Source organism: Podarcis filfolensis (assembly GCF_964270895.1).
Source record: "Podarcis filfolensis genome assembly, chromosome: 6".
NCBI classification, from domain to species: Eukaryota; Metazoa; Chordata; class Lepidosauria; order Squamata; family Lacertidae; genus Podarcis; species Podarcis filfolensis.
Genome location: NC_139609.1, coordinates 87,742,858 through 87,814,946, shown reverse-complemented (window position 1 = coordinate 87,814,946; position 72,089 = coordinate 87,742,858). Strand labels below are relative to the sequence as shown.

The following is a 72,089-nucleotide window of genomic DNA, read 5'->3' as shown; positions in this document are numbered from 1 at the left end:
AGTCCATCCCCAAAGGCAGCGGCAATATAATAGCAATAAATTAAATAACTAATAATCCACTGCCCTTTCATGACACCCAAAATCAGCCGCCTGAGGAGGCTGCCTCACTCTAGTAAAAAGGGTAAAGGACCCCCTGACAGTTAAGTCCAGTCGCAAATGACTATGGGGTTGTGGCTCTCATCTCACTTTAATAGCTGAGGGAGCCAGCGTTTGTTCACAGACAGTTTTTCTGGGTCATGTGGCCAGCATGACTAAGCCGCTTCTGGCGAAACAAGAGCAGTGCTAGTAATGGTTCCCAAAATGGCTTTCTCTCTCTCTCTCTCTCTCTCTCTCTCTCTCTCTCTCTCTCTCTCACACACACACACACGTTTTTGATTCACACACGTTTATGTATCAAGTACAGTTTACCCACAAAGCAAGGCTCTTCTGGTAAAGTTTCATTTGACAAAACGGACTTCTCTATTATGTCACCTTGTTGGTGTCACTTGAACTGTCTTTTGGAATACATATATATATATATATTCAGAGGAAATACCTACATTGTGGAATACTCCTCTGAGACATACTGACTACGTGGCCTTCCTAATTTAATTTGGCATCCGTAGAAGGCCTATCTTTCTGGCAAAAGGGCTTGATTGGTTTCTGAATTGGTTCTGAGGGGCTTCGATGTCAGATTTGATCCTCTTGCTCTCTGAACCTATTTTATCAAAAGGCTAGCATTATTGTTCATTAAAAATGAACCCCTCAGCGACCTGTCAAGCCTTAGTTTCCTTGCTTTGGGCAGCTGCCCGCTTAGCAATAGGAAGAGACAGGGAGGGTGAAAAACCATACCCTCCAATTTTCCAGGAACAGTCCTGGAATCACAAAAGCGATCCTGGCTTCTCATTTGATCCCAGAATGACTCTATTTCTTCCGCCAGTACTGCTGTCAGTGAGCTCAGGGGGGAGGATGCACTGATGTCCCAAGAGGTGGTGGAGATGGTGGCGACTCTCCATGGCTTCTCCATGGCTGCTGGATACCTTTGCATGGCATAATTTACTTAATCCATTCATGATGCATCGAAACTGTAATACTGTGCTGCGTGTGCCGGATATATATATTTTTTATTGTTGCAAGTTTTCTTGTATTTTGTAAACCAATAAAAATTATCAAAAGGAGAGCATTTGACACTGTAATATTGTGTTCTTAATTGTAGGTTATTTTTTTTTAAAGAATAATACTTTATTTAGAATTCAACAATAACAAAGGAAAAAACCCACAGTAATTGCTACATCAGTTCGTTACAATTAACCAATGTTAACAATATATAAATAGTAACAGAAAAATTACACAACAACACTTTTAACTTGTAGGTGATTACTTGTTTTTGTAGGAGAAACACCTTGACTTCGGGATACGGAAAAGAGGAATATACTTCTTTCTTTCTTTTTTGGTACAACAAACTAGCAGTACCTCTGAACATGTTAATACCTGTAAACATAATTATCAGTAATATATATATAGAGAGAGAGAGCAAGAGTGACAAACAAAGAAACAATTGAACTTTTGAACAATTGAACCCAGGACTTGTGCATTTAGTAAAACGGGTACCTAGATTATAATAATAAAACTGGAACTCAGGGATAGTCCATGAAGCTGAATGTTGGTGGATTGAGCACAGAGGAAAGAAAGTCATTTTTCACATGGTGCATAGCTGAACTTGTTCCCACAGCTGGCTTCAAAAGAGGGTTAGGCGAATTCATGGAGAAGAGGTCTATCATAGGCTATGACTCCTGATGGCTATTTTCTACCTCCATGGACAAAGGTAGTATTCCTCTGAACAACAGTTGCAGGAAACCACAGGAGGGGAGAATACTGTTGCCCTCACATCCGACTTGTGGATTTCCCACAGACATTGGTTGCTGTGAGAATGGGATGCTGGACTAGACTGGGCCCATTGGCCTGATCCATCAGGGTCTTCTTATGTTCTTAATGTCTTTGTTGTTGTGTTTTTAAAGGCACAGGAGCCTTGGCAGGGAGGGGGGGAAAGTAAAGAAATAATTGTAGAAAATTCACTGGCCCATTAATTTTTTCATATTTTTTTAGACTGGACGTATATCAGGGATGCGTTTTAGCACCAGTTCCATCAGATAGATTAGACTCTTGGCACATCACTGTCTTTGCTGATTTACTCCAGCTGAGGATCCAGCTCATAACTCTTTGTCTGCCTGGGAATTTAATCAAGTAAAAAGGATCTGTTGTGTGCAAGGGGGGGAAACACACATATAGCATTTCTTTCTTGAGTGGGTTGCATGGCTGGGTCTCAGTAGCATTGTTTTCCCATTTCAGGCTGTGCTCTAGAAGGATATCAGTGAATAAAGTGGTCTGTTTATTAGTAATTACTGCTATTGCTATAGAAACAGAACAAAAACCAATATAAATTACGTATAATTTCCCACCACTGAACTTCACATACATGATTACGGCACCGAAGTAAATCCCGAGGAATACTACATTATGTAATTATCTCCAAAGTGTGCTAATGGCCCTGACGGAAATACCATTTCATCCTTGTGGCTCCTGGTGACCCTTCAGTAACTCAAGGGAAGGGTGACTGGAGCCACTCAAGGGCTAATGGGTTAGGGTAACTGCTGTGCGTTTCCTGGTCATTTTTGGCACCCCCTGACAATTAATTATTTCAAACGGACAAAGTGATATTATTGGATATATGACAAGAATGGACGTCTGAAGGATCGCTAGCCTCCCAGGAAGCATCTGAAACAAGTTAAAGTCAAATGGACCACCATAGAACAGACAATGCCTGCCAAATTGAGAAGAGATTCAAATGGAGGGGGTAAAGTTCTCTCATAGGGCTGTAGCACTATGGAGTGCATGAGGGCTGGGTGGTGTCAGGCTTCAGGGGCTCAGCTTCCTCCCCCCCCCCTTTGGCAGCAGATAAGCAGAACAAAGCAAAAGGAGCCTCTTACCAGTTAGAAATTTTAATGATCACAGCAAGAGAAACAAAGAATTCATTCCTCAGAATGAAGGCGCTCCCAATTAAGGGGTCCACCCACTTCCCCCCTAGTCAGCCACATCACTACAGCATCTTGAAACCTGGTCTTGCAACCAATGTGCTTTCCGTTCTGCTACCTTATCTGCTGTCCTTGACCTTGGACTGCTGAGTGGCTGGATGCTTTCCAGAGACAATGTGTCTGTTAATTTTCTTTCTCCCAGTTCTCCTCCTCCTAGCTGTTCCCCACCCAGTACTTCCCAACTTCTGCCTTCTGAACTATGTCCTTCTGCAAACCACTGTTCCAAATCTATGCTACTTCCCTGCTCCTGGGAAGTTTCAGGATCCTGATCAGGAGCAGGGGGAGGGGGAGGCTCCCACCATTCCTCCTCAGTGCAGCTCTCCTCAGTATGGTCCCTGACAGGTGGCCAGGTGAATCATAGGGTTAACAAGGACTCCAAGAGTCATCTGGTTCAACCCCTGAAAACCCCAGGAATCTCAGCCAAAGCATCCATGACAGATGGCCATCCAACCACTGCTTAAAAACCTCCAAGGAAGGAGAACCCACAACCTCCTGAAGGAGACTGTCCTACTGTTGAACAGCTCTTAACTGCCAGAAAGTTATTCCTGGTGTTTAGTTGGAATCTCCTGTCTTGTAACGTGAAGCCATTGGTTCGGGTCCTTACCCCCCCCCCCCAAGAGAAGAAGAAGAGTTTGGATTTGATATCCCGCTTTATCACTACCCGAAAGAGTCTCAAAGTGGCTAACATTCTCCTTTCCCTTCCTCCCCCACAACAAACACTCTGTGAGGTGAGTGGGGTTGAGAGATTTCAGAGAAGTGTGACTAGCCCAAGGTCTCCCAGCAGCTGCATGTGGAGGAGCGGAGACACGAACCCGGTTCCCCAGATTACGAGTCTACCCCTCTTGACCACTACACCACACTGGCTCTCAGTGAGCATGAGAAAACAAGTTTGTTCCATCTTCCATGTGACAGACCTTGAGATATTTGAAGATGAAGAAAAGTGGAGAAAGCTCATGCACGGGAGTGGCCTCCTAGTAGTGGCAGAACTATTGTAGATCAGGACAGTAAGGGACAGTGCAGGGGGCTGGGAAAGTTGGTAAGACTCAAATTCACCATTGGGAGTAGTGGATTTGCTCTGCCAGTGTTCCCGAACCACCCAACGTTCCCACCACTCTGCATTTCACCTTCCCATACAGGTACATGGTGATGTTGCTGCCACCAGGAGGCTTAGTCCAGAATATCATTGTCCCCTCCTGCCACTCCAGATGTTGCTGGATTTCTTACTCCCACACAGCTGTTGGAAGTGAAGGAGACCTGCTTCCTTTTGTGTATGGGTGTTTGATTGCAAAACCTCGCCCATGGAAAGTTAATACACCAGGGAGGCCCTCTCACACACCTGTTTTCTCTGTGGAAAAGGCCACATTCTATTCTTAGTTGCGGGTCTGAGTCAGTTTGGCATCTGCCACAAAATATCACAAGTGACCTCTGTGTAAGAAGAAATTGGCCTCTTCCGGAGCCAGCGCTGGGACAACATGGAGCAACTTGGGGGGTTACCTTTATGCATTCTTCTTTCTCGAGACATTTTTCAAGGGCATTTGACAGTCACAAGAGCTGGATGGAAACCAAATTACTCAAGGCTTGCATGGCTAATTAAAACCATCACAATGGGAGGCAAAAGTCCGTGAAAGGTTTAATAAATAAATAATTGCTGAGACCACCCTGTAGCTCACAGTTTGACATTTCATTATCCAGCAGATGAAGGTATGAGGGAGAAAACAAAATCTGAAAGATGCCGAGAGGGACAGGATGGCGTATGCAAAACCTTGTGTGGCCAGATCTCTTTGCATATGGATTCAGGAATGGCTGAAGGAGACCAAATAAATATAATTTATTTCCTTCCTTCCTTCCTTCCTTCCTTCCTTCCTTCCTTCCTTCCTTCCTGACCTCTCCTTCTTCCTTCTTCTAGTCTTCACTTGAGTCTCTTCCGACACCAGCGTGGGCGAGAGGCTGGAGCTGTGGCTCAAGTTGCCCATGAGAGCCAGCTGTTTACCCCTGGCCCTGAGTCAAGGGGAAGAGCAGAGCTGGGATGGTGAGGGAGGCAGGAGGTCAAATGCGAGGACCCTCCCTCCACAAGGGGCAGAAGATTGGGTGTCAAGAGAGAGTGTGTGCCCCACAATCCCCAGTCCCCCAACCTGTCCCATATTTTGCCCCACCAAAGGTGGCAACCTTACCCTGAAGTCATCCTCAGCCGGAGGCTTTGGACTACAACTCCCATCATTCCCAGTCAATACAGCTAAGCTGGCTGGGGCTGATGGGAGTTGTAGTCCAAAGCATCTAGAGGGCACCAGGTTGGCACAGTCTGCCTCTGTTCTTCCATTCAGATGTTTCTCTCAAACTCTTCCACTGAATTAGAGATGGAAGTGGATGGAAGTGGAAGCTTTCTGTTGACGAAAGAAAGAAAGAAAGAAATAAAGAAAGAAAGAAAGAAAGAAAAAGAAACCAAACCAAAACTCCCATTCAAAGGTCTATTACCTCAACACTTTGCCACTTGTAGAGGAGAGGAGGAGGGGTAGCGGGGGGCAATTTAAATCATAATGAAATGCTAACAGACTAGTAGGACCCGTTTGTATGTTAGTTTCTCAGAGGAAAAGAGTTGCCTTGCCTTGCTTGTAATTGCTGTCGGTTTTTAAGCTCTCCTCTTTTCAGAAAACACTTTCAAGTGTTCCTACAAAGGGGAGGGGGGGACAGTTACCAAGCAACCAGCAAGCTCTGAGTGCCTAGAATTCAAACGTGATTGACATGGACTCTCCCCCCGCTGCTACCACTACTACAATGGGTGCCATGAGAACATAGGGAGAGCCTGCTAGCCCTCGTACCTACGGGACTGCCTCTCCCGGTATGCCCCACGGAGGACCTTAAGGTCCATAAATAGAGGTCCCAGGCCCTAAGGAAGTTAGATTAGCCTCAACCAGAGCCAGGGCCTTTTCAACACTGGCTCCGGCTTGGTGGAACGCTCTCTCTCATGAGACCAGGGCCCTGCAGGATCTGATTTCTTTCCGCAGGGTCTGTAAGACAGAGTTGCTCCACCTGGCCTTTGGCTTGGAATCAATTTGATTCCCTCCCCCTCTTTCTTTTTCCCTTTCTCCTCCTGTGATGAGGCTGCATTTTAATGTTTTAATGTTGTATTTTAATCTTGTTTTTTAAGTTGCATTTCATTCAACTTGCTTTTATTATTGGTTGTTAGCCGCCCTGAGCCTGGTTTTGGCTGGGGAGGGCGGGGTATAAATAAATTTATTATTATTATTATTATTATTATTATTATTATTATTATTATTATTATTATATCAAGCCAACGGCCCATCTTGTCCAGCATCCTGTTCCCACAGTGGCTAACCAGATGACTGTGGGAAACCCCGCAAGCAGAACCTAAGCACAAGAGCATTCAGAAGCGTTACTGGAAGCAGAGCACAGCCATCATGGCTAGTATCTTTATTCTCCATGAATTTGTCTATCATCTTTTAAAGCCATCTAGGTTGGTAGTCATTACTGCCTCCTGTGGCAGTGAGTTCCATAGGTTAACTATGCACTGCAAGAAGAAGCACTTTCTTTTATCTGCCCTGAATCTTCCAACATGGAGCTTAAAGGAATGTTCCTGAGTTCTAGAGTTATGAGAGAGGGAGAAATCTCTCATGTCACCTCTGGCTCACGAGATGTGAGGGAGCAGCCATATCGCAGGGGCTCCCACACTGCTGCAAGTGATATATTGGGAGGAATTCCACACCATGCTATTGCAAACATACAATCTGCACAAGCTTATCAGCTTTCCAGATGAAGCAATGTCTCCTCCTGTCTTGTGCTGGTCTGGGGAGTTCTCTGAACTCCAGCAAGCCAATTTTGGGTGTAGGTGTGCCTAGGGAGGAAAGGAAGGAAGTCCCATTGTGCAAGCAAAAGTCCTTGTGCAAGGCTTCCACTGATGAGCACTGCTAGGTGGATCCTGTCCAATATTTGTCTCTTGCATTTATATCCCAACTTCCTTCCATCATTGAACTTTTCCACTGCATTATCCCCTACTTGCACTCTGACCCAACCCATGTCTTCTTAGCTTCAGCAAGGATGTTTGTTCGTCTTTTGCTGCCTAGCCTATTGCATGCCAAGGCAGTTCCCTATTGATTAATAAAACACAGAGGCGAGTATTTAGGACTATGGGCTAAAACAGGCCACAGCTTTATTGGTTACAGATGTGAGCAGTTTGGCTTAGGCATTGGGTGAAACCAGGCTATATCTTGACTCCATCTGGTCTGCAGGGAGTCAAACTAAGGGTAAACCACGAGAAGGGGGAGCCCTATGATTTACATCAAATAGGGGCACCAAGGGGTCCCTATTGGGGTTGTGGCATGATCCTAGCCCACATCTGGGATCCACACACCCGGATCCCTTTAACAGGATACCCTTGTTGACCCACCCCCATTAAACAAAGGCTTACCCAATGCCTAACTGCCCCTCGAGGCCAAACGGCTCGCCGCCCACACTCTCACACCTGCAACAAACCTCTAAGGAGCGTGAGTTGTCGTGAGCCATACTGATTGCTAGACTGATTGAAAGGCCATTTTTAGTTTGTAATTAAAGCTTTGGTAGATTCATTGCCGCTGTCAGTCACTCAAATCTTGCAGCCCCAAAGGCCAAAGCATATACATATACAAATAAAAGAACCCTTTCTGGTCCATCTAAGCTGGCATGCAGTTTGCACGGATCACTGACTGTTTTTATGCCCAAGGGTGCATTTGGATTTTTTTGACTGTGTGTCACCTCTTCTCATTTCCCCCCTCTCTCTCCCAGATCTCCGCCACCACAACTGGAGAATCAGAAAGAGAGAAAGCAAATAGACATACACTCACTGTTCCAAGGGATATGGGTAAAAGTTGTATCCCGTAGAATTATCCAGTAGAAACTTCAAATATCTCAAGGGCTGTCACATGGAAGATGGAGCAAGCTTGTTTTCTCCATCTCTGGAGGGTAGGACTCGAACCAATGTCTTCAATTTACAAGAAAGGAGATTCCGACTAAACACCAGGAAGAACTTTCTGACCCTAAGAGCTGTTCAACAGTGGAACAGACTCCCTTGGAAGGTGATGGACTCTCCTTCCTTGGAGGTTTTTAAGCAGAGATTGGATGGCTATCTGTCATGGATGCTTTTGCTGAGATTCCTGCATTTGCAGGGGTTGAACTAAATGACTCTTGGGGCCCCTTTTAACTCTGCAATTCTGTGATTCTACTCTGAACCTTGAAAAGAGCTTAGAGCTGAATGCAGAAATTGGAAAGAACATCTCGTGCCATTTCAGGGCGTGGATCTCAGCCAGGCTGGTGTGGGATCATCCCAGGTCTGGTGTGGGGGGCACTCTGAAATACTAGACAGGGCTCTGTATTTGCAGGGGTGTGTGAACAATGACAAGTAACTATTATTAGAATCACTTCCATGGTTGATTCTGGAGACTACAGGGGGTAATTTGGAAAAACTCATTTCTGCAGGGTGGATCCATTTTTTATCCATTTTAAATATAGCATAACCACGAAGCTTTTAGGGTGGAGTGTATTATAAATTGAGTGGGTGGGTGGATAGATAGTAGAATGTCTTAGCCACTCTGGGAAATAATCAGAATTCTTCTTACCTGATGAAAAGGCAATAGTAGAATATAGATAGCAGTTTCCATGAAATGAAAAGCTCTCAGAGAAAGGGTGGGTGACATTCAGTCTCCTGTTCTTTCTCTTCAAGGACGGCTAGGAGGACTACTTGGTCCAAACCTTGGAAGAAATACTGAGTTCCTTCCCCAGAGTGCCCAACAAGTTGCAATTTTCCCCCCGTCAACTTGAATTGAGGTTAATAATATCTAAATTGGTTTGGCTTTGCACCTCTAGCTCCCATAGCTGGTCCTTATCTGATGGATAAAAGTGGCAGATGTCCTTGATGCTTCAGCAAATAGATTGTAAGAACCAGAGTGAACTTCACAGGCTTCACGACGAAGATAAATGGCTACTACAATCTCGATTTTGCCCCAGCGTTCCCACAGATGCATCATACATAATGAATACTGATCTGAGTGCCTGCAATGAAATCTAGATAAAAAGGTTGCCCCAGTTTGTACCACCATCTGGTTGGGAGACGTTGGAAATCTTGAAGTGGTGGGGGGAGGGAAAAGAGAAATCCCATACATTTTCTTGATGTAAAACAGTGGTTATGTGCTTATAGTGTCTGGCTATGTGCATATATATCTGTCGTAACTTTTTTTTGGGGGGGAGGGCATGTGAAGTGGACTCGAAGACAACTGGAGGAGATTCAAACTGGTGTGAAGAATGGCAGCTTACCATCTTGCCCACCCCGTTCCCTGTGGCGGTGTTAACAGGGTACCCCCTTAGAGGGGTCTAGAGGGAAGTCTCTGTCCAAAGATCTAAGTGCGTAGGACATAGAGCTTCCCTCAGCGTTTGGGGGCCATCTGCGTAAACCTGTGTTTTGCAGTGGTTCCACCCCCGAATAGACCCTGTCATGCCTTGAGAGCCAGTGTGGTGTAGTGATTAAGAGCGGTAGTCTCGTAATCTGGGGATCTGGGTTCGCGTCTCCGCTCCTCCACATGCAGCTGCTGGGTGACCTTGGGCCAGTCACACTTCTTTGAAGTCTCTCAGCCCCACTCACCTCACAGAGTGCTTGTTGTGGGGGAGGAAGGGAAAGGAGAATGTTAGCCGCTTTGAGACTCCTGAAGGGGCGTGAAAGGCGGGATATCAAATCCAAACTCTTCTTCTTCTTCTTCTTCTTAGTTCCTCAGTGGGGGGGGGGGCGGGCTGAGAGGGATACACACCCAGCACCCATGCTATAACTTCCTACTTCTGAAGAAAATAAAGTTGTGGCTATTTAAATCCCAGGCAGTTGTTGTGTCCATTCATTCTACCATTCAGCAGTAACACGCGCCGGGAGGGGGGACTCTGTGGCTGAGCACGTGATGCTACTAAGCCTGCTTGTGGTATAAACTGGAAATATAATTATCTTTAAGTTAATCAGCAGGCAAATCAGTCCATCCACCTCTCCCTTGTTGAGTGTTGGGAGTGCATGGAGGTAATCTTCTGCCCATCCCTGTCAGGGTCCATTGGTTTAACAACAACAACAACAACAATTTATTTATACCCTGCCCATCTGGCTGGGTTTCCCCAGCCACTCTGAGCGGCTCCTAACAGAATATTAAAAACACGATAAAACATCAAACATTAAAAACTTCCCTAAATAGGCCTGCCTTCAGATGTCTTCTAAAAGCCGGATAGTTGTTTATTTCCTTCACATCTGATGGGAGGGTATTCTACAGGGTGGGTGCCACTACCAAGAAGGCCTGCTGCCTGGTTCCCTGTAGCCTCACTTCTCACAGGGAGGGTACAGCCAGAAGGCCCTCGGAGCTGGACCTCAGTATCTGGGTTGAACGATGGGGGTGGAGAAGCTCCTTCAGGTATACTGGGCTGAGGCCATTTAGGGCTTTAAAGGTCAGCACCAACACTTTGAATTGTGCTCAGAAACATACTGCAAGCCAATGTAGGTCTTTCAGGACTGGTGTTATGTGTTCTTGGCGGCTGCTCCCTGTCACCAGTCTAGCTGCCACATTTTGGATTAATTGTAGTTTCGGGACCCCTTCAATGGTAGCTTCACGTAAATAATATTTTTATTATTTACACCCTGCCCATCTGACGGGGTTTCTCAAGCCACTCTGGGGGGCTTACAGCATATATTAAACATAGAAAAGCATCATACATTAAAAACTTTCCGATAAAGGGTTCCACAGTGGTTGCCGCTTGCAGAGTGCCACTCCACTTGCTCCTCTTTCCATCTGCCCGAAGAAGAAGAAGAAGAAGAAGAAGAAGAAGAAGAAGAAGAGGAGGAGGAGGAGTTTGGATTTGATATCCCGCTTTATCATTTACCCAAAGGAGTCTCAAAGCGGCTAACATTCTCTTTTCCCTTCCTCCCCCACAACAAACACTCTGTGAGGTGAATGAGGCTGAGAGACTTCAGAGAAGTGTGACTGGCCCAAGGTCACCCAGCAGCTGCATGTGGAGGAGCGGGGATGCGAACCCGGTTCCCTAGATTACGAGTCTACCACTCTTAACCACTACACCAAGTATGCTGCTAACATAATCCCTGCTGGTAGCAGCCAGCAAACCCCCACCACCACCACCGCCCCAGCAAAGTAAACCTGTCCTGACAATCCACTGGATTCCAAGCTGGCCCTGTTGCCATCATGTGACAGCACTGGGCCCAATCCTAACAGCTTCACCAACTCCAGGCTCACCTTCCAACATGTGTCCCTACTGCCTTGCATGGCAGGGTTACAGGTACAGAGGTGGCCCACTGCTGGACTGTGGGAAGGGGAGACAGAGGTTTGATTGCCCCCTCCCCTAAGTCAGATTTCACATTGCTGAGGACTCCACATTGCTCCAGCATCGTCCCTCAGTCCATGCACACAGCAGTCTCTCTTTTTATGTGGTTGGAAATTCTGTCAGCTGAATGTGTGGAGGTTATCAGGATCATACCTATTGCCCCTGCATCTTTCCCCAGCACACAAGCCTATGCAATTTTATTCTATGTATTCATTGCATTAATAGTTCACTTTTTCACCATGGAGCTCAAAGAGGGATCCACAGTTATCTCCCTCCTCATTTGATCCTCACAATAACCCCATGAGGGAGGTTAGGCTGCGAAGCAGTGACGGGACCATCAAGCTTCGCGGCTGAGTGAGGATTTGAACCCAGGTCTCATAAGTCCTTGCCTGATGCTCCAACCACTCCTCTTCACAAAGAGCCCAAAAAAGCATTGTGAAAGGGGCTGTTCTCACCTATCAGGACCAAACTAAACATAATGTTAAGTATGTTTTGCATTTAATGTGCCGCTTAAAATTAAATAAATGCAAATAGTATCTCTGTTGTTTGTGAGACTCGCAGTGTTGGAATCACAGTGGGTGGGGAGGGGGAGTTTAGTCCTTGTTTCTCCTGCTGAGATCCTGACAAAAACCATTCCTTTGAAGCTGCTATTTGCATTGGGAGGAAAACTCCAATTGGCACCCAAATGTGCATGTTAAATGCAAAGGCACATTTAACATCACATCTAGTGTGGCCCTAATTCCTCACTTACTGATGAAAAGCTGTGTTGGGACTGGCTAGCTGCTGAGAATTCACTTTAGCTTTCTTGTAAAAAAAAAAGTTGTGCAATTGCCTTTACATTTATTTCTGTGGCATTTGTTCTGAAGCTGGTTTTGGTTTTCTATCTATTTTACATTTGCGTGGTGAGCTTTCTCGTGAACCCTGAATGTTCATCACTGTGGCATGCAAGTGCAAATAAATAAGCAGTAAGAAATAAAGCCACTTTGTATTTATCAAAAGTCTGTTTTGCATTGTTTCTGCATTGCTCTTTGAGATATATATCTAACACACACAGAGAGAAGGATGAACCCAGCCCCTCCCCCAATTGTTATTACATTTATATCCTGCCTTTCCTCAAAAGAGCTGAAGGATGGTCTAACAATTCTCATTTTACCCACACAATCACCCTAGGAGGTCCCAAGGTCACCCAGTGAGATTTATGGTTGAGTGGGGTTTGAACCCTGGTCTCCCAGGCCCTAATCTAACACTCTAACCACTACACCACACAAGTGCTAAAACAATATAATATCTCACTTTTCAAAAGACTGAATACTACTGGGGAGGGACTGGGAAGAAACATAGGGTTACTGGTTTTGCCACTGACATTCCATACAGTAGAAACTTAAGAAAGGGCCTTCTTGGTGGCTTCACCCAAGCTTTGGAGCTTCTTACCAAGGAAGGACTGCCTTGCCCCTTCTCTGGGGACTCTCCACCAGCACACACACAAAATGTAATATAAACATTGACAACTGGGAAACACTGGCCTCCGAGTTCTCCAATTGGAGAACAGCCTTTACCAAAGGTGTCATGAGCTTTGAAGACGCTTGAACTCAGGATGAAAGGGAGAAACGTGCTAAGAGGAAGGCATGCTTGGCAAACCCTTAGCATGATCAACGCCTGCTCAGAAACCCATGTCCCCACTGTGGAAGGACGTCTGGATCCAGAATTGGCCTCCACAATCACTTACTGACTCACTGTTAAAACTGTGTTTATTTATGGAAGACAATTTTACTCGGCTACGAGTGATTGCCAAAGAAGAAGATGAAGAAAAAGAAGATACTTATAAGCAGATTGTTATGTCCATTGTAAGTATTTTAGGGATGAGGGTGGCACTGTGGTCTAAGCCACCGAGCCTCTTGGGCTTGCCAACTGTAAGGTTAGCAGTTCAAATCCATGCGATGGGGTGATCTCCCATTGCTTTGTCCCAGCTCCTGCCAACCTAGCAGTTTGAAAGCATACCAGCACAAGCAGATAAATAGGCATTGCTGCAGTGGGAAGATAAATGGCATTTCTGTGCGCTTTGGCTTCAGTCACAGTGTTCCGTTGCACCAGAAGCAATTCAGTCATGCTGGCCCCATGACCTGGAAGAGCTGTCTGCAGACAAACACTGGCTCCCTCGGCCTGGAGTGAGATGAGCACTACACCCCATAGTCAAGTTTCACTGGATTTAACTGTCCTTTACCTCTACCTTAACCTTACATTTGTAATTTGTTCAACAGGCTGTTTTTATTGTTTTGCCCCCATGTTTTTACGATTTGATTTTTACCCCTGTAGTTAGTAAGCTGCCTTGCGCACTCTTTGGTGAAAAGGTAAGATACAAATTTATCAAATAACCAGACAAATTTGTAAGCAAATAGGAAGTCCAGGCCTTATTTAAAGCAATTGCAGGCAATCAAGTGCCCAGGAAATAATCTGTCCTGTGGCACATTCTCCAGAGACATGCAAAATCCATGCTCATGAGAATGCATGATGTCTGAACAAGAAAATGTTTTGTCTGCATTTGAGTCGTGAAGCAAGTTGCTGAGACATCATCTCAAGCAGAAAGTTCCAGCTCATTGAAACAACGGTAGATTCATCATATGCATGAATGATTTCCGGAACAACAAAAATTAGAACATGAGCAAGCAAGCAAGAATAAGTGCAGATTCTGTGCTCCCACACAGTCGAACCCAAGAGTGTCAATACGGAGCTTCCCTGGGGATGTCGGCACCAATGATGCATTCTTAAGCCAGCGTGTTCTGCAGGAGATCAGGCTGCATCGCCGGGGAGGGAAACACACAATCCTTGCAAAAACACAAAGAAGGGGCTGTTGTCAGCATAATGTCACAAACGCACATCCTGTGAACCTTGCATAAAGCCCAGAATCAATGGAAACCAGGGCAGAGCATCTTCTGTACACTAATCCCAGTGCAGAAGGGGAGATACTACGGCCCAATTGCTTATCTCATTCCACGTTTAGAATAGTAATTGTTGGAGGAGCTTTCGTCCCTTGCAAGCATTCAATCTGGGGCAACCCTTCAAATTATTTCTGCTAGGCAAGCTACTCCGAGAAAGTGATACCAGCTTTTTCCTGCTGAAATAGATCCTGTAATACTGAGTGACACTTCATATTTTTGGCACCAAACTGGCACTTAGTTATTTTAAGCTATCACATTACACCATGTAATGGCATAGAGAGCCAAGGTGATAAGAAACGCCAGCTCCTCCTGGCTATGGATTCGAAAAAGGCCTATTTTCCGTTCATCTATTTTTAGGCATTCGAGTCACTATCAACTCGAGTCATAGCCATTATGGGGAGAAATAACATGACAAGACCAACAATTCAGCGAAGGCACTTTATGCCAACTTGTCAAATTCTCAGGCTGTCAGGAGGGACCACTTTGTTGGTATTCAAATTGTGACTTAGCTGAGCAGCTCTTAGAGGCAGGAGAGAGAAATGGAATCACGCTCACACTTCGTTGCATTTATACTTAATTAATACTTAATTTCACAGGGCTTTTTAAAGGATTTTTTTGGTGTGTTTTTTACAAGTCATATCCCAGGAATGCTTACAACCACACTGTAAAGGAGGCCTGTGTGATGGTCTCATAAAGCAGATGTTTTGCCTGCGAGAAGTCCCAGGCTTGCTCCAAGAGGTGGCTGGTGCCCGTTGAGACTTGTGGGACATATGCCAGAAGGTCAATAATAGGCAGAGCTAGAGCCAATGTCAGGTGCAACCACAATCAAGAACAGGCAGAGCCAACTAATTCTGGTTTTGTCCCCATCCTCATCCCAGCTGAGTCCTAGAAAGTTGACACTGACGCTAAGAAGGATAAAGCTGACAGCCAGTGCCATCTATTGGACTGGTTCTAAAGAAAAAGGTAGGTGTTGGGGCTGGCTAATTGTCAGGAGTCCAGATTCCCCGTTTGATAACACAGTAAGGTAAAGGTAAAGGGACCCCTGACCATTAGGTCCAGTCGTGACCGACTCTGGGGTTGCGGCACTCATCTCGCTTTATTGGCCAAGGGAGCCGGCGTACAGCTTCCGGGTCATGTGGCCAGCATGACTAAGCCGCTTCTGGCGAACCAGAGCAGCGCACGGAAACGCCGTTTACTTTCCCGCCGGAGCGGTACCTATTTATCTACTTGCACTTTGAGGTGCTTTTGAACTGCTAGGTTGGCAGGAGCAGGGACTGAGCAATGGGAGCTCACCCCATTGCGGGGATTCGAACTGCCAGCCTTCTGATCAGCAAGTCCTAGGCTCTGTGGTTTAACCCACAGCGCCACACAGTAAGCGTAGGTAATTAAAAAGGAGGATTTATTGCAAAAACAAACAGATAGCTCGGGACAGATTCAACCAAGCCTCCACATCATTATTCAAGATGACCTTTCTGAAGACTCCTTCCAGTGATGACAGAAGATATTGAACTTACGACCCTTACGTCTCTTGTTTTGCTTCCTCTCTAACAGCCCTCCCATTCGCCAACTCCTTGGACTGAGTGGATCAACTCCAACCTCTTCCTGTTCTGAGAGGCTGTTCATGCCTCTCTGCGCTTCCTGGAAACTTTGGCTATGTTCCAGCCTGCTCTCAGCTACTGTCTTCTCAGCCAGCCTGTCAAGGTCAGGAAGAGCCAAAGTCTGCAACTGCCGGCTATCCCCTGTCTAACATCTAAGCCTCTCTGTTCCTGACTGCTTTCTACAGTTGGCTGCAAACCTTTGCTGGGAGGTGGCTCATACCTGACACTAATGGTCCAGCCTCCACTGTTAAAAACATAAGAAGATGGGAAGAACCTGCTGAATCAGGCTAATGGCCCATCTGGTCCAGCATCCTGTTCTCACAGTGGCCAACCAGATGACTATGGGAAACCCGCAAGCAGGACCCAAGCACAAGAGCAGTCTGTGATTCCAAGCAACTGGCATTCAGAAGCATTGCTAGAAGCATATTAGAGCCATCATGACTAGTATCTTTGTTCTCCATGAATTTGTCTATTCTCTTTTAAAGCCATCTAGGTTGGTGGCCACCCCTGACTCCTGTGGGAGAGAGTTCCATAGTTTATATATGCACTGCATGACGAAGTATTTTATTTTATCTGTCCTGACTCTTCCAACGTTCAGCTTCACTGAAGGTCCACGAGTTCTAGTATTGCAAGAGAAGGAGAAAATCCACTTCCTTCACCCCATACATAATTTCATAAACTTCTACCATGCCATTATACTCTCCTATTACTCACCTTCTCTCTAAACTTCTTCTTGTTGTTTAGTCATTCAGTTGTGTCCGACTTTTTGTGACGCCATGGACCAGAGCACACCAGGCACTCCTGTCTTCCACTGCCTCCCACAGTTTGGTCAAACTCATGCTGGTAGCTTCGAGAACACTGTCCAGCCATCTCGTCCTCTGTCGTCCCCTTCTCCTTGTGCCTTCCATCTTTCCCAACATCAGGGTCTTTTCCAGGGAGTCTTCTCTTCTCATGAGGTGGCCAAAGTACTGGAGCCTCAGCTTCAGGATCTGTCCTTCCAGTGAGCACTCAGGGCTGATTTCCTTCAGAATGGAGAGGTTTGATCTTCTTGCAGTCCATGGGACTCTCAAGAGTCTCCTCCAGCACCATAATTCAAAAGCATCAATTCTTCGGCGATCAGCCTTCTTTATGGTCCAGCTCTAAACTAAGGAGGCTCAAATGCTGCAGCCTTGCCCTACAGGGGAGTTCCATCCCCTTGATGGAAGAGAGCTCTTTCCCCTTGATCCAGAGCCAGTGTGATGTAGTGGTTAAGTGCGGTAGACTCGTAATCTGGTGAACCGGGTTCGCGTCTCCACTCCTCCACATGCAGCTGCTGGGTGACCTTGGGCTAGTCACACTTCTTTGAAGTCTCTCAGCCTCAGTCACCTCACAGAGTGTTTGTTATGGGTTAGGAAGGGAAAGGAGAATGTTAGCCGCTTTGAGACTCCTTCGGGTAGTGATAAAGCGGGATATCAAATTTTGAGACTCCTTTGGGTAGTGATAAAGAGGGATATCAAATCCAAACTCTTCTTCTACTTCTTGATCATTTTGTTTGAAAAGGCATTGTCCAAATAACAATCTCCTTGTGGAATTAAACTGATCCTTGTAAAATACAATGTGCAAATGTTAATTTGTTAGAGTACACGAAAACAAATTAGGGTAATAGAAGGCTGTGTGTTAAACGTAAATAACAATACAAGTACAATGAGAAGAACTGGAAGTATTTTATTTAGAAATTCAATGAACGATTGTATAATAATGCAAATTCTTGTTTTGCATGTGTGTGTTTTTCCTCTTTCTTTTCTTGTCTTAATCTTTTCTTTTTTATCTTTATGTATGTATATATGTTTGTATTTTAATTCAATCAAGATGATTTAAAAAGAAAAAAGAAACCCCAGGTAGGTTTGGGCGAGATTTCCTACCTGAAACCTTGGAGAACTGCTGCCAGGCAGTCCCAACAATGTTGTGCTAGAATGACAGTGGTTTATGGCAGTTTCCTATTATTTCTCTCCAAACAGTCATTGCTGGGAATGGAGGAATAATTCGTTTGGTCTACTTATTGCGGTGGACCAGCCCGATCCAACACTTCAGAAGTGTCTTGTGGATCGGAATGCCATTCTCAACTAAAACATCCATTTTTTTCTGGATTTTGTAATACTGTTTCAGCATGCAAAAAGTGCACACAAAAATACAGCGGTACCTCGGGTTAAGTACTTAATTCATTCCGGAGGTCCGTTCTTAACCTGAAACTGTTCTTAACCTGAAGCACCACTTTAGCTAATGGGGCCTCCCGCTGCTGCCGCGCCGCCGGAGCACGATTTCTGTTCTCATCCTGAAGCAAAGTTCTTAAACCAAGGTACTATTTCTGGGTTAGCGGAGCCTGTAACCTGAAGCGTATGTAACCTGAAGCGTCTGTAACCCAAGGGACCACTGTACATATTCTGCACACACACACACACACACACACACATGTATATTTTAAGATGAAATGCACTTTAAGATGAAAGGCAATAAAACCGCAGACCACATGTAAAATGTCTCTACAAAATGCATGCAATTTAAATGTGGACTTTTTGTGCATTCTTTTAAAGTAGATGCATGAAATGGGATGGAACAAACCCATGACTGTGAGCCGGCAAAGCTGAAACAGGATGGAATTATTCTGCTCGTTCTGTCCCTAGTGGCAATAATCTGTTCCCACCACTGAACACAATGGCATATTCAGCCAAGAAGCCCCACCTCCCTGCCTGCAATTCTAATACTAGGCTCACACCCTGGGGAATCCATAAGGATGGAAGAAAGTGAGCCCACCATGCAACTGTGGCATTCTTGCAGCAATATCAGCTTGAAAATAGCGATGCCCCCCCCCCAATCACTCTGCATTTCTGCAGGATTGCTGCCATTCACAGAAATATATATATTTAATTATTATTTTTTTGCTGCAGGGAAAGGATGACATTTCCCAAAAGTTTGTTTGGGATGGTGGTGCCTTACTTTAGGGCAGGCATAGGCAAACTCGGCCCTCCAGATGTTTTGGGACTACAACTCCCATCATCCCTGATCACTGGTCCTGTTAGCTAGGGGTGATGGGATTTGTAGTCCCAAAACATCTGGTGGGCTGAGTTTGGGGATACCTGCTTTAGGGTGATGATATTGACGACTGGAGCAGCTGATCAACAGTGTGCAGTATTCTTTAAGCCTATTTTTAAGATTCTCACAGTAGCTCAGAGCTATGTCTGTTTCCACCTCCTAGGAAGCTAGGAGAGGAGAGGAGAGGTGGGGACATGGTTTCAAATGCACCAGTGGAGGTGATCTGACATTGCTGGTGCATCTGGAATGTGCCAACCATTCCACTGTCTTTTTTAAAAATAATTTTTATTGTTTCCAATTTTACATTTCAGAAATGAACATTTTACATACTTTTAAATATCCAGTGACTTCCCTTCTTCTCTTTCCATGGTTCATTTTACATATCTCCCATTGGGGTTGGCAGTTATTTTAATTTGGGTATAACTGTAAACTGTTTATTCTTGTTGTTGTTACTAGTTTTCACTGATTTATTGGTTTATATGTTGCTTGTATAGGATATCTTGTTTTTTAATGTTTGATGCTTTGTTGTGTTTTATACATTGTAAGCTGCCCAGAGTGGCTAGGGAAACCCAGCCAGATGGGTGGGATATAAATTAAAAATTATTATTATTATTATTATTATTATTATTATTATTATCCTGCATATTTTACTCTAACCATTTAAGTCCGTTCTCCATTTTACATCATTTAAACATTATTTACACTGTTGAATTTATCTTAATGCTGCCAGCATTTTCAGCTGTGTACAATTATTTTCCATATATTCAATAAATATTTCCCACTCTTTAAATATATGTTCTTCTTGTTCTCTTAATCTGTGTGTTAAACCTGCAAGTTCTGCATATTCTAACATCTTAAATTGCCAGTCCTCTTTAGCTGGAACCTCACTCACCTTCCATTTTTGAGCTAGCAATATTCGTGCTGCCGTTGTTGCATACATAAATAATTTTTTTCTGACACCTGGGTATTTCTGTCTGGATTATTCCCAGTATAAAAAACCTCCCCACTGTTTTACCCCTCCCCCTGTACCTCCTGGTAAGAGGCAAGAAAGTGTCCAATCAGAGATCGGGTGAGTGATGCCAACCCACTGTGGGATGTGAAACACATAGCAGTCAAGAACAACATTCCTAGAATGGACAAGCTAGAAGATGCTTTGTACCAGCCAGGAGAAAACTTCTGTGGGTGTGGCCTAATTTGGGTAGAGGAGCACACATTCTTCTTTTGCTCCTCTCTTCTCCATTTTGTTTTTCTATGTGTTGGCAGTCACTTGGGACTAACTCTCTTAAGGGATAGTTCCACATGTATTTTTTTGTAACCTAAGTCTGCCTTCAGGGATCCAACTGTGAACTGAATGAATGTGAGTAAATTACTTTTATATAGACATTAATAATATTGTCGTGTATTCTTTTTAAGAGGAACAAGAAGGGATCTTATCAGGAATCTTATAGAGAGAGGCTCAGATGAGACTGCAACAATCAAACCGCTGTGCACTGAAAAGGGAATGTTTAACTCTGCTAAGATATAGAACTTGCTAACACAAGTTAGGATGGATATCATCAAAAATATATCCTCTTCTGCCTCCCTGAACATTCCCACACCCACAATGCATCCTGCTATTGAGTGAGCCCTTCTGAGCGCACTGTTCCTGGCTGATACCCAGCCATACCAACGACTGATGTCAGACCTGTAAATGTGATTAATACCTTTTCATTTTATCCAAGGGGGGGGGGGGGGAGAAGCCATTTGGCATCTGCAAAAAAAGGAGAGGGACAGAGTGGTTGCCATTATATCAAGAGATAGAGATCAGGTTCAGGAAAAGGAAACCCATCAAAATGCAATAAAAGAAAGAGAGTAGCTTTGTCAGCAGGCAAGAAATCCATGCAACCTAAAGCTGGAAAATATAAATAGATTCTAATAACAGGATTACTTTGCAAGTATACAACAGGGATTGGGGGGAAGAAAACCCTGCAATTAATTTATTAAGAGGGGGGAGCAGATTAGCATTTTCTTCTCTATTAGCAAAAATAAATTCAAGCATCATTATTCATCCTCTGAAGGACATTTGAAGGAGCATGCATCAAAATCGTTCCTTCATGGAATTAATTTGAGAGAGAGAGAGAGAGAGAGATGAAAAGTTTAACATTTTCCCAAAGCACTATTATTACAAAGATTATTGAGTGGTCTTCTTCATTTACCTTGTCCAATCGCCTCCTTTTCATGAAAAAAAAGTTGGTACTCTATTGGGTACCATTTCCATCTTTCTTTCTTTCTTACAAACTAAAAAGAGCCCAAAGTGGTTAGCATTTGCAGAATGTTGACTTCATTCTTTTGCTAGCTGACGAGGAAAATTGTGCAGCTGTGCTTCTGCAAGTTTGGAAAAGGATAAGACTGAAACATGTTTTCCTTTCCCCTTTCATGCCGATGTAAGGAATTCTAACGTCTATAGCATTGATCATGTTAATATGTTTTTGATTTAGTGGTGGACCATATTCTTGCGGATTTGTCTGGGAATTTTTGATATATTGTTAGGCAATTTTCTCACTGTGTGGTAAAGACATTTTGATTGATTGATTCCACTCCTACACGAAGAGAGTTTTGTTGCTGATTAACTGATCATTTACACTGGTAAACTAGATTATAGGCTCTCCCAGACAACCTGCTTATTGAGCATTTGTCCTGATTTGTTTGCCTCATATTTGTATGGAGTTTATTTGTATGGCTGCTTATTAAGCATTCTTTTTTATTATTTGCACAGAGGTTATATGACATTGCCCAATGTCATCATTATCCCATGCATTCCGGGACATTTCCCCATTACTTTTCTTACAGCAAAAATAAAAATCTGGTGTTTTGCTTTTGTTTTCATAGATTCATAGAATTGTAGAGTTGAAAGGGACCCAGAGGGTCACCTAGTCAACTCCCTGCAATATAGGAATCACCACTAAAGAATCCCTGAAAGGTGGTCATCCAACCTCTTTTAAAAACCTTCAATGAAGGAGAGTTGTGGGGTTTTTTAGAAGCTAGCATGTTGTACAAGAGTGTCAAATTCACTTGAATTGTGCGACCTAAATATGCTGATATACAACTGAATCATTCTCACACAATAGTAACAGTCTAAAGTGGCCTATGGGCAGTTTTCAACTACAGTGGTACCTTGGTTCCCAAACTTAATCAATTCCGGAAGTCTGTTCCAAAACCAAAGCATTCTAAAACCAAGGCATGCTTTCCCATAGAAAGTAATGCAAAATGGATTAATCTGTTCCAGACTTTTAAAAACAACCCCTAAAACAGCAATTTAACATGAATTTTACTATCTAATGAGACCATTGATCCATAAAATGAAAGCAATAATCCAAGTACTGTACTATAAATAAATAAGACAGTATTGTAGATGATAAAAATTAAAATTATTATTTTTTCCTTACGTGCACTGATGATAGTCATTGTTTGGATGGGGGGCTTTTATCCATTACTGCAGTCACACAATCAATCAATCAATCAATCAATCAGTAACTGAACTGGGTTCCACAGAGTCCCCAAAACAAGTCACAAAAACGAAGCCACAAGCCACAGTCGCAAGTCAGTCCCATAAAACGAAGAACAAGTCACAGTAAAAAATACTAATGAAAAAGCAACACAAACAAAAATGCAAAAAAAAAGCAAAAACAAAAGCTCCAGATATCACCTCTGTGTTGCGTGGGTGCTTGAGACTCAACAGGAAACCTCTGATTAGCAGCGGGGGACTCAATCTACAAATGGAACACACTCAACAGGATGTGGAACATGTTCTGCTTCCAAGGCAAAGTTCACAATTTGGAGCACCTACTTCCAGGTTTGCAGAGTTCTGTTTCCAAGTTGTTCATAAACTAAGCTGTTCTAAAACCAAGGTACCCCTGTAAATAGTTGCGCGAATGTAAGGATTACTGTGAATGCCATGGGATTCCCCCTTTTCCTCCTGCACCATCCTCAAATCTGCTCCAGATGGTTGGGAGCACAAATTCCAGAATAGATTTAGGAGGCATTCAAAGGAAGGAGAGGGGAATAATATTCCACTGAAACTTTTGCTTATTGCTACATTGAACACAACCTTATATCTTCTGCTTTCACCTTGGTATTTATTTACACATCAGCTACCCTTGAAGCACATTTCTGATTTGCTAAATGTGCTTTCAACATGCGTAAGGCATGAAAGGGAGGGGGAGAAGAATCTAATTAGAAACAACAAGTATACAAAGTTACATTGTTTGACAATTACTCTTCTCCAAGTGGGGCTCTTCTAACTTAGAGCTCACCCATGAGAAAAACTATACTCATCATCCAAATGAAAGTAATTAATTGAGGGTCGGGAAAGCAGTGGAGATTCCCAAGGAAACAACTGGCAGGCAAGATTGGCTATTAAATATTGCTGCAGGGGGAAGCTGAGAAAGTATTATATTCCCCCCTCCTAAGAGCTATTTAATATACATTGATCAGTCATTACTTCCCATATATACAGGGTTTATCTGTTTATCAGCAGCCCGAGATTTAGTGTCAACCATCCCGACAGATTCCCAATACAGATAATAATAGGGTGAGGACAAAAAGAAAATGGGAAGATCCATCTTTCAATGCCGACTGCCATCTTAGGAGATCAATAGCTGTCATAATGTCCTTATCATTCTGGGAACAGAAATACTATTTGGGCAATAAAGCTTTCCTGTTTTAGTTGTTAATTTAGATCAGCTTTGACAGAACTCTGAAATTTTGGCCTGGTGCACGAAAGAGCGTTAAGCACATAAACACACACACACACATACAGGGATACCCAGTATTGTGTTACTCTAACAAGTCTTTCTACATGAACTGCAGATTGGGAATCCTATTATGCAGAGTTGAGCTGAAACTAAAGTTGCTGATGAATACAAAACCGATGATACATATAATATGAATTTCTGCTGCTCATAATACTCACTTTTTATTTGGAGCCAGGAACTATTACCCTGAAACTCTTAGTACATTCATAATCAATGAGACATGCCTTGAGAGGATGCCCCACTTTTTACCTGCACAGTCAGCATCCGATGGACTGGGAAAGTGGCAGAAGAGGGATCTGTTGCCATGTGCTGCCTAGGCCAGAGGGTGTCTCACCCTCTATCTGCAACAACAACCAGTCAAAGCTGGTCCATTAGAATGAATGTGGCACTATGTCATCAACCTCATCCCAGCAGCATACGTTCTTCCTTATATCCAGTGCAGCAGGATATTTGGCAGGGAGAAGGCTGGGGGAAAGCCCAAAATTAGTTGTCTCCACCAGCTGTTGGCTCTATCTCCACCTACTGGAACACCTTCTACCAGTCTCAGTGGGCACCAGCCTCTCCTGCTGCTACTTCCAAGGTCAGAAAGTGTCTTTACTATCCAATAGAAGGCTCCAAAACAGTGTGTTCCAGCTGTTCTGGTGCTGGGCTGCTCCAGGATCCATTGGATCCCAAGCCAGTTTCACTGCTGTCAAACATCATGGGGCCCAATCTGGTTGCCCCTCCCCCTTGCTCCATTAGGTAAAAGCTAAAGGTAAAGGGACCCCTGACCATTAGGTTCAGTCGTGACCCACTCTGGGGTTGCGGCACTCATCTTGCTTTATTGGCCGAGGGAGCCAGCGTACAGCTTCCGGGTCATGTGGCCAGCATGACTAAGCCGCTTCTGGCGAACCAGAGCAGTGCACGGAAATGCCATTTACCTTCCTGCCAGAGTGGTACCTATTTATCTACTTGCACTTTGACGTGCTTTCGAACTGCTAGGTTGGCAGGAGCAGGGACCGAGCAATGGGAGCTCACCCCGTCGCGGGGATTCAAACCTCCGACCTTCTGATCGGCAAGTCCTAGGCTCTGTGGTTTAACTCACAGCGCCACCCGCATCCCTTGCTCCACTAGGTAAGATTGTGCAAAGAAAGTTGTTCTTACCTCCAAGTATAGGTGACCCTTCCAGCTGAAGAGGAACCAAGTTTTAGATGCTCAGAGAGCTCTAACAAGATAGCAACAGATTTTTTAAAAAACTGCAAGTATTACAACTGCAGCTACAACACAGTACCACTGAGGGGCAGTTTTTGCCACCATGGTCCCCATGGGGAGGGACAGCAGGATATAACAACAACAGCAGCAGTTTTATTATGTATTTATTATTCATACCCTGTGTGTGTGTGTGTGTGTGTGTGTGGGTGGGTGTATCTATCTATAGAGGAGATAGAGCTGGAGATACATATTCCTGAATGAATAGGCTGTGTGGAAAGGCTGCCCTTACAGGTGGCAGTTTTGCAAGAAGGACATGAGGTGGGAAGCTTTACGGAGATGAATAGGAGGTGGAAAGAGAGCCGAAGGAGCCACAGAATTTCACTAAAGAAGTGAGAAGGTGTTGGAACCAGACTGAGAGAGAGGATCATCAAAAGTTTGCAAAAAATACAGGACTTTGAACAAGTTGCTGAATGACAGAATATGCACTCAGTAGGGGGGCTTCAGTGAGACTTGTCACTTGTCTTTTGATAGCGATGTTCACTCTGATGAGATAATGCATTTGATTTACATATATTTGCAGGCTGATTTTGTAAAATTTATATATATGACAGCTGCTAATCCAAGTGAGATACCCACTTGAGCAATTATATCACCCCATGCTTGATAGAGCCCATCAGAAGTGATCAGGTGATTTAGCCACATTGCCCTGGATCCAGGGGCGTAGCTAGCTGCTCTGGCAGCCGGAGCTGTGGGGGCAGGGCAAACCGCCCACGGGGGTGCCACAGCAATCCGCCCAGGGGGGCAGTGTGGTGAGCTGCCCACAGAGTCCGCCTGGCAGACGTAAGCCCCACGCTGCCGTTTTGGGCAGCACAGGGCCCCGAGCCACTGAGTCACTCCCAGGAGAGATGCATGGCTTGGGTGCGCTGCAGGTCAGGCCCCACAGAAAGTGCCGCCCCCTGCAGTGTGCCATTTTGTCACCCCCTCAGGGATGACACCTGAGGCGGACCGCACCCCCGGCACCCCCCCCTTCCTATGCTCCTGTCTGGATCAAATCTCTCTGCTCTTTATTTCACACACACTTCTAATACTATCACAAATATGGTATCAAGGACAACCCTAAATCACAGCTGACTTAAACCAATCTGCAAAGTCTACGCATCTATAAAGACATCTGCGTATTTTAATACACACAATGGAGAACTAATAAAGATACTAGATGAATGCTCATCATTGCGGGATGATGTGTGCGGGAAGGAAAGGAACTGGCACAGTTAATTTTACAACCTGCAAGCACTTTTTAGGGGGAGAAAATCTCTCTTGAGGAAGAGTTACATTTGTGTGGTGGGGATGTCAGTTTGGAAGAAAAGATGATTAAAGGGGTTGGACGTGACAGAGGTATGCACAATTGTGTGTGATGTGGAGAAAGTTGATAGAGAGAAGGTTTTCTCCCTTCCTCTTAATACTAGAAATGGGGATCATCCAATGAAGCTGAATGTTGGAAGATTCAGGACAGGGAAAAGAAGGTACTTCTGCACACGGTGGATAGTTAAACTATGGGAGATGCTCTCAGGAAAGGTAATGATGGCCAACAACTGTGATGGCTTTATAAGAGGATTAGACAAATTCACGGAGGGTCAGTCTATCAGTGGCTGCTGGCCATGATGGCTATGTTCCAGTTGCTGGAAGCCACAGGAGAAGAGAGGTTGTGGTTGTGGGTTTCCAACACAGGCATCTGGTTGGCCACTGTGAGAACAGGGCGCTGGAGTAGATGGGTCATTAGCCTCATCCAGCCTGCTCTCCTTATGCTCTTATGAGCGAAAGGCTGGTCCTACCCTACTGCAACTGGAAAAGACCATGCTAAAGTCCCTTCGAGGGAGGGAAAATTCTTTCCCATCACCTGGTGCATTTAGCTTGAAAGATGCTTTTGATTAAACCTGGAACTTTTTCTGGACAAAGCACAGGCTCTCCATCCTCGCCCCCTCACCCCCTCTTTCCCTGCCCTTCCTCCACATTTATCCTCTTCTGCCTTTCCCCCAATCTTCCTACTTAACTCGATAAAAAGGAAAGGCAGGATTTTCAATAATTCTACAGAGCTCCAAAACTGTTATGACAGGGGCATAATTTAATTATTGCAAACTTCTTTTCTTCCTGACAGCTTCTTCTTCTTTTACTTTTACTTATTTTACCCAAAAGGATGATATACCCTTTTTTAAAAACGTTATAACTAAAATTGGAACAGCCTTTTCTTTTCCATTTCTCTCATAATCTATTGTTATTGGTAAAGGTGGGAAATATTTTTCTCAACCCAAGGGTCAGATTCCCTCCTAGGGGGAAAAGAAGCCGGAAAAGCAGCAAATGTGGCTTTTGCTTTTGTTGAAGAGGATATATTCCAGTAATGCAAAGGTGAAAAGGTTTCTTTACACAGGTATCCATCCCTTCTCCAGCCAGGCAGGCAAGAGGCAATATCTCAGTGGAAGGACACATTGCAGCCAGGCAAAAAACACCTGAGACAGGTGAGAGCAGGAGCAGCGAAAGGTGTGACCTGGGTAGATAATTTGATCTGGGGGAGAGTCCTGAGGGCCACATAACTAGATCTGGAGGGCCTCATATGGGCCCAGCTCTGATATAGATAATTAAAAATTCTCAGTAAACTACAGAAACAATGACAAGCAGCAGCAGCAGCTAGATGCTGAAAGCAAGAGACGGCCACAAATGCTGTGATATCACAACGGACCCATTTTAGCGCTGGATTTCTAGATGCTCTTTATGTTTCTCCCTCTAGTGGTATGAGGCGACAGTCTTCTTTCTTTCTTTCTTTCTTTCTTTCTTTCTTTCTTTCTTTCTTTCTTTCTTTCTTTCTTTCTTTCTACCACTTAACTACCATTGCCTCTAAATGGTGTAGAAGAAATACCACACAAACAAGGTCAGAATTCAGTTGGAACGGTAAAATCAGATTTCAATTAAAATGCCTAATGGATTTTTTTTTTAAAGTATTCAATAGTGGGTTAAACCACAGAGCCTAGGACTTGCTGATCAGAAGGTCGGCGGTTCGAATCCCCACGACGGGGTGAGCTCCCGTTGCTCGGTCCCTGCTCCTGCCAACCTAGCAGTTCGAAAGCACGTCAAAGTGCAAGTAGATAAATAGGTACCGCTCTGGTGGGAAGGTAAATGGCATTTCTGTGCGCTGCTCTGGTTCGCCAGAAGCGGCTTAGTCATGCCGGCCACATGACCCGGAAGCTGTACGCTGGCTCCCTCGGCCAATAAAGCGAGATGAGTGCCACAACCCCAGAGTCGGCCACGACTGGACCTAATGGTCAGGGGTTCCTTTACCTTTACCTTTTAGCCTCCCGAAGCTCAACAAGGAGGAGGCCTGTCTGATCTCAACTGGAAAAGAAATGCACCCAATCCTGAAAGCACAGATCCTGGTGGATGCAAACCATGCACTGAATCACGGAGGAACCACTAGCGGTGATTCGCCCAAAGACATCCGAGAATATGAGGGACTGGGCAGGCCTCGAGCCACCTGGATCCAAATGGTGAAGGGCCTTGTAAATTAATGCAAGTACCTTGCACCTGGCTCAGGTTTGCCAGGTGGTTCCACTTGAGCAGGTCATTCCCGCATTGTTTCTGATTTCAGACGGAAAGTCAAAATGTCAAAAGGGAAAGGAAAGTTCCTTCAGTTTCTAATTGGCAGTGTTGGCAAGGCTGACATTTGTGATAAAAAAACTGAAACGCTTGGAAACGAACATTTCCTTGCAAGGCGGCAGCATGAATGTAAGAGAGGCAGAGAGAGGGAGATGGGAGGGGGTGAGAAAAGGAATAAGGTTTCATTAGCAAAACCAAGCCTCACTGCAGAGAAAGGAACATTATGGAAGCTGGGGTATTCAAAGTCACATTTCGAAGGTGTCCTCTTTGCATAGGCAGGAACGCATCATCCCTTGGAGTTAGGCCACCTCACCCTTCATAATGCCTACTCTTATTACCGTCTGTATATTGCAGATAGAGAAGTGATGGTGCATGCCTAAGGCCACTTAGGCAGTTCATGGCTCAGGTGAGAGTTAAAATCACTGATTCCCTGGTCCTAGATCAGTTGGTTAGGCAGGTTGTTAGCTTTAGCCTTTACTACACGGCTTCCACATCCATTCCCACAGGCACACCAGTCAGTTTAATGACTGTTTATGCTATGTTGTGTTAGGGGGATACGGGTGACGCTGTGGTCTAAACCACTGAGCCTCTTGGGCTTGCCAATCGGGAGGTTGGCGGTTCGAATCCATGCCACAGGGTGAGCTCCCAGCGCTCTATTCCAGCTTCTGGCAACCTAGCAGGTTGAAAGCATACCAGTGCAAGTAGATAAATAGGTACCGCAGCGGCAGGAAGGTAAATGGAATTTCCATGTGCTCTGGCTCCCATCATGGTGTTCCGTTGCACCAGAAGTGGTTTAGTCATGCTGGTCACATGATCCAGAAAGCAGTCTGTGCACAAATGCCGGCTTCCACGGCCTGAAGTGAGAGGAGCACTGCAACCCCATAGTTGCCTTTGACTGGACTTAACCGTCCAGGTGTCCTTTACATTTTTAATTTTACTATGTTCTGTTAATGACCCTGGATTACCTCTTTTTATCCATGTCCTCCTTAAGGATGGGGGGGTGGGATTCAATCACATTTTAGTGCGAACCCAGCTAATTCACACTTTCTGAAAAATGCATGAATCATACTGCAGCTGTCCTTCAAAAGTCCCACTTTGGATTTCGCAGTTCAGCTCTCTCATCCAGAAGCCCGTATGTTAGGGGAAAGCGTGCATAAAAATGCATATAAAGTAATCATATAACAATTCATTGTATTAAAGGAAATTGTTTTCCAAACTGGTGTCTTTTAGGAGTAAAGTGCACTAAAACACTGATCAATTTTTAACTTTCTGTTTTTAAGTAAATTAATCAGATATCAATTAGAAAGTTAGAAAGCAAAATGTGGAGGCAACATTTTAAGGCTTATTAGGCAGGCATGGCTAATGCCGTTGCTATGGACTTAAGGGACAATCTAAGCACAATATCTGTTGGGACAAGAGAGTAAGGATCTGTCCAGTGCTGTTTTTCTAGAAAAAGAGATGCTGGAACTCAACATGAACACTTCCCTCATTCTCTTAGAATGCCAATGGCGCCCACCTGAGGGGTGCTGGAACTGAGTTCCAGTGAGTTCCAGCTGGGGGAAAAGCCCTGCCAGTAAGAGGTTGGATCTGTCACATCTCTGACTCAGCCAACCAGTTCCTGGTTCAGCCAAACTATACCTGAATAAGCCCATGTCCCAGTTCAGCCAATGCAACACCAGTGTAACACCTGCGTCTCAGTGAAACCAGGGTTCAGTCAACTGAGACAAGACTGGTGGATCTTACATCAGCACAAACCCTGGAAAATGGGCCAACGGCGGGGTGGTGAGGGGAAAACTGGGCTCAGGAGACTTACACTGGATCATAACTCCATTTGGCTCAGTCACATGACCTGGCAACTTGGTGGAACTTACTCTGGCAGAAAAGCGTGGTGTAAGTAAACTTCGTTTTTAAAGGATTGTTTTCCCTCTGCCAGGCTTAGGCCAGTTCAGCTGGCAATAACCCCACTCCTGAACAGAGTTTCAATAGGGGTGATTTATGCTATCTTAATTTTAACCAGTGCCAGTTCCACTGGCTTCAAATACTTTGCTTTGCTCTGCCTACCACTGCTGCTAAGCAATCAGAAGGGAGGAAAATGACGCATCTCCTTTGCGTTCCCTGGTGAAGAGGTTTGCTCTCATCCCACAAGAGCAGCAAGAAATACATGCAACACCTGCAGCAAATAATGCCTTGTCTCTTTAATGGCTGTGTGTGTCTGGTACAAATTAAACAAAGTAAGCCTTTTCAAGTATGGAAATAAAATGATAGAGAATGCTTCACCTGTAGATGTTCAACCTGTCAGAAACCTTATCATGATTTACATTTGGACCCTACACTTCACTACAGGAAGGGGCGTAGGAAGGGGGGTGCGGGGTGCCCGGGGGTGTGGCCCGTTCCGGGTGTCATCCCCTAGTGGGTGACAAAATGGTACACTGTGGGGGGTGGCACTTACCATGGGGCCTGGCCTGCAGCACACCCAAGCCACGCGTCTCCTGGGAGTGACACGGTGGCTAAGGGCTCCGCACTGCTCGAAACGGCAGCATGGGGCTTGTGTCTGCCAGGTGGACTCCATGGGTGGATCGCCATCGTGCCCCCCTGGGCAAATCGCCCCACCCCCTTGGGTAGATCGCCCCGCCCCTGCTGCTCCTGGTGCCAGAGCAGCTAGTTACACCCCTGATTACAGGAGTGTGGCATTTGCCCTCCTAGGTGTGTGACATCATACTGGGTCATAAGGAAAGGGTTAACTAAGTGTAAAATGATTAACCAATAGGAACCCAAGGGGAGGAGTTAGAGTTGTTAAGAAGTCAGTCTGGAGTTAGAGAAGGGAGAGGGAGAGGGAGGATAAGTCTATGAGTTGGGCTAGTTTGATGTCAGAGAGTGAGAGAATCTGCTAAGAGGAGTCAGTTAAACAGTTGGGAATAATCAGTTCGAAGGTATTAGGAAGGTATAGGCCGGTAAGGAAACTAAGGTTAAGAAACTGACAAGAAAAATTATCTGAAACCATAAACTTGTTAATGCTTATAAAATAAACTTGTTTATTTGGTTTAATGTTAACAACTGTCTGGACTTTGTTTGTACCTGAGAGAAACGGATTGGTGGCAGCGGGGAAGTGATCACAGTGGTGGCACAGGGATCAATAGACCGTCAAACGTCCGGGGACCCTGTGTGATCACCACAAGGAGCTTGTAACATTCTGATATATATGCGAGCATTACATTTTTATGAACTAAAATGTTCATTCAGATGAATTTGAATCAAACCAGTTCACTTTGTAAAAGGAAGCACTAGAACCGGAACTAGTTCCTTTTGGCACAGGAGGAACTATAGCTTGAACTAGTTCCTTTTTAAAATGAACTTCCCAGGCACTGGTCCACTCCAGGGCACTTTGAACCCAACTCCTTTTTCCACTTGGAGTGAGCCCATGCTGGATAGTAGCATTTGCTCATGTAAATTTTGCCCACAATGGAAAGGATATAATAAGTGATTTCACCTCCTGCTGAATTCTTTTTCTTACGAAACATCTTTTTCTCAAGCCCTCCCCTTTATTTCCAATATTCTCAGGAGAGAAGCCTGAAAAGAGAGACATTATTTCAAATGGAAAAACATTGATTTTTATTTTTTTATTTTTACAAACCTCCCAGGGAGTCTCAATTTACACGTTGTTTTTTGTTTGTTCCTTTCCTTATTGGCTTGTTTGAAGTCTTTGACGTTTTCCGAGCCGAGGCTTGGATTGCTTGTGTATCCAGCATGACCCTGTGTCAAACGGGAATTCCTTTCAATCAGACCCTAACTTTAGGAAACGAGTGCCTTGAATTTCTCAGTCTAATCTTGTTGCTGCCTGCTTTCAAAAGACAGTTTGAGTCGAGGTGAATCTCCTAAACTAGACCAGGGAAGAAGTCAGTGATTGGGGAGTGGAGGAGTTGATGCAATTTATGAGTTATGCAGTGGAAAAAGAGAAGATTATGGTTTAGAGTGGAGAGCATGGTGTCAATAGCTTTATTAAAATATACATTCTGAAGGAGAAAGGGAAACATTTCTATAGAATCTCACTGGTAATACAGAAAGCAGTAAAATGGATTTAAGGGACAGAATTCACTGTGTTCTGGAATGCACATACTGCATTGTTGACTCACATATTATTCCTCTTTAGAACAGAAAGGCTGGTTCTGTCGTGTCTACGGCATAGCACTGATGAGCTGGCAGAAGGCTGTGCTTGATGCTGATTGGCTGGGAGCCAGCTATGCAGGAGTGCTGATTGGCTGGGAGCCCATTTTTGTGTGTGGATGAGTATGTGCTTAGTTCTTTCCCAAATGGCTGATTTTCCAATTGAAAGCACATGTACCCCAAGCAACTTTCCCTTCTACAGGGAAGGAGATGCATACTTAATCTTGGAAACATGCAATCAGCCAATGAGGGAAAGAGTTACCTGTCCCTAATGCTCCTCTGATCAGCAATGCAGCCTCCCAAGACTGCTTTTCATTGAAAAAGAGTATAACAGGGCTTTGTTGTACTCTTTTACAAGCGATGTGTACTTTGCCCCACAGAGTTCTGGTTCTGCCTATCTATGGTCTTTGGCACTTCTGCATTTGCTCACCCATATTTCCATCCTATTTATTTAAAACAGTTTCTATGTCACCTTTCACCAGAATGATTACAGGGTGATTTACAATGAACTAAAATACACACACAAAAATATCCAGGCTTATTAAATGCTGTTACGAAGAATTAATGGCTTGATAATGCCTGAGTAAACAGATGAGCTTTTAATAAGCGGTGAAATACCAGTGCTGTAGGTGCCTGCCAGACCTCCAAAGAGAGATCATTTCATAAGGTGGGTGTTTCAAATTAATTTCTGTATCAATATCTTTTAAAAAAAAAAGAATCAGCACAAAACATATTTAAATATGTATTTTAATTGTATTTTCTCTCCAAATAAAAAATACATATTTTAAAGCATATATTTTGTCCAAATTTACATTTTGAAATATATATGTAAAAATAGCTTTTCCACCCATGGGATGCACTCCCTGCTGAAATATCAGAGGCCCCATCTGTATTGGCATTCCGTCGGCTTTTCATGATGCACCTGTTTACCAGGGATTCCTTTGATCTCTGGACCTGAGCCTCCCTTTTTAATTAATGTACTTTTTAATAAAAAAAATATTGCATATTTAAATTATGAAAGTTTGTATATTAATGTTTGAATGGAACTGTTTTATTGCATCTTTGAAATTAGAAAATGTTTATATTTTAATGCTTCCATAATTGATTTTTATGCTTGTAAGCTGCTGAGAGACCTGTTCTTGCATTCACTGGTTCACGAACAAAGAAATAAATAGTTTAGTTGCAATTTTTGAGCCTCGAACTCTGTTGAAACACAGCGAAAGCCAGGGGATGAAAACACAATCGTACACATGTCTACTCAGAAGTAAGTTTCATAGATTACAACAGGGCTCTTTCCCAATAAAGTGTTTGTAGGATTGCAAGTTCTGATCCACACATTCAACTGAGGAGTGTGGATCAGATATTCACACACATATATATATCTATATATATATATATCTATATATCTATATATATATATCTATATATATATGAACGAATCAATGAATATTGAACTATTTGTTCATAAACAACTTGGATGAAGGTATTGAGGGCGCCACAATTTAAGAAGGATATTGAGAAGCTGGAACATGTGCAGAGCTCTTCTTCTTTGGCAATCACTCGTAGCCGAGTAAGATTGTCTTCCCTAATCACGGTTTTAACAATGAGTTTGTAAGTGACTGTGGAGGCCAATTCTGGATCCACAATTCCTTCCACAGTGGGGACATTGGTTTCTGGGTGGGAGTTGATCATGGTGTGGATTTGCCAAGCTTGCCTTCCTCTTAGCACGTTCCTTCCTTGCGTCCTGAGTTCAAGTGTCTTCAAAGCCCACTACACGTTTGATAAAGGTTGTTCTCCAATTGGAGCGTTCACAGGCAAGTGTTTCCCAGTTGTTGGTGTTTATACCACATGATAAATGGTTTGGAAACCAAGTCTTATGAGGAATGATTGAAAGAATTGGGTATGTTTAGCCTGGTAAAGAGGAGACTGAGGGGAGCCATGGTCAAATATCTAAAGGGTTGTGGTGGCTTTAAGGAGCTTCAAATCCTAAATTTCTCTTTTCCTACAGATGCTTGTAGAAAATAATACTTGCAGCTCAGCTTTTCGGATACCAGAAGGTGGGACATTATGAATTCTCCCAGATCTATGGACACCTAAATCAGAAGTGAGGAACATTTTCCAGCTGAGGGGCACATTGCCACACAGAGAACCTTCTGGGGACCACATGTTGGCGGCAGATAGGGCCAGAGGCAAAAGGAGGTGGAACAATGGCTGAGCATGATATATCCTAGCCATGCAAAATTTGAAGGTTTCTACACAAATACATCTCTCTATTCTCCAGACATGGGTGGCACTGTGGGTTAAACCACAGAGCCTAGAACTTGCTAATCAGAAGGTCGGGGTGAGCTCCCGTCGCTCAGTCCCTGCTCCCACCAAACTAGCAGTTCAAAAGCACGTCAAAGTGCAAGTAGATAAATAGGTACCACTCCGGAGGGAAGGTAAACGGCATTTCCGTGTGCTGCTCTGGTTCGCCAGAAGCGGCTTAGTCATACTGGCCACATGACCCGGAAGCTGTACGCCGGCTCCCTCGGCCAATAAAGCGAGATCAGTGCCACAACCCCAGAGTCAGCCATGACTGGACCTAATGGTCAGGGGCCCCTTTACCTTTACACAAATACACATCTCTCTATTCTCCAGATGGGTAAGCAAGAGGCATTAACATGGTTCAAGGACACATTCCAGGCAGGCAAAAATTGTCAAGGAAATACTAAAGCAGGGCTGGTGATAGGCATTTTTTTTGGGGGGGGGCACTGAAGGAGAGTCCTGGAGGAAAGGGTGGCTTGATGTTATTTATTTATCTTGGTCTGTCTTTCAGGTTGTCCCAAAACACCATGAGATTTCAAGCAGGTTCGGATGGAAAATACATATTCCCAACATGCAGGTTTGCTTTGCTGACCAAAGAAGCTCTGCTAACTTAATGGTGGTGAGCCCCCTGCTGTGGCTCAGGCGAAGGAAACAAAATGCAATCTCCACAATCGGTTTTGCTTGAATCCAATCCGGCAGCATCAAGGAACTGGAAAGACCCGACCATAAAGGAATCCTTGGATTAGTCACACCCTTTGTTTCCTCTATGGCTCTGTTCAGTTAAACTTGCCCTGACTGACCTCCTTTCAAGATACGTTATCATATTTTCTCTGAGTATTATTTTCTTGGGGGGAGAGGGGGGGAACTAAAGAAAATAATAGGAAGGGAGGAAGGCAAAAACAAGACAAGCAATTCCCTTTTTATTGATTTCTCCTGTCATCTTTTCTTGATACAGAAGTACAGTTTAGGATCCGTCCTCAGCCTCCGCTCTCATGGTGGCAAACAATGTATGGTGCATCTTCATCACACACACATCTGAGGGGAAAGGTAGAGGGAAATTGCCTTAAACTTTTCCAGTTCATTGCCCGATATTTCCCATTTCCTTCAAGAAAATAAATCCTGCCCTTAAGTCAACCGTCTTCAGGAGTAACAACTCTACTCTTGCTGCAAAAGGCATATGGCAACCCCATACACCGTGGTCTTCTCATAATTGCCATTTTAAAAAGTACTAAATTGAATATTTTATATTGCTAGTTTCTCAAAAGACTACTAATTTTTTTTTCTTGCAGAAATTTTACTCTGACAGTGATCTGTATCCACAAAATTGTTGTGTACATGGAACAACTTCCATGAGTGCAACAAAAAAGTTACACGTCTCTTCTTCCTCTGGACCCTTCTTCCCAATCTACTCTAGGTGATTCTCCCCCCAACCTCCTGTAGTAATTTTTGGGGCAATATTGGGGGCATTGGGGCAACAAGAGGGAGAAGAACTTCAGTTGCATCCCTGCAAGTCAGTCTGCACATGCAATTTGGTTTAATGCAACCCTATAGTTTTATATGTCAATTTTATGTATTTTTATCCATTCTTTTAAAACCACTTTGGAATTTTTTTGTTATTGTAAGTGATTCATAAATAATCACACTGAAAAACTGAGGCATTGCATTCAGTGATGGTTCCTTTTAGCTTCTGACATGTGTCCTGGTCCTGAAAAAAAGAGCCAGTGTGGTGTAGTGGTTAAGAGCGGTAGACTCATAATCTGGTGAACCGGGTTCGCGTCCCCGCTCCTCCACATGCAGCTGCTGGGTGACCTTGGGCTAGTCACACTTCTCTGAAGTCTCTCAGCCTCACACACATCACAGAGTGTTTGTTGTGGGGGAGAAAGGGAAAGGAGATTGTTAGCCACTTTGAGACTCCTTCGGGTAGTGATAAAGTGGGATATCAAATCCAAACTCTTCTTCTTCTTTTCATTTTGAGAAAGGGTCTGAGGTGAAGACAGGGTTCAAAATTTCTCGGAAGGGCCTCCTGGTTTACTGAGGTTTTTTTAAGAAGAGAAAGGTGATATTTTAGACTACAACTCCCATCACCCTGGATCGCCCGCCATGCTGGCTGGGGCTGATGGGAGTTGTAGCCCACTGCTTCTGGAGGGCACCATGTTGGCTACTGCTGCACTGAAGCACAAGAAGAATCTGCTTCAGTTACTTCGCTCAGGACAGTGAAAGAAAACTCTGGTCTGGATTCACACAGCAGTAACTTCCGGAAGTAGGGCGACGGAAGAGAAGCGCTTAGGGCACTGATTCCTGGAAGAACTGACCTTCTAGCTCGTGGTTTTCCCATCTGTGGAATGCTCCTCCTGGTGAAGTACATCTGTCTCCTTAATTGTTAACTTTCAGGAGGAATTTTAAAGCATTCCTGTTCACCCTGGCTGAAAGAAACAGTTCCTGGCAACTTTGGAATTAGTAGCTGGGGCAGTATGTCCCCATTTTTAAATGTTTTAAATGTGTTTTCATTCATCATTTCATCTTTCATGGTTTGTTTGTTTTCCACCCTGGGATCTCTTGGGAGGAAAGAGGGCTGGATAGAAATTTGAATAATATAATAATTAATATATAAAAAACAGAGACCAAATTTCCAGAAGCCCCAATCAGAGTGAAGCAACATCATATTAGAGTGATGCTCCAGAGGGATTTTGAGAAAGAGATGGTACCTGGGAATGGTAAGTGAGTCCAGCCCACAAAGTCAATTTCACCTGTGGCCAGTCGCCGCTCTCCAATTTGATGACTCCCCATTCACCCTACTATGAGCCTTAAATTTGAACTTAAAGTTCTCTGCGGAAAACTTTTGGCTCAACCTCTGTTTTGAGATACACTTGTTACTCGTGGTGTTGCTTCTGAAATGTTTTCATAGCAGTTTCATTACTCCTTGCATTTACTATTTCTTCCACGACTTCATTTTAATTGCTGCTCTAGCTTTTGCGGTTGCATTTCTTGTAGATACTTTGAAATGTTGTTGCAGCTATGGCTGAGAGGCAGGACATGAACAGCTTAAAGAAGCAAACGTAGCTGGCCATAACGTCCTACTGAGAAACCACACAATGCACCCTGCAGGGTGGGGAAAGCGACAAATATCCTCTCTCTCTGGTTGATGCAGCTGTTCACCCTCATCAGGAGACTGTGTGCATTAAACGACAACACATTGGCGTGTGGGCTGAGCCGCCTAGTAAAGGTAAAGGTAAAGGGACCCCTGACCATTAGGTCCAGTCGTGACCGACTCTGGGGTTGCGGCGCTCATCTCACTTTATTAGCCAAGGGAGCCGGCGTACAGCTTCTGGGTCATGTGGCCAGCATGACTAAGCTGCTTCTGGCAAATCAGAGCAGCGCACGGAAACACCGTTTACCTTCCTGCTGGAGCGGTACCTATTTATCTACTTGCACTTTGACGTGCTTTCGAACTGCTAGGTTGGCAGGAGCAGGGACCAAGGAATGGGAGCTCACCCCGTCGCAGGGATTCGAACTGCTGACCTTCTGATCAGCAAGTCCTAGGCTCTGTGGTTTAACCCACAGTAGCTTTGATAAATACAAGCATGTCCATGTATCCAAATTAGAATCACATTGATGGCTTTTTTAAAGGGGAGGGTGGTGTTTCAGCACAAGGCAGGCATCCACTCACATGAGAATGCTTCTCTTTCTTTTCCTCCCTACCTGAATCTCCCTGTGTGTCCCACCCACAATATCTGCTTCAGAAGTAGACCCTCCAGAGTAGATTTTGGAGGCATGTCTGGGGGAACTGGAGAGAGAGAGAGAGAAGAGAAAGTATAATTCTCCGTATGCAAACAGATTTTGACGTCAAATACATTTTAAGTGGAATTGTATTAGCTTAATCAGCCTTGTGAACGGTTTGAGGATGGTAGTCCAAAGAAACCTGGTTCAACCTGCCTTTGTAGAAGGTTTCCCCCTCTGGGTTGGAAGTTTTATTTGATCTTAGGAATTCAGTCTAGCAATAAGCAGATCGGTCAGACAGTGCAAACATTTCTGCTAGCGTGGTGGAATGATCTGCCTTCTCATCTTGCTGTGCATTTCTCAGGGTTTTCCCCCAACCCACCCACCCAGCAAATGGGGGGCATGCGATGAGGAAAGTTGGAAAAGCCCCCTTATGCTAGCAGAAACCTTTGTGTGACCTTCCATGGACAAGGCTTGTTTCTTGAAGCCCACCTAATGGTTTTTTTCCCATGCAATAATATTTATATGCCGATTAGTATAAACAAGGCAATCTCAAAGTGGTTTGCCAGGATAGAGATTCAAATACATTAAAAGACATGCAGTAAACAAAAGCATGGCATGGCTCACTTTATTTAGGATTTCTTTTATACCTACCAACCAAAGTTCTTGAGGCAACTTACAATATATTTAAAACTCAATAAAAAAGAAAATGGTACAACAGAGCAGAGCAAAGATGTACACACATTTTTCCCAACTAGTTCTCTGATGTTCCATCCAGCTGCCTAACCTATTGCCTACCTGAATGAAATTTTGCTGTGTTCACAAACCTGGATTCAGATAACCTTCATCCTTCAGCGCCTCTCAGACCACTAAGTATCATTCACAGGGTTGTTTTGAAGATAAAATGTGGGGTACCTAGATGTTAAATTAATACATGCCCACTGAATGCAACAGGAAAGTATAGGAGTTGAATAAAATCTGCTATGTATGCCATATATCCTACGCAGGGGGTTGGGGAGAGAAATTCAATTCACATTTAAAGGTGAGCCCACCACATTCTCACTTTCTGAAACAGTACCCAATCTGAAACACAGCCTCTGAATTTTGGACTTCCCCGAATTTTGCAATGCAGCTTTCCAGCTAAATAATGTGTACAAAAATGCATGTGCCAGGGAAAAGTGTGCATAAAAATGCACGCATTCGTGAAAATAACACAAAGTAATGCATTGTATTAGGTGGAAATGCTTTCTGAAAATGTGTATCTTAAGCACACTAAAACATGGTGAATTTTCAGGACTAAAAGGGGAAAAATGCAACCTGATGCAAAAATGTGGAGACCTGAAGAAAAATGAGAAGCTGAGAGAAACGAAAATGGATGGATTTAGGATCACAGAATCCTAGAGTTGGAAGGGACCCCAAAGGCCATCTAGTCAACCCCCTGCAATGCAGGAATCTCAGCTAAAGCGTCCATGACAGATGGCCATAAAACAGACTTGCTCAATGGGACTTCTCCCTTCTGCAGTTTTTGGAGGTGCACAGAAGTGGAGTCCTGTTGTTTGAGATGCTGCTTGCACAGGGTTGGATACAACACATTACCTTTCAACACAACCCACTTCACAGAGCTGTTGTGATGTTTAGGGATGGGGCATGTTGCTTCTCTGTGCTCAGTTAGTGCTGGTAGGTTTCGTCAGGCTGGCTCAGAACGCTCCAAAACTCAGCAATTGGAATTTTGGTGTGAAAAAAGTTTTTAAAATTAAGTACTGCAGCCTTGGGACGCGGGTGGCGCTGTGGGTTAAGCCACAGAGCCTAGGACTTGCTGATCAGAAGGTTGGCGGTTCGAATCCCCGCGATGGGGTGAGCTCCCGTTGCTCGGTCCCAGCTCCTGCCAACCTAGCAGTTCAAAAGCACGTCAAAGTGCAAATAGATAAATAGGGACCGCTCCGGCGGGAAGGTAAATGGCGTTTCCGTGTGCTGCTCTGGTTCGCCAGAAGCGGCTTAGTCATGCTGGCCACATGACCCGGAAGCTGTCTGCAGACAAACGCCGGCTCCCTCGGCCTATAGAGCGAGATGAGCGCACAACCCCAGAGTCGGTCACGACTGGACCTAATGGTCAGGGGTCCCTTTACCTTTACCTTTTACTGCAGCCTTATTGGGAGAACTCACAGGACAGTCTGAGGATCATTCTGCTTGTGGACAAGTGAACTCCACTAAGTTCACTTTCTTGTTCAATTTCCACAAACTTTGTCACCATCCCTAGGGATGATAGAATGCAGCCACCTATAAACTGCTCTGTATAGTACTTATCTCTTTGTTTTCCCTTTCCGCCCCTCAGATAATTCTCTACAAGAACAGCCTGTGTGCTTCTATAAGTCAAGCTAGCCAGGCCCAGCCCTGCTAACTGTCTGGCTAGGAGGCCACCTGGGAAACTTGTATAAGAAGCACTGACCTTTGTGAAGAAAGGGCAAGGTATAAGCCTGATAAATAAATAAGCGGAATAAACATGTGTGCCCAGTGTTTTCCCTGCTCTTGAAAAATGAATGCCCTTGCAAGGGAAGCTTCTCTGCCTGTACGTTGGGGTTTGTGTTCATAAATTCATGCATGGAGCTATGTTTCCAAATTCAGGTATGTCCCTTCAGTGGAAGTGGTGGCTGTTGGCCAGCTGGCCCCCGCCCCCAATTCCAACCACAAATACATGCAGATGTTGCATCAGCTTTCCCAAAAACTCATTTTCATGTTTAACCTGGCAGCCACAAGCCCTACCCTCCAACTGAATTAATCTGTCGTGACACTGAAGATTTAAATTGCTGTTGACTGGGCAAAGCAATGGGGTGGGGGTTCCAAACCCTCATGTGATGCTTTTAAAAAGCTAAAAACAAGGCAAATGCAAACTGCTTAATACAATATGTACAAGAAGAAATGGAAATAAGATTAGAAGTGATGTGTGTGCCAAGAGGCCTTCTTCAGGCAGTGCAGATGCAAGAGAACAAGGTTAATAAATTTTATTTTATTTTCCCCCATCCTCAAAAGCTGGCAGAAGTCCTCATAGCAACAAGGTCAATTCTAACCTTATTTCTGCATTTTTTCCACAGATTCTCCTCCTCATTTCTTCTCTCATTCTCCTAAGAAGAAAATGGGGACCATTTAATGGATGTCATAACACTTTTGGTTCTAGAGATGTCCTCGTTTCAAGAATGGTTAAATGTCACTGCGAATCTTTGAAATGATTAAAAGGAAGCAGGTAAAGTGGAGACAGAGGGATAGACACAGACTCTGCATTTTGGACTCGGTGGGGCATCAATCTGACCAACTTAAGCTCCATTGATTTCAATGGGTCTACTCTAAGCATGAAAAGCAATGACAAACCTAGACAGCATCTTAAAAAGCAGAGGCATCACCTTGCCAACAAAGGTCCGTATAGTTAAAGCTATGGGTTTCCCAGTAGTGATGTATGGAAGTGAGAGCTGGACCATGAAGAAGGCTGATCGCCAAAGAATTGATGCTTTTGAATTATGGTGCTGGAGGAGACTCTTGAGAGTCCCATGGACTGCAAGAAGATCAAACCTCTCCATTCTGAAGGAAATCAGCCCTGAGTGTTCACTGGAAGGACAGATCCTGAAGCTGAGGCTCCAGTGCTTTGGCCACCTCATGAGAAGAGAAGACTCCCTGGAAAAGACCCTGATGTTGGGAAAGATGGAGGGCACAAGGCGAAGGGGACGACAGAGGAAGAGATGGTTTGACAGTGTTCTCGAAGCTACCAACATGAGTTTGACCAAACTGTGGGAGGCAGTGGAAGACAGGAGGGCCTGGCGTGCTCTGGTCCATGGGGCCATGAAGAGTCGGAGACGACTAAACGACTAAACAAGAACTCTAAGCATGGCTAACAAGGTTGGCTTGTAATCAGTTATCCGACAACTGTAGACACTTGGATTGGAGGCAGGTCCCTTATAAAAGTAGACCCATTCCTCAGCATGTTTGAAACCTGTTATGCAGAATGGACAATTTTCTTGTGCTTTTATTAGGGCTCTTTATCATTCATAACTGCACAGAGGTGAGGATTTTAGTATGTGCTCCTTGACATGTTACTCTCGGCTGTAAGCAAGTGTTTGAAAAATGTAATCTGCCAAAATGCCATTCTCTGCACAACCGTAATTTGGGGAAAAGGGATGGTAATGACGAGGAAATAACAGCTAAAGTTAGATGAAGGGTGTTTGGGTGGTGTGATGTCTTATCGCAGGCAGAGATGTCCTACTGAAGTGAATGGAGCTTGCTTCGAGGTAAGCGGGGTTTGGATTCTTCTGCCTGAAATCTCGATCTCATCCAAGATCTTTTTCAGCAAGAGCTTTCTGCCACAAAACCCTTAGAAACAAACTTTTAAAAATCAATACTGCCATTTCACTCTTGCAGACATTACGGTTCTCTCTCACACATCATAATCATCATCATCTTCTAAAACTATCAGTGCATTTGGCATTTTATAGAGTAATGTAAGCTGAGAATAGTCGTTACCCTGTCCGCCTCGCAGCCTAACAGTGCAATCCTATACAGGTCGACTTTGTAGGACGAAACCCCACTGAAATCAATTGAGCCTCCTCCCAAGGTAAATGGGTGCAGGATTGCAGTGTAAATTTCAGACACCATTCACTGGGATCTTCTGGCCTACAAGTTGCTAATCAGTGCATAAGGGAGAAGAAGAAGGGGTGAAGTCGTCATTTCAAAACTTCTCTAATGCTTCTGCTATCACTGCCTGTGGAACAGAGGCAGAGGGAGCAGGAAGCATACCGGAGCAAAGCTACAGGTAGTTGGTGGGCATTTTTCAGCCCACTCCCATTTGGGCTCTGAAAAAAAATTCCGTTTTCTCCCATTTTGGGGGGGGGGTATTCAAATCCATTTTGAATTAAAATGGGGAGAACTCAAAGTCACCTGTCTCCAGAAGGAAATGAAATATGTGCAAACTGCCTATGACCAGAGATTACCTTAAAAGTGGCTCAATTCTGTGCTGCTGCTATAAAATTAAGGAGACAAGCCTTGAACGAATCTTACCGTCAATGTCTTAATATGTTTTAAATTAGCAATTAAGGTTTTAACTTACATATTTTAGCTGTTTTTATCTGAATTATTTATCGTGTATTAGCTTACGGAGCTTAATTTTAACATATTTAGGCTTGCGTGGTATCTGTTCTTGTGTATGTTGCACTCTGGTCGGTGACCGAAATAAATCGATTCATTCATTCATATGACCTAAATTCTAAAATATTCCGTTTGTTTAGATGTACATATACATATATATATTTTATTTATTTAAAACAAAAATTTTTTTCCTTCCAGTAGCACCTTAAAGACCAACTAAGTTAGTTCTTGGTATGAGCTTTCGTGTGCATGCACACTTCTTTATTTATTTATTTATTGAATTTATCTACCACCCTATACCTGCAGGTCATATGCATGTACATATACAGTAAATCAGAACTGGGGCTTCTTGATGTATCAGCTCCACCTTGGAAATAGGATTATTAGATTATTGCCCAGTTCAGAATTCTAGTGTATGCCTCCTGCTACCAGCTGAGTGGGACTGCATTGTTTAGCTATGCCCCTGAGGCCTATCGCTCAACATCAAAAAACCAAAGTGCTGCACCAACAAGTATAAAATACCCCCCCCCCCGCAGCACCACAAATCCAATTCAATGGTGTAAAGCTGGAAAATGTTGATCACTTGTCCTACCTGGGCAGTTATCTCTCCACAAGGGTCAACATTGATGCCGAAATCCAGCGTTGCCTGAGCTCTGTGAGTGCAGCTTTCTCCCGATTGAAGTGCAGAGTGTTGGAGGACTGGGACATTTGCAGGGAAACCAAAATGCTTGTTTACAAAGCTATTGTACTACCAACCTTACTGTATGCTTGTGAAACATAGATCACTTATAAACACCATCTCCAACTCCTTGAAAGATTCCATCAACGGTGTCTCCGGAAAATTTTACACATCACTTGGGAAGACAGGCGAACTAATACCAATGTACTGGAAGAAGCAAAGATTACCAGTGTTGAAGCAATGATTCTCCAACATCAACTTCATTGGACTGGACATGTTGTGCAGATGCCTGATTATCGTCTTCCAAAGCAACTACTCTATTCCAAACTTTAAAATGGAAAGCGTAATGCTAGTGGTCGACAAAAGAGGTTTAAATACTCTCTCAAGGCAAATCTAAAAAAAAAGAAAGTAATATAAACACCAACAATTGGGAAACACTGGCCTGCGAGGGCTCTAATTGGAGAACAGCCTTTACTCAGGACGCAAGGGAGAAATGTGCTAAGAGGAAGGCATGCTTGGCAAATCCACACCGTGATCACCTCCCGCCCAGAAACCAATGTCCCCACTGTGGAAGGACGTGTGGATCCAGAATTGGCCTCCACAGTCACTTACAGACTCATTGTTAAAACCGTGTTTATGGAAGACAATCTTACTCGGCTACAAGTGATCGCCAAAGAAGAAGAAGACTGCATGTGTGAACTAGTCTCATCCCTTGGTGCGTGGACCTAGAGCATGAATGTTCAGAGAGACAGAGATTTCACACAGCTGCCCAGCTGCCAGGGCCATGCCTAAGTATGTGATGTCCGGGATAAGGCTACTTGGTGCTGCCCAACTCACACTTTGGGAAAATGCATGCTCATGTGTGGCATCTACTGTGGGAGTGGGTTCTGGAGACAGAGCAAGAGGTCTGGAGTTGAGGAAGTGAGCTTTCAACTCAACCGGGGTCTAGAGGAGACTGAGAGGCTTATATTCTCATTGTTAACTCCTCTTTTTCCTGGTCATCTGTTGGATCATTAAGAATGTGAGGATAGCCCTTCAGAATCAGGCCAATGGCCCATCTAGTCCAGCATCTTTTTCTAAATGTGACCTGAAGCCAATGAGCCTGAACTAAGTACAACAGCATTCTCCCCTTCTGTGGAGTGAGTCCTCCTGAGTAGACCCTTGCACCTTTCCTCCTGAGTAGACCCTTCAACCCAAAGAGACCTCCAGCAGTAGAGTCTTCTGGCAGCCAAGGGGAAACTCCTGTGATTGTGGGTTTTCCATTGGGGCTGACTGTTGCCTTTGCTCTTGAGGAGCAGATGATGATCGGGCAGAATTGGAGATCAAGGTAGGCCTGTGGTTAGACGGATCATTGCAGGGGCTCAGGTGAGACACGCAGGATCCAAGCAACTTTAGGCTGCCTTGAGTACTTCTGAGATGTTCTTCTGGGTCCTCAGTTGGAGTGAGGTCTGATGCTTCTTCAGAGGAGGTCTCTCCAAGGCATCTCCAAGGCCCAACTCCAAGGTTGGGTGAGATCCTGACAATGCATGAGTTAAAACTTCTGAATAGGTCATTAAGAACTCCCAAACTTCATGGAGCAATTTTGATGATGAAAATTTTGGAAGCATCCTGTCTGAAGGCTACAAAACCCAGTTTGCTCGAGCATTTTCTCCCAACTTTTGCTTCATTTTGTATCTCCATCTGAGAGTTTACATTTTTAAGTTTTAGCCTCAAGCAAATGACTAAGGCTGAGTTACTGCCTGAATCCTTGGCAATGGTGAAAGGGAGGGAATTTAATAAGTGAAAAGAAAACACACACACACACCCTGACAGATCCATAACTACATGCAATGCAAATAAGCTCTTACATCAAAATGTAGAAACGATAATGCAATTTAATGGCTTAAGGACTTTTTAAAAGGATGAAAATGCCTGCTATATTTTGACAGAGCAAAGATATCTAAGCTGCATGCCGGGGATGCGGTGGAGCCTAGCTCTATAAGTCTTGGAGATGATTTGACAAGAACAATTTCAATGTTCAGTTTAATGCACTTATGACAAATTTAAGTGATGAATCGATGCCCAAGAGGCCATGTGACTGGAATTAGGAGGCACAAATTCCCTTGTTATGGGAGCAGCTACAGGGCAGTTCAGTGCTGACAGGCATACTAAAAGTTAGGCAAAGGAAATCTACAAAGAACATTATGTCAATGGCAGAGGAAATGGAAAGCTATATATTTATTAAACCGTAATGTCACCAGGTGAAGCTTTGCAGCACTGAAGACACTTCTTGGTTCTCCAGATGCAGGAAGAGGAAATCTTATTGGCGTAAATTCAGCCGGCGGAGAAAAGCAAACATTACCTTAGAATCCCAGAAGTTGCTCTTGCAGTCTTGTCCTCAATTTACTGTACGCTTGCGGCTTCCTCCTGCCACAGATGTGCCGATCAGCATGAGGTCATGCATGGATTCCTGCACTGCTCCCAGGAGCTATGGGGGGGGGGGCAAAACTGTATGTCACGATTAACATGAAATGCACAGCTCTCATGCTTTTCTTTAATGGCTTGCAGCCAGAGATCCCCCTTCCCTGACTAATTGTCATCAGAATTGTGGTACATGAGGCAAGAAGCTTTACCTCTCCCCAACCACAACCCCCTGATATTTATTTATTTTTTTGAAAAACCAAACCTCATGAAATTGGGGAGTTTCAGGTTCCTCAGTTTTTGACTGGGCAAGGAAGGGATAAACTTCTCCTGCCAGAATGCTGCAATCTTGATAACAATTTTAAAAATTGTCCCCCTGTAAAGACAAATATGCTCTTCATTATGTCTAATGTGGTCTTTCATCCTTCCTTGGAACAAAACACAAGAAAAATGCAAGAATATCTCTGCAGCGTCAGAGCGAGGTCCCATCTAGTTAGGTGTGGCTAGCCAGATGTCTTCCAGAATTCCAGAAGCTATCAAACCAGCGATCAGACCTGGATGGGGTCTGATGCCATTGAACAATGGCAGTGAGACTGGCTCAGTGTGAGAGCCAGTGTAGTGTAGTGGTTAAGAGCGGTAGTCTCGTAATCTGGGGAACCGGGTTCGCGTCTCTGCTCCTCCACATGCAGCTGCTGGGTGACCTTGGGCCAGTCACACTTCTCTGAAGTCTCCCAGCCCCACTCACCTCACAGAGTGTTTGTTGTGAGGGAGGAAGGGAAAGGAGAATGTTAGCCGCTTTGAGACTCCTTAAAGGGAGTGAAAGGCCGGATATCAAATCCAGATTCTGAACCATCTCAGCTCTTCTCTACCTCTAGAATGTCCCGTTTGAGGGGCTTTTGTGGGCTTCCACTAGCAGGCATCCTGCCCACCTGTGTGTTCAGTGAGTGGAAAGGGGTGTGTGACTTGGATGGTGTGGTTGTTGGTGGTGATGGCTGGCTTGTTTTCTGGGAAAGGTGGGTGATGAGTCACTTTTGCCCAATCCACCACCACCCTAATCTGGATGAAGGGGTTGGTGGTCTGGATTGTTCCATTACTTTGGAATAAATTCCACTGAATTCAGTGGAACTTGCTTCTAAGTTGACAAGTATAGGATTGTGCTGCTGACCAGCTGCGTCTAGGTTCTGTTGGAGATGAAATAAAAGCTGCTTGATGGATCTGTCAGATTACTGACTCTCGGGATAGACTTCTCAAGAAGCTGATCAAGCAGATGCAGGGACTGGATTCCTTGCTCAGGAACAACCCTGGTGTGTGCTTTGTAGGCTAGCTCGGTACCCCACTATCTTAAAAAAGAGCCTTTGTCAGAACTTGTCAAAAACTAGACAAAATTTTGAAAGCATATTGAATACAGAGGTAGTTACTGAAAGTGAAACAGCACACACACACACACACACACACACACACACACACACACACAAATCTTTGGCCCAGTTGCGTTCATCATAAGCATCTCTGGTTCCCAGGAATTTCCATCTAAATGTTGCATTACAATTTACATTTGTCATGGGATGTCTGAACACAGCAATACCTGAGGCTGGCTGGTTATCCTAATCCGTAATGATGAAGATGAAATGGGACAGATGTAGATTTACATTTCTTCCCATTTTTTAAAAAAACTGCAGGGTTCCCTTGAAGTGGAAAAGTTTGCCAGCTTTGTTACGAACCAGGGGAGGCAAGGGTGGACAGCAATGGATCAGAAGGAACTGTCACAACCCCAGCCTCTGTTCCTGTGAAATTGCAATAGATTGTTCCTTGCAGAGTGTCTGCAATTATATAAGCACAGGGATTCCTACAGCCAGTCATCTCAGAATTTGTAGCACTACTTGCAGAGTCTTCTGGTTTAATGAACAAAATTTAGCTCTTGTGGGTCATGGAGAGCAGTCTGATGAACTCTAGGCTGTAAATGTCACCAATTTTCAGATTTGCTTGAGTGGCCTGGTTACCCGTTTGCCTTGCTTTTAGGATAATCTCAAAATCTACAGCAAGTGGAGATAGCAAATTCCCTGGCTCATCTAACGTATCGAAAGGACATTTGGGTTTGATGCTGGCCCTACAAAGGTTGTTATGCACTGAACCACTGTCAGTCATTTTCTCGCATCCAAGGAAAGTTAGTTCCTCATCCAAAGCGAGGGATGCGTCTTGTAATTGTCTGTCACCCTCTCTGTTCTTCCATTTCGAAGGCTGCAAAGAAAGGTCATGTGATGGAGGGTAAATTAATTTCACTTTACATACAGATGCAGTCTTGCCAAATACAGTGGTACCTCGGTTTTCAAACGTAATCCGTTTCAGAAGACCGCTTGAGTTCCGAAACTTTCAAAAACTGAAAACTCAGTACGGAAGCCTCAAAACCAGGCATAGACAAACTCCAGCCCTCCAGATGTTTGGGACTACAATTCCCATCATCCCTAGCTAACAGGACCAGTGGTCAGGGATGATGGGAATTGTAGTCCCAAACATATGGAGGGCCAGAGTTTGCCTATGCCTGCTCAAAACGGCCAGAGTTTGCCTATGCCTGCTCAAAATGGAAGTCGCGTTTCATGTTTGACTTCTGAGGTGTGTTCAAAAACTGAGCATTTACTTCCAGGTTTATGGTGTTTGAAAACCGAAATATTTGTCAATAGAGACGTTTGAAAACCAAGGTACCACTGTACATACACACTTCTTGAAAGAATGTGTGAACCACATGCATGCAACTCTTTGACCTTTGCTGCACTCTGAATTTTGTGATGCAGTATTCCAGCCAAAGATGGATACAAAAATGTGTGTATTGGGGGGAGGGTTTATAAGGTGTGTATCTTACTGAAAATAACAAGGCATTGACTTGGAAGATGGCTTGCCAAAATGCATACGTTAGGTGAAACAGAATGCAAAAACAGAATCAGAAGGAAACACACACACAAGTTTCGCTAGATCTGGAGAAACAGGAAACAGGAAAACACTGCACTGTAGCAAAAAAACCCCGAGTTTTTCTGGAAAATATTTATAATCACCTTGTAACCAATTCTGGGAGAATATTTTGCAAAGCCCTAGAGGCAAGTGTGGGGCAGACAAAAGACACTGCCTCAAGTGGGGTATAGTGGTATAGCATGTTGGACTAGGACCTGAGAGACCAGGGTTCAAAGTCCCACTCAGCCATGAAGCTCACTGGGTGACCCAGTGTCTGTCACTGCCTCTCAGTCTTGCCTACCTCACAGGGTTGTTGTGAGGACTAATTGAGGAGGTGAAGAACCGTGTATGCCTTGGAGCTCTTTGGAGAAAAAGCTGGGATATAAATGCAAAATATGCCACACAATTTAACGAAAAGGATCTATAAGGGCCTCATTCTCTGCAACTTTGGAAATGGCTGACATCTGAAGGATTTGTTTGCAAGCATCTGATTGATGTGTGCCCCTGTCGGCCCCTAATGGAGCCTACCTGGAACAACATTTTAACAGCACAAGGGCTTCAGAGCAGGAAAAAGGATCTCAGCCTCACAAAAGAGTTAGCGGGAATGATCTGGGAGCACGGCTCAGACAGGAAGGCTCCCTGCCTCTTTCATATGCTCCTTAAGCCCCTGAAGACTGGCTCAGGTTTAATCGACAGTAGGATGTCTGACTCCTCTTTTCAATCAAATCTGAAAAGACATCTTGCAGGGTGACATGTCAGCTGGAAAAGTTTAACTACAGGTGCAAGGAAACGACAGTGCAAGAGGCTTTTTTGCCTCTCTTCCTACTTTTCTTTGAAGGCTGGAAGTAAAAACGTCTGTGTCTGGAAAGAAAAAGAAAGAAAGAAAGAAAGAAAGAAAGAAAGAAAGAAAGAAAGAGAGGAAGTGAAAGCTTAGCACACAAGCCAACTAGGTGGTTGTCACCATCGATGGTGAGGATTCCATTGTGATGATGACCTCACTTCAAATACAGCTACAGTAATCCTTCAGAGAATCAAATTCAAACCTGGGAAGCAGAGAACTCTCACATGAAATGACTTCCAACATATCAAAGGCAACAGTCTCAGTAACTGAAAGACGAAGGAAACTGTCAATGCACGAAAGGTCCTACCGAGTTTTATTTGGGGGTGGGAGTGGGGAATCATCAGAAGAACCTGCACAGAGAGACCCATGATAGTTAGGTTGGCTGAATTGGTTAGATCCTGCTGGATAGAAGTTTTTTTTTGGGGGGGGGGGTTGTGGCACAGTAATGGAAATATATGCCTACAGATTTGCCAAAGTGCACAAGGCTGCCTTATATTGAATAAAAGAAGGGGTGAATCTGTGAGCTTCAATGTCTCCCACTTTCTCCTTTTCCCAATCTTAAATTCCTTTTCCCTATCTTAAATTCAGTTCTTCCTCTCTGGGTGAGAGCGGAAGAGTGAGTTAAGCCCTGCCAAGTGGTTCAGCAATAAAACTGCCGGCGCATTTGCAAAGGTAAGCAGGGTTGGGTATGGTTTTGAACTGGATGGGGGACCGCGTGTTGAGATTCCTGCATTGCCAGGGGTTGGGTTGGATGGCCTTTGGGATCCCTTCCAACTCTATGATTCTATGCACCTTAACTACCTGATGGCTCATTGCCAGAAATCTGAGCTGCAGCTCTCACAGCAGGAGAGGAAACGTGAGAAGTCAGAGATGGCTAGTAGCAACAATTGTAGCAGAGGAGTTACAGGTTGTAGATATTTGCAAATAAAACCATATATCATAAAGACACCACAGTCTCTGCTGTGCCTAATTTCTGAAGAAAACATGAACCCTAGGTAAGTACAGTGGTACCTCGGGTTAAGTACTTAATTCATTCCGGAGGTCTGTACTTAACCTGAAACTGTTCATAACCTGAAGCACCACTTTAGCTAATGGGGCCTCCTCCTGCTGCTGCGCCGCCGGAGCACGATTTCTATTCTCACCCTGAAGCAAAGTTCTTAACCTGAAGCACTATTTCTGGGTTAACGGAGGCTGTAACCTGAAGCGTACGTAACCTGAGATACCACTGTATTTGGAACCCCTGGAACTGCTAGGTGAAGATTGTGGTGACCTCTCTCCCTCTCTCTGTCTCTCTCATCTCTCTGTCATCTATTATCTATCTACCATCTATCTATCTATCTATCTATCTATCTATCTATCTATCTATCTATCTATCTATCATCTATCTATCTATCTATATCTATCTATCTATCTATCTATCTATCTATCTATCTATCATCTATCTATCTAACATCTATCTTAAACAGAACCCATAGTGAATTTTAAAAACAACAGCAAGCAGGAAGTCTAACCACATCAGCTAACTGCTATAAATTATATCACAGCAATTTAACTGTTCAATTATAACCCAATGAAAATATTTTGTAAGTGAAAAAAAGTTGTGAAACAATTCTGGCACATGCATTTCAGTTCATTTTATATATTTAATGGTGATAGTCATTTAATCCTTTGTATTTGTGAGAACCCATAACAGCTATCGTAGCACGATAGCCAACATAATTCAATTTTTTTGTTTATTTCTCTTCAAACAAACAAAAAACCCACTGATTGAAAAAAAATTATCAACAGAATCCCTTTGTCAGTTTTCAATGCATGCCTATTCAGTCAATCTGAGGATAAATGCATTTTACTTTTCTCTCTAGAGACATACGCTAGACATGCATTACTGATATTTTCTTATCTAGGATGGTGCAAAGGGTGTTAGATAATTATACCACAGGATATGCTGTCATTTTTTTGAATTTGCATATACAGTAGGCTCATTAATACTGATTGCTAATTTTCATTTATCACGCCTCCACCTAATAAATTCTGTGCCTCTTGAATATAAGGATATACATGCAGAACGAGAGGGGGGAACAGCTTGAATGGGGAAGGTTATCAGTCTACCATACCTGAGCTGGAAGCTACCAATGGACAATGAAGGCAACATGACCAAGAAGGGGCATGTTGTGCAGATGTCAACTGATGTTGACTATGGATGTGGCAATTCAAATCACTTTTGAATTGTTTGCTTTATTGTTTATTTCCATTATGGGTTCTTTAACGCCATTGCATATTATAATCATGGATCAAATTTATAGCTAGCTCTAAACTGCTTAGGAGCCATTTCAGCATATCATAGCATCATAGAGTTGGAAGGGACCCAAGGGCCATCTAGTCTGACCCCCTGCATGCAATGCAGGAAACTCAACTAAAGCATCCATTACAGATGGCCATCCAACCTCTGCTTAGAAACCTCAGTGATATATCAATCAATCAATCAATCAATCAATCGATTGATTAAATAATTGGTAATAATAATAAATAATAATAATTTTTTATTTATACCCCACCCTTCCCGGTTCAGAAAACCGGGCTCAGGGTGGCTAACAACAAATTTAAAACACTTAATTGATGCAACAAAAAAGCATAAAATACAGTATAAAACGTGAATAACAATAAATTCAGAATTCAAAAATCAATTTAGGGGGAAAATCCATCCAATAAACATTAGATGATCACCAGGACTAGATGACTAAATTAGTCCTATTTAGGCCAACAAGGAGACCAGGGGAGAATTATCTGTGGGATCCCAGAGCGGGTAATCTTTATAAAAAGGGGAGGGGGAGGGAAGGAAGGGGAATAAAAGATCAGGCTAAGTTCAGTTTGAAAGCCAGGCAGAATAGCTCTGTCTTACAGGCCCTGCAGAAGGAAGTTAAATCCTGCAGGGCTCTGGTCTCATGGGACAGAGCATTCCACCAGGTCGGAGCCATCACTGAGAAGGCCCTGGCCCTGGTGGAAGATAATCTGACTTCCTTAGGACCCAGGACCTCTAAACTATGATTATTCATGGACCTTAAGGTCCTCTGCGGGGCATACCAGGAGAGGTGGTCCTGTAAAAACAAGGGCCCTAAGCCAGATGTTGGTAAATGACCAACATCTACAATAAGGAGTATGGTATGGCACAAACGGATCTCAGTTCTTCCCCCAGACCCAATGGCTTCTCAGAGGGCTTTTTGCCAGCTTTAGGATTGCGACCTTTAACGCACACCCCAGATCTGATTAATTTTCATGGGAGAGAAGTAACTACATTCCACTCCTATGGAAACCAATGAGACTTGAGTCTGCTAACCTGCAGTTGCTTGCATTGCACCCAAAATCTTATTGCATCCTAAATCTATTACCCATAAGGCAAACGCAATGCTAAACAGGCACATTTTACCCTTTTCTTGTTTCTAAAATAGGAACTACTAACATTTTGTTCATATTTTTGTCCAGGCTATTTCAAAGAAAGAAAGAAAGGAGGGGGGAGAACTGTTCAATTTTGTTTTATCTTTCCCTTTCCTAAAAAAAGGGCATTATTAATTTCAGTTTCAACAACTGTTATTTTTTTTCTCTATGTGCGTGTGTGTATTCATATTTAAATTAGGTTCCCTCGAGATGGAAGGAAAGCAAAGAGGTTTTATCAAGAGAGACTAATAATATAGCAGGCAAAGCATCCGAGACTTTCTGTATTGAATGTATAAATCATGCTAGCAGTAACCAGAAATGTTTAAATAATATAGAGAGTCTCGCAATAATATACTTATTAGTTTAAGTAATTTGGGGGCTCTTGTTCACATGGCAAATCTCTCACAGAAAATTTTCTCAGCTAATCACTTGATAACTGAAGCCGAGGGAGGGATATACATATTATTCATCCCATAATTCTTCAGGACTTAAATGTTATCATAGATCTTTGTACTGTGTGGTGGTCGATAATGCATTTATTTAGGACATTCATGGGCTCCTATTAAAGAATTCATTTCTCTTTGCTTGGCAAAATGTACCTGAGATAGAGAATTCAAAGTAATAATTAAAATGTTCAAATATAACACTTAATGAAAACAGCAATTTTTATTGTTAAAAAAAAAAAAGCCAAGGCTGTTGCAAAAAATAAATAAATTTTTCTTTGCACATTGTATTTTGCTGCCGGATTTGCAAGCAGTGAAAATGGGGAGGAGATTTTGTGAATTTGGAAAAGAAGGGAGGGGAATTTGAGTCAGGAGAGAGACAAACGGTGCCTGCTGAAATCTGGGATGGAGCGTTTCACATGAGTGAGACAATGACATCAAAGGCTTGGTATTGTGTTGATGTCAAATGGGTCTCCTTAGTTCAGGGGACGATGACGCTGAAACTAGGCCAATCATTGAACTGGACCATAAAGCAATCAGAGAAGAGCACATACTGAGAGTACTGGGACCATAGAGTGAAGGGTGGGTAAAACATACTTATAGTAATAGTTATAATACTGCAGTGGCTGCTGGTGACCTTCCAGTTCAAGGTATTGGCAGTAATATACAACGCCCAAGTACCATCTGAAGGAGCACCTTCTTCAATAAGTTCTAACGGACAGTTTTCTTCTCCTTCTTCTTGGGGTTTAATGGTAGGAAGACCAAGGAGAGGCCCCATTAATGTCATCTACTGTGATCCTAAACTTCTGCCACCTTGAGGGATATCTTCAGGAGAAGAAAAGGCTAAGGAGTATGTTAACGGAAAAATACGAGGGCTCCCTTGGACAAAAACAAAGACACCAACCAGGATAACTTGGAGCAAAACAACAGCCTGTAGGCTTGTCCTTTATTGGATACTGTCGCGACAGGACTCCCACCCGCAAAAAGATGAAGCAAAATGGAAGTCCAGAACAAAAGAAGACCAACTTTTATTAGTTACTAATCCCCCAAACTACACCCCTAAGACTACATCACAAAAAAGGAGGGAGGAGTTGTGGAGGTAACCTGAGTATCTTGTCTCCTGGCTGGTTCCTCCTCTCCCCCTCCCCATGAGTCATTTCCAGAGGACAAAAGGGAGTTGGCAGTTTCCTGCCTCCAGAGGGAAGATCTGATCATTGTCCTTTGTTCCAGTCCATGTTGAATCCACTCCCATATGCAAGTCCTTTGTGACCTGGATGGTCTTCTGTCTGGGACCATCAAGGTTGTCATGCCAACTTGGTAGGGCTCCTGTGTATGTGCTGGTATGGTTAAGGGATTATGGCCATCCTGTATCAAACCACCCCTCTTTGACAGTCCTTCCTTCATGGAGTAAAATAAAAGTAGACCGGTGTAAATCCGATGTATGGTTGATTTACTATGAATTTATAACAGAAACATCATGTATGTGGTTTGTGTGTGTGTATGTGTGTGTGTTGTGTTTGTACAAACTGAATGATTGGGGGGGGTCCTGCAACAAGTAAAAAAATCTGGAGTCCCTAAGGTGGTTGGATGACACCTTGTACACCACCTTCTGGAAACTCCTGCAGCCAAGCTGGTGCCAAATATATTACTCTGCTTTACTTTGGACCACAAAATAGGGATCTTGTTGTCTGGGCAGCCCAGGACCTCCATACACACTGCCCAGGGGAAGTCACTTCGGTGCTGCTAACACAGAAGTTTGACTTCACCCCCAGAGGTGACAACTCCATTGTCTCTCAAGACAGACAGATGCCAACAACAAAAGCAGCAATGCACACTCACAGCTGCCCCTTAATCCAGGCAAACAAAAGTCTTGACCAGAGTTGAAGGACACATTCCAGTCATGCAGAAACATTCAAGGAGGGTGTGAAGCAGACAGGTGAAGGTATGGCCTTTGGAGAATGCAAGAGAATGGGGTGGGGAAGAGACCTGGAGGGCCACATTTGACCTTCAGACCTGAGGTTTTCCACCCCTGTTTTATGTGGCTAGCCACCCTGGGCACCTTCTGTGGAGGATAGGCAGGATATACATTTAACAAATAAACACAAAAATATTTATGTAGTCTCCAGTGCTGGAGACTCCACACTAAGAATAAAGGGGAAACCAGGCTGCTTCTCAGCAATGATCAAAAGTAATTGGGAAAACATTAACGTTACAAACAGAGGTCTCTCATTGAAGGAAATAAAAATTAAAGAGATCTTGAAGCCCGCCTGACAAAAGGCAATCATGTTTCTGCTACTCCAGCACAAAGGGAGATGAATAATAAAATGATACAGATTTGGGGGAAGCCGTTTCATCTTTGCGGGAAAAGAAGAATGCCAAGTATGCAGAAATGGTAAAGTTCAGTCGAGACCGTTTCAAAATGAAATGCAAAGACAATCAGGGGGAAATAAATGGTTGCGCGCAGCAAAACACTCATGAAAGGGTGAAATCTCTATTGTTCTATTCCTGGGTGACTTCCCACCCAACCCTCGGAGGTAGTGGCAAATAAATAACCCTTGCACAGCAACAGATCAAAGGCACTTAAGTGTGGATGAAGAGATGAAATACTGATGCAATTTTTTTCTTATGGGAGGCAGCGGGAGGATGAAGAAGGAAAGGTTAAGCAAAAAAGGAAAAGAAGAAAGACAAAGGTGCTGAAGGTCCCTCAATAAATAAAGGCGAGACGGCTGAAGATAAGCAGAGCAGAATTACGAGGCTTGTTACTGGAGGTCCCCCCCCAGCCCAAGACCCTCTGGGGAAGATTGAAAGCCTGATGTACGGTTGCAGACGTCCATGAAAGAGTGTTTTAATATTTCCAGCTGAAGTCGGCATCATTTTCGAACACCGATTCTGCACAGCCGTAGCTTGTGCTTTTCGGAATATGCACCTGCTTAGGAACTATTCCCAGCACTTGGTTTGTTTTCTTGCTCTGTTTATCGGCCACTTTTCTGCCAAGGCATTCTAGGAAGTTTATACTTCTTTGTAGAGAAAGAAAAGGCTTAGAATCTAAGAGACGCAGCCCAAAAGGCGACAAGAGCTGAGAGGAAAGAGGGAAACTAGAAAATCTGCGGTACTACAGTACATACGCTTCAGGTTACATACACTTCCGGTTACAGACTCCTCTAACCCAGAAATAGTGCTTTAGGTTAAGAATTTTGCTTCAGGATAAGAACAGAAATCATGCTCTGGCGGTGCGGCGGCAGCAGGAGGCCCCATTAGCTAAAGTGGTGCTTCAGGTTAAGAACAGTTTCAGGCTAAGAACGGACCTCCGGAACAAATTAAGTACTTACAGGTATCACTGTATTTCATGTTAGTGTCATGCCGAAATCTGTCCTCCGGTTTTTCATCATCATTGTGAGGGGGCTGAGGGTGGTGCGTGTGTTTATCTACACCCCTAGGGGTAGGAAACCACTTTCAACCCAAGGACTGAATCCCAAAGTGCCCAGCCATATTGATTAGTGGGTAGAATTAGAGGCGTAGGGCGGTTAGGTGGTACCCGGTGCAAAAAAATTCTTGTCATCCCCCCCCCCATTGAATATTATTTTTATTTTTTGCCTGCAAAAATGGTTTTACGTTATTTCATATTTTATTACAAAGGAATGTGCATTCTGGGCCTCTGATAACAAGTAGGCGACTATGGACAGATACTTAAATCTACAGGATGGATTGTGTTTTGGCTTGTGTTATTTTATTTATATTTATTGTTTATTTATTTAATAAAATTTATTTTAAAAAACCTGCAAAGTGGTTTACCCAAAAAACCACAGCAGTAAAATCAAGAAAAATTAACAATCCTACTTTAAAACATACAAAAGCTAAAATATTAAGATTAAAATTACTTCAATTTCCTAAGCATCTAGGTATGCTTGCCTAAAGAAGAATGCTTTTAGCAGGTGCCCGAAAAGAGTCTAGCAAAGGCACGTGCTTTGTTGCAATAGGTAGGGAGTTCCAAAGTGCAGGTGCTGCCACAGTAAACAATGCAGTACAGATATTATGTAGAACCTGTAGTAGTGCTTGAAACTACTGAAGGGGAGGTTTTATTTATTGTGATTTCACCATGCTCTGTATTATCTAATCTACTCGGCCTAGTCTCATTTTTTTCACATAGGCCGACTTTCCAGGACCCGGGAAGCCCAGAGGAGGGTAGGGCAGTAGGGCGGTTCATAAAAACTTTTCTTAAAAAAAATAAATGCCTGCTCCAAAGGTCTTATTTTACTAAACTAGGGATTATATAGCTATTTCTGAGATTTCATGCATATCAGTTAATATCTTGATAATACCCTTGTTAATACCCTGCTCCACTGAATTGAAATTTCAGCCTTCACGACAGGAAAACGGCCAAGTAAACAGCTATTTTTGTGGGGGAGGGTCAAGCTATTAACTGATATGCATGAAATTTCAGATATAGCTATATAATCCCTAGTGTAGTAAGATAAGACCTTTGGAGCAGGCATTTTTTAAAAAAAGTTTTTTTATGAACCGCCCAAGTAGGGCAGTAATTGTTCCTTGATAATTTGTCAACCCCCTCCATGATGGTACCTGGTTTGGACCGCCCCCCCTTTCCTATGCCCCTGGGTGGAATGTCCTCCCCTGTCAATCACCTGACGTCCGCAACAGGAAATTTCAAGCCATGGTTGTAAATGAAGAAATGGGAAGGCACTCAAGCTTCAGAGTGCTTCCAATTTTAACTTTGCAGTCATCACTTGAAGTCATTACTTTTAGATATCTAGTGCTGTTTCCTTTCTCCTGTCTATCACTCCCAGGTGGATGCAATCTCTGCCAAAGTGAGGTCAACAGAAAAAGCAGCCAAATTTGAACTTAACACACCTGGTTCTCCTTTGGCAGCCATGGCTTGAACTTTTCCATGTTTGATGTTAGGCACATTATAAGTGACCTCACAGGCCAAATCAAGGGGTTTGGTGGGTCTTATTAGACGCATCTGTTACAAGTCCCTCACCATCAACTAGATTGGTTTCTGTTAAGGACATGGGATGAATAAGTGAGCATTGGCAATTTCTGTTCTCAATTCCACATTTGTCAGAATTCTTCAACATCCCTACTCCCAGACAAACCAGTTAAGGGGGTTTCTCTCTTACCTCTCCCTCAGACGCTGAAATTTGCTGAAGTTCATGTATACATTCCAAGAAGATATTGATCTACCCTTGAGATGCAATGTCCTTCAAACAGGGAAGGGGTCCTCTAAGCAACACCCTTTGGTACAAAAATGGTCCCAAAGAATATAATCCCAGCTATGGGCTGCCCAGAGTGGCTGGGGAAGCCCTGCCTGCATATAAGGTGAAGGGTGGTAGCAGCAAATACAGCAGCAGCAGCAGCAAATGATGGAGGTTGAGAGTGAACGTTAGGACAACCTCAGAGGCAATGAAGAGAAGATGTGGACTTAAGGTGGGGTTGCTACAATGAGGGGCTGTCAGTCAAGAAACTACGCAGTCTTGGGTACCTGGAAGGAAGCAGGTGCCTATAAAAACTTTGGATGGTGAGTAATAATATACAATTAAGCCTCGCAAGAACCTTGTGATGTGAAGAGTGCCAGACCTTCCTTTATAATGAGGCTATTATTGGACTGTAATTGAAAACTAATAAAAATATTATATATTAAAGACCTTCCTTTGCAAAGTAATAAAGAGACTCACCACATCACCTCTACAAAACTGGGAGGACTTGTGGCTCTGAAGGGTTTCTGCTAAGCTGCTGCATGTTTCTGGGTTTATAACTTAGGACATGCTCCTTTTGAGAGTTCTAGGTAGACCAGACCAGCTTTTCTCCTTAAGTTCCAAGGGGATCAACCAGGTCATTCTGTTCACTGACATCGCCACCACAATGTTCTGTTCTTCTGTTCCAGCCAATGCTTAACAGGCCATGACTCATGGAGAACACTGAGCATGCTTGGTTATCATTGGACTGAGACACCCTCTCAAGCATGCTGATGCTTCTCTCCTGTTTCTCAAACACACTAATTTTCCTCCAGTCCTGTTACTACAGAGGCTCTAAACAACTGGGATACCTCACCCCCACTGGGTCTCAACCACATTGAGCACTGAGGCACAATCATCTGCTCATGAATAGGTACACCTTTTCAAGTTTCTGTGGTAAACATGAGGATGTTAAGCTGTCAAAGCTAGTGGTGGCACATAATTAGGACCAGAGACTGTGGCGTTGCCCTGCTCTCCCTTGTACACGCAACAGATAACACATAAGGCATAGTTACATTGAAGAAGATGGGTGGCAAATACTCTGGGGAAGATTAAGAGGAGTCAATTTAATCTAATTCAATTTGCTCTCAAAGAACACACAGAAATAAACACAGCTTTGTTATCATTCTCCTGACCACAGGATCAATAGAAATATTGCCATTGCATTAAGGTGGTGACAGTGGGGACGGGAGAGAGAGAGAAAAGTACATCAGCTCAGTGATACCAATCCCTTCATCTCTTAACTTGTTGGGATGTCAGCAGTTTCCTTTCACTGAAAATGTGCCTTCTGAATCTTTCAGCTGTCATCTTTGCCTCTCGTACGGACAAGCTGATTCGTATCAGCCAGTGAACCTTCTTCATCTTTCAAGTTATGTTGATAGCTCTATCAAGTTTGCTCAGGCAGAAGCCTCCATGTCATGGGATGAGGGCTGGGCAGGGAAAAGTTAGCCCCTAAGCCAGCAGCTGCCAACCTTCTGGGGGCCGTGGGTACATTTGCTGAATGGAGAAGCTGTCTTGGGCACAGGGCACAGGCTTCAACAAAGCACACACAATGGACTATTCGTCCCTTGTCATGGTCAGTTCACTTCCTGTTGAGATTTAGGCTTTCAGCACCTTTTGACCTCTGCAGAGGCAGGGGACCTGTTAGGGTGGTCCATCCTTGGAAGGTGGGTTTCCAGACAGCCTTGGAATCAGGAGGGGAAAGCAAACCTGCATATGCAAAATCTGAAGTGTGGATATATCCCAACCTCTGTTTGTCTTCAGGGAGGGTGTGCGTAGCCAGGGAGAAGTCAGAACCTACCCCAGATCAGTTTTTTCTGCTCCCCCATTCAAACTAATGAAGCAAAGCAATTTCTTCAGTTTGTAATAAAAATAAAATAAAAACCTCCAAAATAAAAAGAATGCAAGAGAGTTCAATTCCCCAGTTCTCAGATTTTAGGTGCCATGAGAAAGTTAAGAAGGTTTGGAGGTTGGAAGGCCCATGTCCAGTTTTGGAAGAGGTTTCTGTACCCACTGAGTTCAATTCTACGACTGACTCCGGAGGGATGCTCTGGCTATCCATAGATGGTACATCTCAGTCTGACAAAGAAACGTAGCAGAGATATCACGAACGTCCTTGGCTCGATGGCTGTCATGCTGCAAAGACGCTAATTTGTTTCGGAGTGCCTACTACAAATGCAGCTTCAGGTCCACATGTGGGGGTTAAATGAAGAATCATGCATTGAATAGGAATAACAATAACAACAGATGCATCTTGAGAGATGGCACTACTTGTTCTTTGTTAGATTTTGAAAGAACAGCTCTCATGAAACAAGGGCCAATAAACTAACTTCTTTTACAAACACAACACACACTTCTCGTGAGGGCTCCTAAGAGAAAGCTATAGGTGTGTAAACAGATTGCAGCACTTTGTACTGATCCTTATTTGGTTCTTCAGTGTTGTTTGCATCTTATCTTTCTTTTCTTTTCTTTTTTAAAAAGGAGACACAAAAATCTCTTTGGAGACAAGGACAATGCCGTAAGTGAAACATTAGACCGTGGTGTTTGCACAGTCCGCTTTCACACAGAATTCATATGCGTAAAAGCAAGACCCACCATCCTATTGCATCTTTGTATGAATTAGAATTAGGATTGAGGATGTTGCTAGACTGATGGGATGGCCCTGCAGCTTAAAATTGACACAATACTCAGGGTATGTGTGAAATATATTCATGCATCATATAAAGTAGGGCAAGCCCAGCCCCCCAGCCCCATCTACCCTGTGGGAGTCTTGGATCTACCCAATTTGGGAGCCTTGGATCAGACCTTCCCACCCCAGGTCAACCTGATGACTACTCACTGGTGGTAAAGGGTAGGACCATGGGTGGGAAGAAGGAGAGGTCAGGAGGTCAGGGGAAGCCTGCATCCTGTATCCAAACTCATCCAAACTCACCTCTACCCTCCCAGGAAGATGCAGGAAGCCAGGTAAATGTCTCCTAGTCTCTTCTCCTTGTTTCTCATTCTTTCACTCAATGCCTGCCTTTCCTTCTTACCTGATCCCTGTTGCCTGAGAACCTCTGATCGCTCTGGACCACCTGATCTGTGGTGAACTGGGACCATGCCAAAACCAACTTGAACAATGCCCAGATTCCTTCCCCCAACTGGCCCATTTTGGTTCAGGCATTGGCTGAATCCAGTAGATAGTCCTAGGTTATGGAAATTGTCTGTGCAAGAGGCCGTGATGGCCGCTAAGTTGGATGGCTTTAAAAGAAGATTAGAAAAATTCATGGAGGTTGAAACTATCAATGGCCACAAACCCTGATGGTTATGATCAACAGTGGCACCTTCCATATAACTCCCACAATGGTTACCCCTGGTCTACAGCAGTGTCCTTCAACCTTGGGTCCCATATATTGTTGGACTACAGCTCCCATCATCCCCAGTCAGCTTAGCTAATGGTCAAGGATGATGAGAACTGTAATCCAACAACATATGCAGACCCAAGGTTGAATAACACTGGTCTAAAGCACAAAGAGTTAACTGATCTTGCTTAGGTTAAGGGTGTTTTGGTGCACCAGCATGAAATAAGCTTCTTTTAGACTCTCAGGAAGTTTCTTTTCCTAATTAGTCATCCCTTTTTCTAATTATACCTGCAAAGAATGAAGGGAGCCCAATTAGCCAAAGGAAACTGTAATGATATATTGAATTATTAAATTAACATTCAGGTGACATTTTTTTCCAATTAAGAAACATAGAAGGCTGCCAACCCAAACAAGTGATTGCAAACAAAGTGAGACAATGTCAGTGGGTGGGGGGTAGGATCCAGCCCTTTAACAATGTTTAAGGATAATAGAAAATTAATTGTCAGTTTGGCAGCCTCGCCACCAATGAAAATGAGTGGCATCTCTCCCCCCCCCCCTTTTAACTGTGCCTTTCAAATTATGTTTGTGGCCACCTTGCTGGTATTAATTCAGAACAAGACCACCTTTAACCACGCTGCCTGTGGGGGCTGCTTCTCATTTGACATTTTGTACTTTGATACAGCTGTTCAAAGGCAAATGATATTTTCCTGACTCTCACACACTCATTCAAGGCTAGAATGGGCAGCTGGAAACCATGATGGGGGCAGTCTACCCAACCCCCCATAAGCTTCTCTGGATTCAAACCCAGACCCTGATTCCAAGAAACACCATTGCTGGGATTCAATGCAGCTGAAGTCTCTCCATGACTGCTAGTCAAGATGACTATGCTTGCCCTCCACATTTGGAGGCCTTTGAATGTCAGTGTGGCAATCACACAGGGTCCCTGGATGTTTAACGGTCTATTGATCCCTGTGCCACCACTGTGCTCGCTTCCCCGCTGCCACCAACCCATTACTCTCGGGTAAAACACTGAGTCCAGACAGTTGTTAAAAGTGAACCAAATAAACAAGTTTATTTTATAAGCATTAACAAGTTTATGGTTTCTCAGATAATATTCCTGTCAGTATCTTAACTTCAGTTTCTTTACCGGCCTATACCTTCCTAATACCTTCTGACTGATTATCTCAACTGTTTGACTGACTGCTCTTAACAAATTCTCTCACTCTCACATCAGACTAGCCCAACCCACAGACTTATCCTGTCTCTTCTAACTCCAGACTGTCTTCTCAACCACCCTAACTCTAACTCTAACTCCTCCCCTGGTCAGTCATTTTACAATTAGTTAACCCTTTCCTTATGAAGGGACGCGGGTGGCGCTGTGGGTAAAACCTCAGTGCCTAGGACTTGCTGATCGCAAGGTCGGTGGTTCGAATCCCCGCGGCAGGGTGAGCTCCCGTCGTTCGGTCCCAGCTCCTGCCCACCTAGCAGTTCGAAAGCACCCCTAAGTGCAAGTAGATAAATAGGTACCGCTTTATAGCGGGAAGGTAAACGGCGTTTCCGTGTGCGGCACTGGTGCTGGCTCGCCAGATGCCGCTTAGTCACGCTGGCCACGTGACCCAGAAGTGTCTCCGGACAGCGCTGGCTCCCGGCCTCTTGAGCGAGATGAGCGCACAACCCTAGAGTCGGACACGACTGGCCCGTACGGGCAGGGGTACCTTTACCTTTACCTTCCTTATGAACCCAGTATGACATCACACACCTAGGAGAGCAAACGCCATAGCCAGTTACTAGAAAACTCGGGAAAGGAGAAGTGTCTTCTGCTTGGGTCCTGCTTGCAGGTTCCCCACAGGCATTGTGGGTGGCCACTGTGAGAACAGGATGCTGGAATAAATGGGTCACTGACCAGATCCAGCAAGCTCTTTGTACATTGTTATGTTCTTATGAAACTACTTCTCACTGCAGTCTTCAACAAATTGGTGACCTTCAGATGTTTTGGATGACCATTTCCATTGGCCCCATTCAGTACCTGCCACCCCCCATGCACATTAATACGTCAGGTGTGGAACAGGCAGGCATGGTTAGGGTAATGGTGCCATGGGAGTGCTGCTGGGCCTAATTTGTCCCACTGACTAGAGGTTATCTAGCATTGGACCACAGCTCTGAGCATTAGTCATGCCAGCTGGGGCTGATGAAAATTGCAGTGGAGCTATGTCAAAGGCACCAGGCTGAACTATGCTTACCTTTTGTTTATGTAATCAGGTCAATGTTCCAAGGGCTTGGGAGAGAAGTGGAGCAGGGACAACAAGCTGCTAAATAAGAGAAGCAAACACTGGTGAGAGTGATTCTACACCTCAACCAGCTTTCTCTGCATCTCCAGGTGAAACTTAAGAATTCTCGATAGAGAACTCAGCTACATTAGTCAAAAAACAATGAATTGAATGCATTGTAAACATGCAACACTCAATGGTGCCAGAGAGCAGAATATTTTTCTACATGATTTTCCATAGGGTCCCCCCCCCTTGTTATAACGATCTAATGTCTGATTTATTTATAGTGGTTTTTTCCTGTGTGTAGATCCACCCAGGGTATGATATACATTATAGAGCTGCTTTTCATATGCTGAGCATAGCATGAAGCCATGATTTCAATCAGATAATATATATGCACACACGCACTAAAGGCCTCATTTGTACCACACATTTAAAGCAGTATCACAACACATGCATTTTTAATTGTAATTTTCTAAACTGTTTGAAGCTATGGGTCTTCAGGGTGAAGGGTGGTAATAATGTAAAATATTAATAATACTATTCACGGGTTCCCTCCCCACAATAATCCCAGGAACTCTAGTTTGTTAAGGGTTGCTAAGATCTGTCAGCGCACTCCTGTTCCTCCCACAGAGCTACAATTCCCAGAGTGGTTTAAAAATCACTCTCTTCATGGAAGAGGAAAGAAACTTGTTTTTTCTTGCTCTAGACGCAGTGGTTCTTAACCTGTGGGTCCCCAGATGTTGTTGGACTACAACTCCCATCATAGCAAGGCCAGAGCTCAGGGATGATGGGAGTTGTAGTCCAACAACATCTGGGGAACCACAGGTTGAGAACCGCTGTGAGTCTAGAGGGTCGGACTCAAACCAATGGCTTCAAGTTACAAGGAAGGAGATTCCGACTAAACAGCAGGAAGAACTTTCAAGAACTGTTCAATTGTGGAACGGTCTCTCTCAGAAGGTGGTGGACTCTCCTTCCTTGGAGGTTTTTAAGCAGAGGTTGGATGGCCACCTGTCATGGATGCTTTAGCTGAGATACCTGAATTGCAGGGAGTTGGACTAGATGGCCCCTGGGGTCCCTTCCAACTCTAGGATTCTATGCTTCTTTGATTTCCACAGAACTCTGGTCACTGTAGCTCTGTGAGGGAATAGAGATCTCCTAACAACCCAAGGCTATGATGCTGCTTTAATCATTTACAGTAGATGGGACCTGATTCTCTCAATGAGGATCAAGAGTCAGAGAAGGTAGAGAGAGAAAACACCAGGGCCCAATCGCTAGCATATCCAACTAAAGCCAGGATAGACTGTCTCAAACCCTACAAAGCCACGGCTTGCCAGTAAAACAGAATGCTGACTTCAACAGGTGGTCGAAGTCAGTATAAGGCAGCATTGTATATTCAATGCCATTTTTGAGAATGAGAGCTGCGCTTTTGCATTTTAAAATTATATTCAGTTATGTTCTAATCAGTTGTGCTCTAATCCCTAAAGTGTATCTGAGGAGGCCTCCCTGGCCCACAGCGGATAAGGCATTCTCCAGACAGGCCCATGCAGGAAGCAGAATAAAGTGTATTGCTCCGAGTTGAGGATCTGTCCATTTGACTTAGCGCTCGCATTACCAGGGGCTGCAGGTGAAGTTTATCAAATCAGCTTGAAATTCAGCCATGAGTGGCTTTACGCTGCCTCCTTGGTAATCAACAACCCATTCTTGGAGATTTTTGGCAGCCTCACCTGGTTACGCCAATAAATCTGAGTGAATAGCTGGCTTGATTTGTTATTGATTTCCCGGAGGATATATTTGAGGCTGCAACTTTAGTGATAGGTCTTCGGAGAGGGAAGGCAAGGCAAGGCAAAGGAAAACACAACACTCTGGCTGTAAAGAGGGACTCCAGTGGTCAAACTCCAATATCATCAGAAGATTCATGACTGGTAATGAACTCAATTTAGGTTGCCTCTTGTCAAGCAGAGGCTGGGGGTAGCAGATGGGGTCAGGAACGGCATCTGAAAATATATTCACAATTTGGGACAATTGGCCGAGGCCTTCAGCTGTTGTACAGGCCGCTTGAATTACTGTTGATCTCAACAAGAGATAATCATGGTTCAGTAATGCCCTAACTGTGTGTAAGGGCACAATGTCAGGATTGGTCTTTAGATGGGATGAACAGCTTGAGAGTAACTCAGCCCGTGCCTGAGTGAGAAACTGCTCAGATTGAGGAACTAAACTAGGATTCACAGTTTTATCTTCTCCTTTCACTTTCCTCTTCTCTTTTTAAAATTTTATATACCGCTTAAATTGCTAAGAGGTTTACATTATGCTAGATCTTACCTCATACTTGATACTAGATCAGAACGTTCCAGCCTATTCCAACATGAGGCGTCAATGGTCTTCCACCACCCAGCTCACAAATCCTGACACACATGAGCAATGCTGAATATTGGTGTCACACGATAAGCAAATCCTACCCATGACCCCAATCACAAAGCCTCCCCACAATTGTTGTTGTTGTTTAGTCGTTTAGTCGTGTCCGACTCTTCGTGACCCCATGGACCAGAGCGCGCCAGGCACTCCTGTCTTCCACTGCCTCCTGCAGTTTGGTCAAACTCATGCTGGTAGCTTCGAGAACACTGTCCAACCATCTCGTCCTCTGTCGTCCCCTTCTCCTTGTGCCCTCCATCTTTCCCAACATCAGGGTCTTTTCCACAATACAGAGCCCTAAACCGAGGCCCAGGCTCAGACAGACAGACAGAGATTTCATTTCATGCTTCTGGGTGCAGCTGGGATAGTGCAGTCAGTAGAACATGAGATGCTTAATGTCACAGATGTGAGTTTGAACCCCACACAGAGCAAAATATTCCTGCATTGCAAGGGGCTGGACTAGAGGACCTCACAACTCTACAGTCCTGTGATTCTATTATTCTGTGTGCTTCAAAACACACAGCGGCGTAGCGTGGGTTGTCAGCACCCGGGGCAAGGCAAGTAATTTGCGCCCCCTAACCCGGGGCAAGGCAAGTAATTTGCACCCCCTAACCCCTAACCTGCCGCCGCTGCCAGCTTCTTCTTGCTGCTGCCTGGGCTGGGGTATTTACGGTAAGGTAGCCACGGCGGCGGCGGCGGGTCCGTGTCAGGTGATCTGAGGCGAGTTGCCGCTGGCGCTGCCGCCCAAGTGACGCTGCTTGCCCGGAGTAGGAGGAGGGCAGAGAGGCGAGGAAAATGCAACATGGCCCAGCAGCTGCAGCAGCAGCGGCGGGCTGTGAGGAGGGGCTGCCTTGTGCGCCTTCCGTGGCCCTGACGCGCGGGGACCGTGGCGAGCGCTGAGAGCCTCTGCCTGCTGGACGCCTTCAGCCCGGACCCGCGCACAGCTCGTCGGTTCCACGAGACATGGGGCTCTGCTACAGCCTGCGGCCGAGGCTCTTCGGCGACTCCGTAGGCGGCGAGCGTGCCCCCCCCCAGATGTTGCGCCCGGTGCGGCCGGCCCCCCCTGCACCCCCATGCTACGCCACTGAAAACACACAATTATGAAAAGACCATTGTTCTGAGACATAAACAGTTCAAATTACTCATCATTTGAACTTTTGATTGCTCTGGTGCAGGGAAGTTACTAGCAACACTATCACAACCCACCAACCAGAACCAAGTTCTGGTGGGACTCCTAGGGAAGGGCAGAAAGTTTCCAAAAGGTGGACAGAGACATACCAACCCAGAAACTATTCACTAGTATGGGACCAGCGGGAATCCTATTGGCCCATTTTTCTCACCTGACCCCCTAGTAGGGTTAATAGCACTGGTTGTCCATTTTCATTGCAAAGCAGTGGACAACATGCCAGCAGTTTCTTCTTCTGGGGAAATGCCATGGTGGGGCAGGGAGTACAGTGGCTACTGGAACCCCCAGTTTGAAACCTTGAGTTCATTGTACAAACTTAGCATTCTGCAAGACAATTGCTAGTGTGCAATGAGAAACGAATCAAAATTATAACAGAAGGCTCCTGTCAACTGCAGATCATGCCATTTGCAGCAAGAGGCTGTCAACTGCATCTCTGTATGATTCACTGTGTTAAAAATTTTCAGGGACCCAGATAATAACAGAAGTGTTCAAAGAAAAACATGGATCACACCCATACCATACACTTAAAGCATTATTGTACCACTTTAAGAGTCATGGAGAATCCTTGAAATGGTAGTTTCTTATGGACACTGTCCTCAACAATCTACAATTCCCAGCACCCTTAACAAACCAGGGCTGGTAAGGAGAAGACAGATGAGAGGAGCAGCAAGGCTACCTGCATGTCACTCCCTAGGAATCCTACTAAACCTGGGACACCAGCTGTGGCTTATGGCTTTCCTCTCCTGTCTCTCTGTGTATGTTTTACTCTGTTGCTTCTGGACAGAAAGATTATTGCGAGAGATTATTGCTACAGGTGCTTGTGGGCAACAATTCTCATCACTCTGTGTCAGAGCCTGGATGGGCTGGAGAGTGGAGGTGAAAGGTGTTCAGTTGCCCAAAAGCCGCAGAGTGAGAGTGTGGTGGCATAGAGTCCAGTCCTCTTCGTGTGAGAGACAGAGCAGCGGGGACCGAGTGCATTGTCGTAAGTGGAAAATAGGGTTGGAACTGCTGAGAAGACCATTGGTTGTTTAGGCATGTGATTATATTGGAATTTTTTTTAAAATTGTCCTTGCAGTTTTGTTTGCTTACCTTGTGACACAATTGATAATTTGTTGTTTATTGCACCTGCTTATATGATTTTGTAATTTTTGTATCTTCTTGTCTATTTTTGTTACTTCCTATTATTATTATTAAGACATCTGAAGGCAGGCCTGTTTAGGGAAGCTTTTAATGTTTAATAGACTATTGTATTTTAATATTCTGTTGGAAGCCGCCCAGGGTGGGCAGGGTATAAATAAATTATTATTATTATTATTATTATTATTATTATTATTATTATTAATTATTCCCTGCTCTGGGATTGAAAGTATTCAAGAAAGAACAGTCTATAAACGAGGTAAATAAAGTAAATAAAAATATGATACAATAAAATGGAGAATGAAGAGATCCACCACAGAGGGAAACAGACGAAAGTTGTCCAGGTAGGTGACAAAAAGCTCTAAAATTAGCCATCCTTTGCTCAGCAGGGCTTTCCTTCCTGCATCTCTGTTCACGGTTAGTGATCTGGTTTGGGAGATTATGGCAACGTTACCTGTAAAGATTTTGTTACTTTTATTTTGAGTGTGAAATACCCTTATCTTCTCCATGCCTTAGGAATCCATTGTTTTTATATGACTAAACAATGATCAATTGGCTGTCTTTTTTCCACTGATAATACTGGCGCAACATTAGAAGCATCTGTATCAAAGCTCACTGAAGTTCTAGGAAATTATTCCCTTCTATGGATAGTCATGCTCACAGAGAAATGTTGACATCCTGCTCAGGGAGGTTTCTATACAAACCAGTTGGAACGAGTAAGTGAGGCATTCAGAGATGCTGCTTCTACTGTAAGATTGCTATAGGCGTACATTTGATGGCATCAGACCAGATGTTTATTTCAAAAGACCAGTGCATTTAAAAAACAAAACAAAACAAAAAACCAGGATGCACAGAACACTGCAGTGAAATTTCCTGGTTTTTGATTGAAAAACTTTAAGCCTCTTTCCTTATTTCTCAGGTATTTTACCCTAGTGAGGATTTCCAAATTTTCTTTGAATACTACTTAGCTGACATTCAGCAGCGACCTAGTGATGATATGTCCAATGCCCTTGAGAGATAGCGGAGTCTTATTGAACATTCAGAGTAGTGGTGAAGAGACAAAGCTTGGAGTTAGGTAGAATCCAGTTTGAACCTGGCCTCTCCCTGACCAAAGTAGGGGCTGCATTGGAGAGTTTTCTCCCCAATTTGGCTCATAAATGTGGAGGGGAGTGAGAGTGTATCTGCCTATCAGGTGAACCTGATGTGCTTCCAAATTCCATGCAAGGCATAAGGTTTGAACATGGCCCACACAGATTGGGACTTGGTTAGTGTCTGGATGCCAGGGACACGGGTGAGGCTCTGTGGTCTAAACCACTGGCTTGTTGATCGGCAGGTTGGCAGTTCGAATCCCCATGACAGGGTGAGCTCCCATTGTTCTGTCCCAGTTCCTGCCAACCTAGCAGTTCAAAAGCACACCAGTGCAAGTAGATAAATAGGTACTGCTGCAGTGGGAAGGTAAATGGCATTTCCATGTGCTCTGGTTTCCATCACGGTGTTCCGTTATGCCAGAAGTGGTTTAGCCATGCTGGCCACATGACCTGGAAAGCTGTCTGTGGACAAACGCTGGCTCCCTTGGCCTGAAAGCGAGATGAGCACCGCAACCCCATAGTTGAATTTGACTGGACTTAACCATCCAGGGGTCCTTTACCTATTTACCTAGTGTCTGGATGGGTGATTGCCTGGGCACCACACTTTTGCTGCCTTGGGTTCCATGGTGAAGGAAAGGTGGGATACAGATATAAGAAAATAAAATTTAAAATTTAGTAAATAGAACTATCTCTGGTAAAATTCTATACATTAA

General features: G+C 44.1%; 1 long non-coding RNA gene across 1 annotated transcript; it reads right to left on the bottom strand.

Moving 5' to 3' along the window:
- Positions 1-41,842: 41,842 nt before the first annotated feature.
- Positions 41,843-60,496, bottom strand: LOC310764895. Its single transcript, XR_014549331.1, has 3 exons — positions 60,387-60,496; positions 46,979-47,104; positions 41,843-41,950 (listed from the first exon to the last, which is right to left on the bottom strand). It is a non-coding gene; the product is annotated as an uncharacterized lncRNA (long non-coding RNA).
- Between the last annotated feature and the right edge of the window lie 11,593 nt (positions 60,497-72,089).